The sequence below is a fragment of the Diabrotica virgifera genome, chromosome 1 (genome assembly GCF_917563875.1).
Source record: "Diabrotica virgifera virgifera chromosome 1, PGI_DIABVI_V3a".
NCBI classification, from domain to species: Eukaryota; Metazoa; Arthropoda; class Insecta; order Coleoptera; family Chrysomelidae; genus Diabrotica; species Diabrotica virgifera.
In genome coordinates, this window is record NC_065443.1 from 197,996,683 (window position 1) to 198,068,771 (window position 72,089).

The window sequence follows — 72,089 nt, forward strand, 5'->3', positions numbered from 1 at the left end:
TACTTCATGACTTACTTATTCCCAAATTTTGGTGCCCTCTCTCGATCATGAGCGTCACAAAAAAAAAATAATAAAAACGGCGACTTTGACCCCTTATAACTACCCTCATCTCCAACTCTGGTTTCCGGCTCTGGGGATTTTACTTAGTAATATTATGATCTACTTATTCCCAAATTTTGGTCCACTATATCAGTCACGAACAGCGCAAAAAACCCTTTATATTTTTTATATTCACCCCTACCCCCACCCCTTTGTCGGCCACGCAGCGTTCCACCCCTAGAGATTTTACTTAGTTAAGTCATGACCTACTTATTCCCAAATTTTGGTGCACTATCTCGATCATGAGCGTCATAAAAAAAATAATAAAATCCGCGACTTTGACCCCTTATAACTACCCTCGGCACCAACTCTGGTTTCCGGCAGTTGGTGAAAGTCATGTACACAACTAATTTAACATATCCCCGTATAGTTTTTCCATATTACTTATCACGCACAAAATCCGTTTCTATCTCTCCGACTACTAGATAATAAATAAAATTAAACAACTCTATAGTAAAAATTGTTCATTGAAAAATCCTCTACAAAATCGCTGTGATATTATTTTATTGTGAAATGAACGGAAAAAAAGTTATAACCTCCAAAAGAAACTTCTTACAAAATTTTCTCTTATTTTTGTTTATAACTTTTTTTTGGTCACGTGATGATAAAAAGTATTAGATATAAAATTGTAGGAAATTGAATTTGCTACATTTTATGTGTAATTAAATTTTCTGTAGGATTGCTAGTTTAGGAGATACAGTGCGAAAGCGCTTTGTACCCCCTTTTCCAATATGGCGGCCAGGAGACAAGGGTGACGACCCCAAAAACTTGAACTTAAGCTTCTACTGAACCCCCCTACATATTAAAAAAAAATAAAATTGACTCCTCTAAGAAATGCAACCCTAAATGTAACATTTCAATGGACTAAGTGTAATAGCTATTTGTATAACAAGGGAGGAAAGTGCTACTTTTCCTCCCGAGAATGAAGTTTACTGCCCGACGCGTAGCGGAGGGCAGTAATCATTCAAGGGAGGAAAAGGCACTTTACTCCCATGTTATACATATGGTTTTTCCACCTTCCTCAAATAACAAATCATTTTTTCATTTTTACTTAATTTATTTATGTAACTAACCAACAAAATTTATTAGAACTAAAATTAACAAGTAGGTACAATATAACTGTCAACTGTCAAATATAAGTCAAATTATTAATGTAAACATTGTTAAATCAGAATAACAATTTACTGTTTTTTACCATTCTGCAAAATACAGAGTGTTTTTAAATAAACGTTAAAATGTATAGATACTTACGTAATAGGAAATAGATATTGTACAGGGCGTCAATAAGTTATATTTCATGAATGAAATACCATGACGTCACTTTTACTTTTCCTCCCTAGGGAGGAAAAATATTTTCCTCCCTAGGGAGGAAAAGTACAACTTTGCTCCCTACAATCAGGTCCGGAAAAGTTTACTTTCGGTAGAGGTAGGTGGAAAAATAGGTTTCATAAAAATAATTTCTACCATGTTCCAATAGGTATACGATGTATACCTATGATTATACACGCTATTTAGTGTTGTTCTGAAGCTATTTCCTTGTGGCATTTTTACAATCAACTATTTTAAGTGGGAAATAAGCCACAATTTTACAAAAAAAATGATTTTATTAACGTTTCGACGTCCAAATAAGATGCCGTTGTCAAAATACAAAATATTCAATATACGACACGGCATCCGATTTGGAAAATATTCAATATTTTGTATTTTGACAACGGCATCCGATTTGGACGTCGAAACGTTTATAAAATAATTTTTTCCACCTACCTCTACCGAAAGTATACTTTTCCGGACCTGATTGTAGGGAGCAAAGTTGTACTTTTCCTCCCTAGGGAGGAAAATATTTTTCCTCCCTAGGGAGGAAAAGTAAAAGTGACGTCATAGTATTTCATTCATGAAATATAACTTATTGACGCCCTGTATAATATCTATTTTCTATTACGAAGTATCTATACATTTTAACGTTTATTTATAAAACACCCTCTATTTTGCAGAATGGTAAAAAACAGTAAATTGTTATTTTGATTTAACAATGTTTACATTAATAATTTGACTTATATTTGACAGTTGACAGTTACATTGTACCTACTTGTTGTTTTAGTTCTAATAAATTTTGTTGGTTAGTTACATAAATAAATTAAGTAAAAATGAAAAAATTACTTGTTATTTGAGGAAGGTGGAAAAACCATATGTATAACATGGGAGTAAAGTGCCTTTTCCTCCCTTGAATGATTACTGCCCTCCGCTACGCGTCGGGCAGTAAACTTCATTCTCGGGAGGAAAAGTTACACTTTCCTCCCTTGTTATACAAATAGCTATTTTGCTTGTAAAATTGTGGCTTATTTCCCACTTAAAATAGTTGAATGCTATTTAGCCTCTTCACTTCTCTCTAAGAGCTATTATACTTATAGGTCTGGATCCCGCGTATGAAAAAAAGTTGATTATTAGCAAGCTGAAAATTTGTCAATAGCTTAAGGGTGTCTAGTCGGATAAACTTTGATATATGGGAACACTGGAACAGGGGCAGTTTTAATTGTGGGACAGGTTAAAAATTTGGAACGGTCAGACCACGAAAACGGCACATTTATTTTGTCCGACAGAATAGACTTAAACTCTCCGAACAGAGATTAAACTCTCATGCAAAAATCGGACTGCTATTTATCACCTGTCATAATTCCTGTCATTTGACATGTTCTACATGGTCCACTCATTAAAACGCCCATTTGGTGATACATAGCAGTCTGATTTTAGCATGAGAGATTAATCTCTGTTCGGAGAGTTTAAGTCTGTTCTGTCGGACAAAATAAATGTGCCGTTTTCGTGGTCTGACCGTTCCAAATTTTTAACCTGTTCCACAATTAAAACTGCCCCTGTTCCAGTGTTCCTACATATCAAAGTTTGTCCGACCAGACACCCTTAAGCTATCAACAAGTTTTCAGCTTGCTATTAATCAACTTTTTTTCATACGTGGGATCCAGAACTATTAATTCACATAGTTAAACTGTCCTATAAACTGAAAATATAAACGTCGTCGTCGTCGTCGACGTATACAGGGTGTTAGTAAATAAGCATGAAAAATTTTAAGGGCTAATTCTACATAAAAACTAATGCCGGTTTGCTCTATAAACATATGTCCGCAAATGCTTCGTTTGCGAGATACGGGGTGTTGAAATTTTTATTTTAAACTACCAATTTATTTATTGCTCTAAGACCAGTTGAGCTATGAAAACAAAATTTGGTGAGTTTTAGGAGGTAGTTATTGCGCATTTTTTGACATACAATTGACAATTTTGTATTCATCATTGGCTCGCATACGGGTAATAGTCTGAAATTTTTTTAAAGAAAAAAATAGTACGCCACTGATATTTCAAACTGAATTTATTTTTAAATTCCACGTTTAATTTTTGATGAAAAATCTATCTAGTCTTTTTTCATATGATGCACACTTTTTACGCAGAAAAATAAAAGATCTTGGCCCGTATTTTTCATTTCTTAGACATCATCAAGAACTATCCAATATAATAATAGTAAATAGGAACAATAACAGACAATATTACTAATAAGATTTCAACTAGGTGCAAGGCTGCAAGAAATGTTTAAAATTATGTCCTTTGCAGGTAACAGAAGAATTTTATATTCATCATTGGCGCGTGTATGGGTAAAGTTCTGAATTTTTTGAAGAAAAAAATAGTACGCCAGTGATATATGTCAAACTAAAAATCATTTTTGAATTCTTCGTTTAATTTATGACAAAAAATCTTTCCTGCCTTTTTTTCATACGAGGCGCCGTTTTTATACAAAATAAGCTGAAAATGCGACCATTGTCATAACAAAAACTTTGTATATTTACGTATTTTAATTCATAATATGGAAAATTTCTATTATGAAAAGTTGTTTAGAATTAATAATTATGTTTTAATGTGCAATTATATCATTCTAATTTAAATGTTATGAACTATAAAGGTAGTTTACTCTTGATCGAAATTCATATTTTTTATATACCTCGTATAAAATTAATAAAATTTTATACAAGGTGTCCCAAAAGTAGTGGAACGGTCGAATATTTCGCGAACTGAACATCGGATCGAAAAACTGAAAAATACGGGTTCAATCATTTTCAAAAATCTATCCAATGACACCAAACACCAACCTCCACTACACCCCCTAGAGGTGGGGTGGGGGTAACATTAAAATCTCAAATAGAAACCCCTAGATTTTCTTGCAGATTTGGATTCGTTACGTAAAAGTAAGCAACTTTTATTCAAGACATTTTTTCGAACTATGGATAGATGGCGCTATAATTGGGAAAAACGATTTATCCTGATACCATGGGTAAATTATAGAAACGGTCCAATATCTCGAGAAATACACTTCCAAATGAGAAACCAAACAAATGTTTTTAATACTTTTCGAAAACCTATCGAATAACACTAAACATGACCCTCCAACCCACCCCCCTGGAGGTGGGGTGGGGAGTAACTTTAAAATATTAAATAGCAACCCCACTTTTTATTACAGATTCGGATTTGTCATGAAAAACTTTTTTTTTCCATTTTATTAAGTGCAAGTTTACAATCTACTCCAATTACAACACAGAGTATTTAGAAAATAGTAGCAAAGTCTTGAATCCTGGCATGCTTTGGGCACCATCCATCGATGGTTCTCCAATACACCTAATCAGTTAGGTCCTCTGGCCATGTCCTTTTCAGTCTTCTTCCCACAAGTGGCGGCTGGTAGAATTGTTGAATAGTTTGACTTTCATGGGCGAAATTTCTTTCTTGGGCTTTGGTTGCCTGTAGTCTAATAACATCTTCGATGAATGGTATCCCAAGGTCATTATGGATAGTTATATTGGAGACGTACCATGGTGCATTCGCTATCATGCGCAGCGTCTTTGATTGAAAAGTTTGCAGTATTTTAGTGTTGCTCGGTTTGCTGCAGCCCCATAACTCTATACCATAACTCCATATCGGCTTTAGTATAATTTTGTATAATAATACTTTGTTTTCTAATGATAACTGGGATCTTTTACCTAGCAGCCAATACATTTGTCTGACTTTTAAATTTAGTTGAGCTTTCTTTGTTTTGATATGGTTCTTCCATGTCAGCTTTCGGTCCAAATGGAGCCCCAGGTACTTGACATCTGATTTTAAGGGGATAGGAATGTTGTTAATATGAACCTGTGGACAGTCGATCCTTCTTGTTGTGAACGTAATTTGTGAAGACTTTTCACCGTTTACTTTAATCTTCCATTTTGTTAACCATGTTTGAAGTGAACCTAAATAGTTTTGCAGTTTGTTAGAAGCTCTATCTGGGTTATCGTGTGATGTAAGGATTCCTGTATCGTCGGCAAATGTGACCATAGTAATGTCATCATCAGCAGGTATATGAAAAACTAAGCAACATTTATTCGAAACATTTTTTAGAATTGTTGATAGATGGCGCTTTAATTCGAAAAATACGATTTATTAGCGCCATCTATCAGCATTTTTAAAAAATGTTTCGAAAAAATGTTGCTTAATTTTTCATGACGAATTCGAATCTGCAATAAAAAGAGGGGTTGCTATTTAAGATTTTAAAGTTACCCCCCACCCCACCTCCAGGGGGTGAGTTGGAGGGTCATGTTTAGTGTTTATCGATAGGTTTTCGAAAATATTAAAAACCTGTTTTTTGGTTTCTTATTTGGAAGTGTATTTCTCAAGATATTAGACCGTTTCTATAATTTACCTATGGTATCAGGATAAATGGTTTTTCCCCATTATAGCGCCATCTATCCACAGTTCGAAAAAATGTCTTGCATAAAAGTTGCTTACTTTTACGTAACGAATGCAAATCTGCAAGAAAAACTAGGGGTTTCCATTTAAGATTTTAAAGTTACCCCACCCCACCTCCAGGGGGTGTAGTGGGAGTTGGTGTTTGGTGTCATTGGGTAGATTTTTGAAAATTATTGAACACGTATTTTTCAGTTTTTCCATCCGATGTTTAGTTCGCGAAATATTCGACCGTTCCCCTACTTTTGGGACACGGTTGCATCATAAATCTTAGAACAAGAAAAGCTTTTTATGAAGAATAACTTTTATCTGTCAAATTAAAAATAAAAGAGTTATAAATGAAAATGTTCTTGGTATCCATAATTTGAGAAAAATCTTCAAATATTTTTTTCCATTAGAAGGATGTACACAGACACAATACTGGCTAGTGATTTTAGTCAATAATTTTGCCAATTCGACAAAAAGATAATTTCTAAATAGTTAATAATTATTACTAAATAATTAGTAATTTTGCCAATTTCGGCAAAATTCTCAAAAAACAAAAAAATTACCTTCTACAATCACTATCCAGTTATGTCGAGTTTAGGGAATGACTAGGTAAACATAATATTTTAATTTTATAGCAAATGGAACAGTCCATTTATCATAAAGGGGAGGCCGTATTTATACTGGTATAAACCTTTTTAAAACTGTTAATAAATTATTGCTTTTAAAATATTTATACTCAAATTGTATTTTTGAACCTCTTATTTATTTTATATAATAATTAAATTCACTATCAAATGTCATTGATGTTTTATTAATACTTGTAATAAAATACTTACCTAAAATGTAAATAACCTATGCTTGGCAAATCGAGATTTAAAAAAAGTAGCCTACTTCCTAATCAACCATTTAAGCTGACGTTTAGTGCGTCAGTAGAAGATAACCGGCTTGTGACGTCACATTTTAGATTTTGAGGTCGATTATCTCGAAGACGGTTAGATATATCAAAATGCCGTTTTCAGATTTGGATTCAGAAGGCAAAACTACATAAGAATCCATCGATACACCTGCTCTAAGTATTGCAGGAGCGGCAAAGCAAATAACACACAGACTTTTGCAAATTTATAAACGAAAAGTTTTCGTTGAAAATAAAACATCTTAACGCTTACAAAATATTTGAGGTAGTTTCCATATACTTAGAAACTTAGTTCAAATACCTTGTAAACGTTGAGATGTTTTATTTTTTTGCATAGAAACGGCGCCGCATATGAAAAAAAAATGCAACAAATATTTTTTGTCGTAAATTGAATCAGCAATTTAAAAATGCTTTTTAATTTGTCATATCTCAGTGGCGTACCTACTATTTTTCACTTAAAAAAATTCAGACCATTACCCGTACGCGCGCCAATGATGAATATAAAATTCTTCTATAACCTCTAAAGGAGCTTTAACATTTTTGTTGTAGCTCTGCACCTAGTTAAAATCTTATTAGTAATATTTTCTGTTATTGTTCTAGTTTAGTATTATTATATTGAATATTTCTTGATAATTTATTTAAAAAAATGAAAAATTCGCGTCAAGATGTTTTATTTTTCTGCATAAAAACGGTGCACCATATGAAAAAAAAAAGGCAAGAAAGGCCAATGATGAATACAAAATTCTTAATTGTATGTCAAAAAATGCGTAGTAACTACCTGCTAAAACTCGCCAAATTTCGTTTTTATAGCTCAACTGGTCTTAGAGCTATAAATAAATTGGCAGTTTGAAATAAAAATTTCAACACCCTGTATCTCGGAAACGAAGCATTTGCGGACATATGTTTATAGAGCAAACCGGCATTAATTTTTCATGTAGAATTAGCCCTTAAAATGTTTTATACTTATTTACTAACACCCTGTATAACGATGGAATAATTGCAGAACTGATAAAGAATGGTGGAAATGTGCTATGGAATCGTATATATCAACTAATCGACCGCATATGGACACTAGAAGTCATCCCAGAAGATTGGAAAGTAGGAATCATACTTCCTATGTACAAAGGGGGAGACAATAGACTGCTAAAATTATAAAGGCATAACAGTTTTAAATTCCGTCTACAAGATATTATCAGGAATTATATACAGTCGCCTGGAATCGCTTTCGGAAAAATGATTGGTGAATATTAATATGGTTTATTGTGTTTAATATTAATGTGTAAGGCGTTTGATGGACTAGATCGACAAAAGATGTTAAAGCAACTATCTATGTTAGAGATACTCAATAAGTTAGTTAAACTTATACGAATGACTTTGGCGGGTTCCAAAACTAGGGTTAGAATAGATGGAGATATGACAGATTAAGTGACAACACTTTTTAATCTAACTCTACATAGAAGCTGTTGTTAGAAAATTGGATATGAACGGATGTATTAATACAAAATCTATGAAAATGTGCGCATATGTGTATGATTTTGCCATAATAAGCCGCAACAAAAGGGTATTAAGCGAAAAATTTATAGAGCTGAAACAGGAAGCTGCTACGTTTGGTCTATAGTATAAACGAAAGTAAAACAAAATATATGGAGTGCACAAAGTCGAATTAACATGAGAATCTGAAGGTAGACAAACATACCTACAAACATGCCTTTAATTTAACCTACCTAGGCTCAATAATAAATGAAAACAACGAAACCAGTCAAGAAATACAAGCACGGATTTTTAGCGGTAATAAGTATTTTTATGTATACAAAGACTTGATGAAAAGTAAGTAACTGAAAGTGAGTCTAAACTTGGAATCTACAAAACAGTAATTAGACCAATGGTCATATATGGCTGTGAAATGTGGACCCTCTCAACCACTGATGAAAATCAGCTGAGAATATTTGAGCGTAAAATACTAAGAAATATATTTAGACCAACACATTGCAACGATATTTCGTGGAGAATTAAAATGAACCACGAGTTGGATGAACAGATGCAGAGCGCAGATGTTGTTAGATTTTTAAAGTCACAAAGACTAAACTGGCTTGGTCAATTAGAAAAAATGCTAGATAATCTAGTTGTGAAAGTAATCCAGTGCTGGAATCCGCAAGGAAATAGAACAAGAGCAAGTTTCCATAAAAGATGGATAGACGACGTAGAGGGGATCTTAAAACCATGAACATGAGGCAGTTGCGAAGGAAAGTATCCGACTGGGCTGAATGGAAGAACATGGTTAAGCAGGCTAAGACTCACAAAGGGTTGTAGCCCCATTAGAAGAAGAAGCAGGTAAACTCTCCAGAATTCTGATACATATTTCGGAACGCATTCGAAGGTAAATCATTTCAGGGAACGTCATTTTGAACATAGTTCTATGAAATCGGTATGCTTCTTCTCTTCCTAAGTGCCCTCTCTATTAAGTTTGGCAATCAATATGGCAAATTTTTCTCTATTCCGGGCTTGATGAGATAAGTCATTTCCTGTTTTGTGGGTCCAATCTCTGATGTTTCGTAACCAAGATTTTTTCTTTCTTCCTATACCCCTTTTACCTTCGATATTGCTTTCTACTATTACCTGAAGCTGCTCAAATTACCTATGGCGCATTATGTGTTCTAGATAAATATGACTTTTCTAGTTTTGATAGTATTGTTTTCTTTAGTTTATAATAAAAATCTTAATATTTACATTATTTGCATTTATAGATCACCTGACTCTACCGTGGAACTATTTTTTCAGAACCTGTTAAATTTGTTAGATGACCTGCCTCATAAAAGCAGAAAAAATCTATGCGGTGATTTTAACATTAAATATGCTGCTGCTTGTGATACCCAAGTGTCCCTGGCCAACATATTTGAATCGTATGGTCTCTCAATGCACGTTAATTCTCATACAAGGATTATAAAAACTACATCTACCATAATCGATTATATTGTCTCCGATTTCTCACCCCTTGATGTCTGCTCTACAGTTATTAATGCGGAACTATCTGATCATGAAGCAGTGTATACGAAGTTTACCATCTTCAGCAAACCCTCCTCAAGAACCCGACGTTTAGGTAGGATTTTTTCCACTCAGAATTTTCGTAAATTCCAAAATTTATGCTTAACTTCTGAGTGGCACTTTCCTTGTATAGATGTGGACTATAATTTGAGTGTTTTTCTAGATAAGCTTCTCTGCATCTTCAATAAGGCATTTCCTTTAATCCCTATTAAGCCAAAACATCGGAAACCTTGGGTTACGAAAGATATTCGCATATCAGCCAAGAATATGCGCTGACTACTATACATCACAAATTTACTACCAATGTTTATGTCACTGAATATATCACGAAGTACAGGACAACATATCTAAAACTTGTCAAATCAGCTAAAAAAGCCTATTATCAAAATCGTCTGGGAAGCTCTAAGAGTGTTGCAAAAGAAACTTGGTCTATAATAAACGATCTTCGAAATAAAACTCACACAGCTCAATCATTTTCCCTTCCAAATCCTGAAAGTTTAAACGACTACTTCGTTAATGTGAGTAAAAATATAACATCAACTATTTTGCCGCAACAAGATCCCATTTCCTATCTCCCTAACTCAAGAAAGGTCTCGAATTCATTCTTTTTAAGACCAGTCGATAACTCTGAACTGATCCAAACAATCAATAGTATCAAAAGCAAATCATCTTGTAGTACTGATGGACTATCTATAAAATTTTTCTCTAATCTCACAGAAAATGTGTTGGAAATCCTCGTCTCTCTAATTAACGATTCCTCTGAAAAAGGTAAATTTCCAGAGTGCCTAAAGACAGCCATTATTGTTCATCTTCATAAGGGTGGTGAAAAATCTGATGCCTGCAACTATAGACCTATTGCCTTACTACCGGTACTCTCCAAAATTATTGAGAGACTCATTAAAACTCGACTTATGTCCTTTATCGTTGATAATAATATTTTATCATAAAATCAGTTCGGCTTCTTAACAAATAATTGTACCACTGATGCCATGTTTTCTGTACTACATGAGGTTTACCAAGCACTAAACAATAATCTTTATACTGCCACTGTTTTCTCCGACTATGCCAAAGCTTTTGATTGTGTAAATCACGACATCTTGATTAAAAAACTAAATTTCTATGGAATTCGTGGTGCATATTTCTTTAAATTGGTTCCAATCCTACTTGAATAATAGGAAACAACTAGTTAGAGCAAATGATACTGACTCTAGTCTCAAAACATTGTATGTGGAGTACCACAAAGTTCAGTATTGGGTCCTCTTCTGTTCCTTATCTTTATAAATGACATCACTAATTAACAAATTGATGGGAAAATTTTTCTTTTTGCTGATGATACCAGTATCACTTGGAGCAACTCAACTATTGCATCTCTTCATGAAACTATAACTTCGGATCTGCTGACCATAAAGACCTGGTCTGACTCTAATTTACTCTCTTTTAACGTTAACAAAACAGTAGCATTATCCTATAAAGGAGCTCTTCAACCTTTGCCTCTTAATAACAGCCAGATCAGTACCGCTGATTCTGTAAAATATCTTGTTATTTTTTTAGACAGCAACCTCAAAATGGTCCCTTCATATCGATTCGTTAAATAAGAAACCCGTCTCAGCTTGCTATGCAATAAGATCTGTCTCAAGGGAACTCAATTTGGCATCTTCTAAAATAACATATATTTCGTTGTTTGAGTCTCATCTTCGATATGGTCTTCCTTTTCTCATCTTCTAGTACAGCTGCTCAATTTGATGTTATTTTTAAATTGCAAAAAAGAGCAATAAGATCTCTGTTTGGCCTCAGAAAATCTACACATTGCAGAAGTTACTTTAGAGGTCATGGAATTTTAACACTTCTATCTTTATATATTCTAGAAACGGTTTGTTTAATTCGTAAACACCTTCATGTCTTTCCAGCAAGGCCCAATCATCTTTACTCCACCAGAAATTCAATCTTTGACATTTATTTACCTATTCCATCCACTGAGTTAGTAAAGAAATTTATATTATATTCTGCAAAGAAACTGTACAACCATCTCTCGTTACATCTTAAATCTGCAACATCTTTCCCAAAGTTCCGTAAAATGACAAAAGCCAAGACCATACTATTCAACAGAAGAATTTTTTAATGAATAACTAAGAAAATTGGGTTTCATACGCAGTAGCATAAACTTGTCAGTTCCTTATGTATTTTATTTTATTTGTTGTAAGTAGGGAGCGGATTTATATGCGATCAATTTTGATGAAATATGCGCATATATATGCAGTAAAAAATTACGAAATATGCGCAAGATATGCACAAAAATTCAAAAAATGCGCATTTCGAGAAACCACAAATTTTCTGTTTTTATTCTATTCTAGGGGGTTCATTTATAGGGGGGGCGGCAATCTTATTTATTATCTTTCAAATAAAATCATTATTTTTTATATATGCAATTTATTCCCATTTTTTACAAAAACTGATACCAGTAGTTACCTATTTAAAATATGTTTATAAAGCAAACGGTCACTATTTTTTTATGCAGAATTAGCCCTTAAAGTTTGTCGCATTTATTTATAAACACCCTGTGCTGATGAAGAACATGGCTATTTGTTAAAGTACCTAACTTTTTATTCTCCAACATAAACAAATTAATCAAAAAGCAAAATGTAAAAAAAGCCTAAGGCTATTATTGATTATTAATTTCAATATTTTACATAGGCTAGAATATTCCACAGGGTGATCAGAACTTTGAGGAAAAACACAGTATGATTTTTACAACCGGTATACAATGACATTTTTCTGTCTAGAAACAGTATTGTCACACCAATATCCTTAAAGAATTAGGCTACAATATGCTAAAAAATCACTCAAATCGGACAACAGGTTTGGGAAATACGAGACGTCAAATATGTCCCATTTTTATGGTGGTTCGTTAATTTTGCTGCTTAGTGTATTATTTATAATTTAAAATAACATATATTATATTATATTAAAGTCATAATTTGGTATTAGTTGTGAGAGTAAACTAAATTTAGTTTCCTGGAAGACCAGGAGTTATGTGGGTAGATGAAATCAGGAAAGAAGTCAAGAAGAAAGGATTGACAATGGATACTGCAAGAAACCTAACACAAGATCGGTTAACATGTAGGCTACGATGCCAAATTCAACTCCACCAGCCTTAAAGGTAGACAGGCTTAGGACGAAGTAAGTAAGTAAGTAAACTCTAATGAGGAAGCAGCCAAATATTAGGCATTTATTAAAGAAAAAAGAGGAAGAAAGAAATCTTAAAACTCAACATTTTACTACATGCTTTGCAGAATAAGTTTTCATTGCTGTAATGAAGCTCGGATCCTGATCCAGGAATAAACCAGGCTAGATTCTATCGGCATATTACACTATTCACAAACAGAGGTATTAAACAAAAATTAAACATTCGCATTGACCGACTAAAAGTAAATAATTTTACTGATTTACGGGATCTAATCTAAAGCATGAATATTACAATTTCCGTTAGAAAATTGTAAAACTATGGTTAAAGGTGTAAATTCTCTTAACAATAGGGGATTTAAAAGAATCACCAGAATTATAGGTACATACCTACTAAATATAATAAAAGTAAATAAAATTCTGATCTCCCTGTAAACCATCCTTCATCATTTTAACATCCTACAATCATTTTATAACGGCGTACTATAAGCACTATAAGTACTTTGTGTAAAGATCGGGTATTTTCTAAGAAAAAATGAAAAGGCAGTGCATGAGCCGTTTCTCTTCAGATAGTTCTCGAATTAATAGATACGACAGTCTATGAGGGGAAATATTTTGTGTCGAATTAAACAATTTAAAATTTTTTATTGGACTTAAATGTTTTTAAATAGGCACAAAATATGCATGTTTCTTTAAAATATGCAAAATTTAGTAAATTTCTCAAATATGCGAAATATGCATGCAATATGCATTTAGCATAAAATCCGCTCCCTAGTTGTAAGTATGTTCAATTTGCAATTTATATAAATTTTGCAATAAATTGTTATTGTCTTGGCTTTTATATGTTATATTATACTGTACATATTAACGATTTATCTAATTTTAGTAAATTGTAGTTGTTATTTGTTATTGATATTATGTTTTCTTTTAGCTGTATGTAAGCTTTGTCCATAAAGTTGTAAAAATTTTCAGTGACAATAAAGCATATTTCTATTCTATTCTATTCACCAGACGAGGTCGTGTGTTCATTCTTTTCAGTACTTCTTCAACCGTAGTTCTGCTGATCTAGCTTATTCTTAATATTCGGCGGTAGATCCAAATTTCGAATGAAATCAATTTGTTGATTTTACTGTTTTATCTTTCTGTCATACCGTTTTAATGTCCAGGTCTCACAGCCATATACTAATAGAGATCACCCTTAACACTTGTCTTCTCAATCTGATTGTGACTGATAGCTTGGGGTTACAGAGCATTTTACGCGTTTTCATGATATCAGACCTTGCTATTTCAATGCGCCTTTTAATTTTTTTCGAGTAGTCTAGTTGACTATTTTTAGTTCTCTGTCCAGGTATATGAAACTTTGGGAACTCTGAAGATGATACCATTTAGTTGTATGGTGGGTGTAATTTGATCATGGGGGTTTTTGTGGAATACCATATTTTTGGTTCTGCTTCTGATATATCTTTTCTTTTCGCATAAACGACTATTTTAACTGTCTGACTGACTTATCCATTTTACTACGCTGATAACTAAAATAGCAGTATCCAGTGAGAACACCAGTTGTAACTTAAAATTTTTTGCTCATATTTGATAAGTGCTTTGGAGTGTAAAACTACAAATAATTTTATAACCACACATCTTCCATACTTTCCCCATGTTCTTGTTTTTTTAGCAGGCATGTTTAGGCTACCTTTTACTTTCACTCAAATCCTTTACAAAAGCCATCTAAAAACCTGATTTCTAGCTGATCTTCTCCAGAAGTAAATACCAATGCAAGTAGGCGTCGTTCCAGGGATTTAATAAGTTGCCATGTTTCGTATCAATAGAGCACTATACCTTTTAAGATGAGGTGTGTTCCTTGATTTGCTAGTTCTTTTGACCATAGCATCGGGTTTAGGCAACCAATCACCTTTTTCCTTTTACGACCCTTTGCTCTATCTCTTTTTTGATGTGTGCACCCTTGTTGATTGTTGTTTACAAATATAATATATTCCTCACAGTTCTTGATTGTTTTATATTCGTTGCCCATTAGATCTTCTACTTCATTCCCGGTGCAGAAGTATTGTGTTTTGTTGAAATAAGAGCAATGGTTCCCCAATTGCTGCATACTGTTAATGATCCTTTTTAAGTACAGGGATAAACTTTGGTTCACGCCACCCATCAGGCCATTCACCTGTGATCCATATTATGTTGCACATATCCAGTATTACAGTCACGCCAATCTCGCCCATTGCTATTAGAGTTCCGCTGGTATGCCATCTATCCCTGAAGTTTTTTGTTTCTTAGTTTGTTCAGAGCAGTGTCAGTAATATGTGTCAGTTCTTGACACATGGTTGTTTTATCTCTGATGCACATTCATTTTTTGTTTTCCTGCTTAGCTCCGCTATTTTTCGAGTGTTTTTTTCTGTTTTTGTGGTATGTTTTAGCATAACTCTTTTTTTTTCTCACTAATTCTAAGATTTCACCTGACGTCTACAGATGTGTAGATCAATATTAATTAATGAAAACAATTATTAGGTTAATTTCTCATCAAATTAATTAAATGTAAAATTTTTTCTACTTCTTGAAAAAAGTTGATTTGTGGGTTATAACCCACGTTGATTTGTGGGATTTACCTTTCAACTGTCGATACCTTCGCGTTCAAGATCCATTAATAAACACCGCAAAAACATACAGAAAAACCTAGCATCGCCACTATTGGATATAAGTACATACTCTTTTTCATTAATTTGACATGTGTTTCTTCAATTTCTAAAATAACTTACTCTGAACACGACATATTGATTCAAAGAAAACTATCAAATACACGTTACAAAATGTTGCATCACTAAAAATAAATGCTTAATTATTTATACAATCTACGTATAATTATTATAAAGTATAAATTTAATGGAAAAATCCCAGTAGTTGGCTATATACCACAGTTTACAAAAACTTATAGAGAAGAGGTGTTACATGGTTTTCATAATAACAGTTCAAAATCGACATAGGCTCGTATGAATAAAAATGAGAATGCAGTTGTAGTTTATACTCCAAATGTTGGAGTACCTACTATGTGAGTAAGTATAATATAAAAAGTGAAAATTCTTTTTCATTGGGGGTATTGCAATTCTATACATTTTAAAGAGTCTTCCATTTGATTTTATTTTATCCTATGGGCTAAATTTAAAACAGTTAAATGGAAAAATGCCCATAGAAATAATTATTGTGTATTTCTAAAACCATAATATGAAATATAAATCTAAGAAGACGACGTAAATCCTACGTTTTCGATATCACGTATTTAAAATGTGATAAAAATGACGTCAATTATGGTGGGACAAATTCACGTAACTTTCGACGCCGAAAAAACGTGATAAACTGACGTGGTTTGGTGATACTTATGACGTCTTTTTAACGTATTGTAAACGTTATTTGGTTGCCTGGGTTGGGTTTATTTTTTATGTCTTTTGGATGGTGTTTCAGTGAAAGTTCCCCCATAGGGTAAATATCCCCTCCCAAGGCAAATGTCTAGATCCGCCACTGCTTAAAACAAAAATATTTTGCCTGAAGGACCAATTGTTTTTTTTTTTCGACTGTTGAAAAATGAGTTGCAATTGTTGGTACTTGCATCCACCGACAACATGAGTATTTTCGTGTTTAATTTTTTTAGAAACTCCTCTGTGTGTTAAGAGCGCCACCTTTAGACCGAAAGGCCGTGAGTTCGAACCGCACCTGGGTAGAGAATTTTTCATTTATTAAAAATTGATAAATGAAAATAGTTTATATCCTTGTGGGATCGGTACTCACCAGAGGGACCGCAGACGTTCGAATAGCGTCTCTTTGCAAAGACAATGACGTCGACTTTGCTAATTAACAAGACATTTACTCAACACACACACTACACATTACACATTGGAAAAATCCACTCTACCATGCCAATGGCCATTCGTTTTCGAGCCATTAAGCTAAATAAAAAATAATTTAAAAGTAGAATGAGTGAAATGAATGTCGACAACGAATCAAGTAATCTGTTAACCCAGGTACTAAAGTACCAAATGGGTGACGGTAGGAAAATATTCCAACAATGCATCGTAGATTACCCATATGAGCTATCATTTTGTACTCTAATAAAAAATAATTTGTTTAGCAATTTCCTCTCGTTGGTCTACATACACCTAGTGTATGTCTTTAGACTACCTAGACACCTAGTGTATGTCTTGTACAGGATTATCAGCATCCAAAATAAGAGCAAGACATATTCATTTAATTTTTAAATGTCTTACAAAACAAACATTACGTTTGTTGTTAAATAATTATGTGACACCGATTACTCAACACAAGTGCGCTAGTTTCAATAACGCTTTGTCAGCTATTCAATATTATTCTTAATTCACGGCCAGGTCGTGTCAGCATTAAAAACATCAACACTTTTCTAGTATATTTATAGATACAAAAAAGCATCGTGGATCAATTCTTTTATCAAGTGTCATTCGTGATTCAGATACATTATTAGACAGTTAGACCTAAAACGCACCCACTAGTTACTGTGGTATTTAGAGTTGGTAAATAAATAAGTATTCAACAAATATTGTCTACTTCATCAACCCCTATCATAGGGGGTAACTACCTCAACTAACATAGGACGTTCCTGAGGGTGGAGTACCACCATAACGCAACGAGAGTATCACAGCTCAAATGCTTCCAACTTGGTTGTTTTTACATGTCAAAATCTCACAATATAACTAGTTGCATATACTATTTAAGGGTCCTTTTCCTCAGATTTATATATCTGAATGAAGTCCAAAGGCAGGCTCCTCCATCCTCTTCTTGAAAGTTATAAGTTGTGTTGGTGGTGGTTACTGGTATTTTAACAAATACTGTCCACATTGGGGCGCTGTTTATTCTGCAAATATTAGTGTTAGAGAAGGAAGTACTATAAAGTTACGTATCCCTACGTGGGTGCTCCGCGCTCGGTGTAGCTGCTCAAATAGATACATCATGCGCTTCCCTACATATAAACCGCAAACTGGTTGAATCAAAGAGGGCGAGAGTCGAGCAGCGAGCACCAACGTATCCACTATGTGGAGCTGCTACACCGACCAGGGAGCACTCACGTATGGATGCGTACCTTAATATGAAAAAAGACATGAATCTTAAATATATCTTAATTATAAATTTTTATTAAAAAATCAGAAATTTTTATTCACCAATTCATTTTCGTCAAATAAATTGTGATGAGAGACTGAGAATATGTTTAATGAATGATAACGTTGATCCAAGTTAAAAAGTTTCTCTTCTACTTGCAGCGTTTTGAGTCCGTCGAAAATGATTTCCATTTCGTGGGTATCTAAATTGAATTTTTCAAACGAGTACATGTAGCCGTGTATCGTGTGTTCTCTGTATAACGTATATACCATATTATCACAGATAGTCGTTTCTAAATCATCATATTTAACAGTGGAAATGGTTTTTATGAAAATAACTTCCAATCCATCATAAATCTTCTTCATTTCTAATATTTTTGTACCTAAAACAGATATAAACAAAAATTTGGTGGTAAAGACGTAGTATCTCTTATAAGAATAGGAAGACTAAGATGGACAGGACATCTAGCAAGATCACAGCAGAATAACCCTCCTAGAAGAATCCTTATGTTACAACCTGTGGGAAGTAGAAATAGGGGTAGGCCAAAACTCAGATGGAAGGATGGTGTAGATGAGGATGGGAGAAAAATATTCGCAACAAACAGCAAAGGTTGGCATTGGATAGGACTGACTGGCGTAATAGACTTTCGGAAGGTCGAGGCTATTTCATAGGGCTGTTAAAGTAGCACCATTGATGATGATGAAAACAAAAATAATTAGCTTCCCTAATAAGTTTCCCGCTTACAATAGTACAAACGGAATTCGGTCAGAATGTTCAGATGCTATTGAAGCTCTCAATTCCTGAGTCATATCAACAGGACCGTAATATGCTTTAAAATTTTAAATTACCTACGTAAATTATTTTCTTATAATGTTGCTTCAAATAAAATAAAAAAAGTTATGATGAATTAAATAGAAAAACATATATACTCAGTGCTAGTCAAAAGTCCGGTCTCCCCCTCGCATCTTTTGAACGGTTGTTGGAGAAATAAGTTCCCAACACTAATATTTAGTGAAACCATACTTTATTTGAATATTTTGTTTACTGGTTTGCGCCTTGTGTACACTTCACAAAGTTTATTCTAAGTTATTATGTGGTGTGATTAGAAGTTTACACAAAGGCGCAATATTCAAAACACAAAAAGTTCGTTTCTAGGGTCACAGAATAAATAACCACACAAAAGCGAATCTGACTGTCGTTTTCATTGACTTTGTTGGTACCGAAATATTTGACCTTCTAAGGAAGTTCTAAGGAATAGACCATTCCAAATTAGGTAATATTTTTGACAAGTAGTTATTAATTAAATATGAAATATAAAATTTAACTATAAAATATATATAAAATAAAACATATTCGCAAAATTAAATTCCAACAGAGGGCGGTCAAAATTTCAAAGATGAACGACAACTCTAGGAAAACAATTCATTTTGTCATTTGAATTCACAGTTCTAAAACGTTAAGTTAATATCATTTACAGGAGTGTTTTGCCGAAGTAACCACTAAGTTTTGCAACTAAGACATCTTATAAGTTAAAGACGACTCAAAATTATGTTTAATCTGTATGCATTCATTAAAATTGGATGCTAACTACAGATTTGTTTTTACTTATTTTCATAAAAAAAAAATCTGGCCCCCCGATAATCACACAGCGTTATAAAAATTATTAATCTATCTTAGGATTTCTAATTTTGTTTTTAATTTAATTAATAGGTGCACTACAATTTATTTTACACCAACAGATAACAATTTTTAATTAGATAAAAACTGCATACTTGGAAACTAAGTAGGTGAATTCATTGTATAATAATTGTGTTCTGGAAATTACGAAGTGGTCGGGATATTTTGCATAACAATGTACATTCTATGTACAGAATATATACTACATTTCATTTATTTATTTAATTTTGCAGTCGCTTAAACATTAAAAAATACTACGGTTAATACAAACGTTAAATTAACAAAATGTGTGATTTGGTATTGGTTAATTTAGGTCATTACGTAGAGTATAATAAGAATGAATACTGAGGAACACTGCAATAGTTTTTTTAAGTCGAAATTATTGTGAATTACAACATAAACTGACCGCAAATATGTACACAAATTAATGGCAAAGTCAATGTTTTCCTTGAGTTGATGCTTTTCAAATTCGCCACCAGGCGTCGCCCACTTTGCGGTTCCTCGCCAATATAAATATAAAATTTAACTATAAACAACTGTCACGCCAGTCGCAAAAGTGAGGTTGCACCAGTTACGTTGACACATGAGCATGAAAATTATGTTACCGTTTTCGGCAGGAGTCTCGCTTCTGTGTGGTTATTTATTCCGTGCTAGGGTTTTGTTAGAAATAATAAAAAAAATATATAAAAACCGGAAAGTAGGGCTTGTGTCCGATCCCACAAAAATTATTACGTTAATACCGAAAAGTTTGTGTTATTGTAATAAAGTGAGTTTGCGAAAAGTGCCTTTAGTTATTCCTAGCTTCCGAAATTCAAATCCAGCTTAAATTATTCCTTAATGTTGAAAAAACCCAACATCAAATTGATCCAGTCGAGTCGGAGATAAAAAAAGCTAGGAATTACCTTAATTTTCAGAAGGTAAGCAAGACACCTGATAAAAAAAGAAATTATTCAACAAAAAGAACATTGAAACATTAAATTTCTAAAACGTCAAGCATAATACCATAACGCCATCTATGTGAAAAAAGGCGAACGGCTAGCGTCAATCCAGCGCTCGAGAAGGATAATCGATTCTTCATGAAATCGATCATAAATGAAGTGACAGAAAACTGACATTGACAGTGACAAAATTAAAATAAATTTACTTTGATTTGGTATTTGTAAACAATCGTCAACATTTGTTATTTTCATTTGAAATTTATAATAATTTTATGCCTTTTAAGTGTTAGGTAGTTTCATAAGAGAAAAATGTCCACTAAAAAAGATATTGGGAAACTAAAAGCCAAACAGACTCAAGCAATTGAGTCGATTAAAACTATTACAAGGTTTGTTTCAAAACATTTGGACAAAGAAATTTCAGAATTAACAATTAATCAATTACAAACTAGAAAAGACTTAATAATATAAAATTTTAATAAAGTACAAGATCTTCATTGCGACATTTTATGTTGTGAGCAGGGATATGAAGATTCGGTTGATGATAGTAGAGAGGAATATTATAATACATTGGCAAAAATTAATAGTCAACTCTCAAAAACAGTAATACAGAGCGTAAGTACTAATCCACAAGATGTAAAAACTTCTTTTTATTCTTCAAATATTCCACGAATAAACATTCCTTCTTATGACGGCAAAGATTTAACAAGTTATAGACCTTTTATAGATTTATTTCTAGCTGTTTTTGATAGAAATAATTCACTGAAAAATGTTGAAAAACTGTTTCATTTAAAGAACCATTTGGAAGGGGAGGCAAGAAGCCTAATAAATGATCTACCTCTAACAAATGACTCTTATGATGATGCATGATTATGAAACAATATTAATAATGTAGGAAACAGAGGTTGAACCTTGCAAAATGGACACAAGTGCGGTTTTATTTTTTTTTCAGGTATATCAAGGGGTGGTTATTATGAGACTTACCTTTGTCTTAAAAAATTTCGCGCCGGAACCCCCTTTTCACCCCCTTTAAAGGGGGTAATTTGTGGTTTTTGCGGAACGTAGCACTTCCTGTACCTTTTGCAATTTTGAAATTTTTTTTTTGCTTTTTGATCCATATGGGCATATGCTTCATCAATAGTGTTTTTTAAATTATATATATGGTTATTGCAACATCCCTGCGGAAACCACCTCTATCCTTGAAAATATACTGCAGAAACTACCCCTATCCCTTGGCGAGCATGTTTTTACGATTTTCTCATTACCTAGGCATTATTTTTAAACAAAACTTATACAAGGTTAAAGACCACTATTTACTCTAAAAATTAGGTACTATTTATTTTTTTTGTATAAGCAACCGTTACGGCACAGTGGCGCCGTAAACCTCAGATATGCTTTGGCGGGCTCCAGCTTTGTTTTTTTTTCGTCACCTATTCGTTTTATTAATAAAGTACTTATGTAAAATAAAACAACACAGTCTAACCTACAAATTATGACCTATGTACCTTTTACATTCTTTGCGCCCCAAAGCCACAGTGGTGGCCCAAAATCAATTTTTGCATATTTTCGCCACCTACACGCATTTTATTGCATTAATGCTACCTTAATAGCACAATATTCACGCGTAAGTGGTCGATAAGCAGTGGCGGATCCAGGGAGGGGTGATGGGGGCGATGACCCTCTCAAACCAAGTGATATTATATTTAAAGATTATAAAAATATTCATTTATTTTTATAGAACTACTTATATTATATTATTATTTTTATAAGAATGGCGTACTTTTTATGCTTTAACGATAGTGGCGGATCCAGCATAGTTAAGAGGGGGGTGCCAATTGGATAAATTTTTATAAAAATAAATGAATATTTTTATAATCTTTAAATATAATATCACTTGGTTTGAGAGGGGTGGTGATCGTCCCCATCACCCCTCCCTGGATCCACCACTGCTTAGTGACCACTTAAGGGTGAATATTGTGCTATTAACGTAGCAGTAATGCAATAAAATGCGTGTAGGTGGCGAAAATATGCAAAAATTGATTTTGGGCCACCACTGTGGCTTTGGTGCGGAAAGAATGTAAAATGTGTATAGGTCATAATTTGTAGGTTATACTCTGTTGTTTTATTTTACATAAGTACTTTATCAATAAAACAAACAGGTGACGAAAAAAAAACAAAACAAAAACTGGAGCCCACCAAAGCATATCTGAGGTATACGGCGCCACTGTGCCGTAACGGTTGCTTATACCTTGTATAAGTTTTGTTTAAAAAGAATGCCTAGGTAATGAGAAAATCGTAAAAACATGCTCGCCAAGGGATAGGGGTAGTTTCTGCAGTATATTTTCAACGATAGAGGTGGTTTCCGCAGGGATGTTGCAATAACCATATATATTTTTGAAAAACACTATTGATGAAGCATATGCCCATATGGATCAAAAAGCAAACAAAAATTTTTTTTTTCAACCCCCATTTTATTTATTTTTTTTTTGCTACAGGGGTTGCACTAGGAAATCGCTTTTGGTGTCCATGCATGGGTAATAATAACGTGCACAAAATTATATATAAAAAATATTAATAAAGAGCATTGTGTGTGAAGGATTCCAAGAAAATCACTTTCTTTATTAATTCTTCTTTTTTTTTGGGTGGTTCCAGGGAAAAAATGAGGGTGCATTATACAAATTTGTAAATAGCACCAGTACATGGGTAATCGCTTAAAGTCTTTTTACTCTAGCATAAACGGTTCAGATGTTATAAAAAGGGGTTTTTTAAAATGTAACACCCTGTAATTAAAAAAAGGGCAATTACCCTTAAGTGAAACCTATACCAAAATATCAGTCACTTATTTGTGAATAATTTTAGGATTTCTTTTTAATTTCCATTACAGTTAGGGAAAAATAATTTTTTAAAAACATCTTTTTTAAAAACTTGTCAACTTTGGGGCCCCACCCCCACTAAACGGTGGGTGATAGACATATGCTGTTAGGAAATAAATCGTAGAAAATATAGTCATCTTCATATTTCTATAAAAGAATTTTTTTGCAAAAGTACAGGAAGGGCTACTTTCCGCAAAAACCACAAATTACCCCCTTTAAAGGGGTGAAAAGGGGGTTCCGGGGCGAAATTTTTTCAGAAAAAGTTAGTCTCATAATAAGCACCCCCCTGATATATCAGAAAAAACTGGACTTGTGTCCATTTTGCAAGGTTCAACCTCTGTTTCCGACACTATAATAAATTCTCACATTTATTCACTACTTGACATTCCCTCCATGCAAAAAGGAATTTCCACCGCCTTACGTGAGTTCATTAGTAAAGTGAGAGAGCAGTTAGGTGCACTAAAAAATTTAAAACAACCTGTAGAAAGTTGGGATATTATCCTTATTAAAACAACCCTGTTGTTGCCTTATGGGAACCACCTTTGGTTTAATGGTCCTGAAATTCTTTCAAATATTGAATTCTTGTACTTTGAAATTTCATTTTCTACTCCTGACCATTTGCCTGAATATAAGGTTGTCACTTTAGCTAAGGTCAAACCAGAATCTTTCTTCATAAAATTCTCTAGCTTAACAAAACTTCAAAAAATAGTAGCTTATTACCTACGATTTGTAAATAATATAAAAAATAAAAATAAAAAGATTACTGGTTTAACAGTTGCAGAACTGGAAAATAGTCTTAAAACCATTATTAAGTATGAACAAAGTTTTCATTTTTCTGAGGAAATAAAATGTCTAACCAACAACACAGCAGTTAAGTCTAATTTAAATTCTCTATATCCTTTCTTGGACTCTGAGGGACTGTTAAGAGTTGGTGGTAGACTGGAGAACTGAGATATTTCTTTTAATAAAAAACATCCTTTGATCGTTCCCAAAAACAATCATATCACTGATCTTTTGATTCACAGAGAGCACTTAAGACTTTTACATGCAGGTCCGAAACAAGTTTTAAGTTCATTAAATCAAAATTTTTGGATTATTAGTGCCACTAAAGAAATTAAAAGGATTTTTCACAAATGCGTAACCTGTTTTAAATTTAAGGCCAAGTGCAGTGAACAGCTAATGGGATCTCTTCCTGAACAAGGGGTACGTTCATCAAGGGTTTTTCAGAATGTTGGTATAGACTTCTGGTGGTCCCTTTCAAATTAAACAGTCACGAATTAGAAAGTCTATCATGACAAAAGCATATATAGCATTGTTTGTCTGCTTTTCTGTGAAGGCAATTCATATGGAGTTACTCTCTGATCTAACAACAGATACTTTGTTAGCTTCATTAAAGATATTCATTTTTAGAAGGGGTAAACCATCCAAGATCTTTTGTGACCATGGTGCTACATTCAAGAGAGGAAACAATCAATTTCAAAAACTTCTAAACGATAACATTAAGTTAAATAACTTTTGCCTTAATGATAAAATTTAATTTTGCTTCATCCCAAGTTATTCTCCAGTATTTGGGTGTCTATGGGAGGCCGGGGTGAAGAGTGCTAAATATCATAAAAAGGGTGATGGGAAATAATATTTTAACATATGAGGAGTTTAATACTTTGATTACTCAAGTTGAAGAAATATTAAATTCAAGGCTTCTTATGGCAATTAATTTTGATTCCTCTGACTTAGAATATGTGACACCAGGTCATTTTCTAATAGGTGCGCCTTTGACAACTTTCCCTGAAACTGATTTAACAGAGATTCCTGAAAACAGATTAAAATTGTGGAGGTTGTGTGTTCAAATGCAGCAGCATTTTTGGCAAAAGTGGTACCAAGATTATCTAACACAACATCAAAACGGACCTAAATGGAGAAAATCGTTGTCAAATTTACAAGAAGGCATGCTGGTGCTTGTAAGGGAGGACAAGGTTTCTACTTTTGGGTGGCCTAGAGCAAGGATTAATAAAGTTATTCCTGGTAAAGACAGAAAGGTAAGAGTGATGGAAGTAAAAACTAAAAAGGGAACATACCTACGCTCTGTCACAAAAATTAATGTTCTTCCAATTAACTATGAACAAATTTAAATTTTTTTTTAATTTATAATAATAAGCAAAATTTAACTTTATAATTATTTCTATTTAAATTTAAAACCTTATAATATTTTTATACTTATATAAGCAATAGGTTCTTAAAAAAACTGTAGAGACGGTGGAATATATTATTTTGGTATCAAACCCAAGGCCCCCAGCATGTTGGAGAAATAAATTCCCAACACTAATATTTAGTGAAACTATACTTTATTTAAATATTTTGTTTAGTAGTTTGCGCCTTGTGCGCACTTCACAAAGTTTTTTCTATGTTTTTAGATTCTGTGATTAGAAGTGTTCACAAAGGCGCAATATTCAAAACAAAAAAAGTTCGTTACTAAGGTTGTGTTAGAAATATTAAAAAAATATACGGGAAAGTAGGGCTTGTGTCCGATCCCACAAAAATTATTACGTTAATACCGAAAAGTTTTTGTTATTGTAATAAAGTAAGTTTGTGAAAAGTGCCTTTAGTTATTCCTAGTTTCCGAGATTCAAAACCAGCGAAAAATTATTCATTAATGTTAAAAAAACCCAACAACGGTTATACGCTAATAATGAAATTTGGAGAGACGAAATAAACAGACGTAAGCTTCTCACACAATGTCATAGCAGGTGAAGTAATAGTGACAGATGACGTTACGAAGCCACTTTGACCGAAAATTTTAAATGGACCTTATGGCAAGTGATACCTTGTTTAAAAGGTATTGAAGATACCTATTCAGTCATACTAATTGTATTTGAATTTAAGCTCATTTTGATGAACAAATTAAATAAACACTAAAATTATTGTAGTTTCGCATTTAATTAATAAATATTCAAACGTCCGCCTCTGGTTAGTTGTCAAAGAGTTGACATTTTTAAATTCTGCAGGTAATTGTTTTTACGTCAACTTCAACTTTTTGACAAATCACCAGAGGCGGAAGTTTGAATATTTTTTATTAATTAAATGTGAAAGTACAGTTTTCATATACCTATTCAATCATACTATTTAATAAATTAAATAAATATAATATTGTAGTTTCGCATTTAATTAATAAAAACTCAAATATTCGCCTATGGTTAGTTGTCAAAAAGTTGTCGTTTTTCAATTCTCTAGTTGTTTTTACGACAACCTTTTTGACAAGTAACTATAGGCGGAAGTTTGAATTTTTATTAATTAATTGCAAAACTAAAATTTTATATTTATTTAAATTATTCACCAAAATGAGCATAAGCCTAAATAGAATTAGTATGACCAAATGGGTATTTTCAATATCTTTCAAAAGGGGTATCACTTGTTATTGGGACCGTGCAAGTTCAAAAATGCATCACCTGGTTTCTTAGCTCGGCAACATTTTTCTAACTTTTAATTATATTGGCCAATCATATTGGTCCTGGATACTGGACAATTGTCAAGGCCATAGCCCAAAAAAATTATAAGAAGAATAAGTAATACTAAGGTTATGTTATTAAAAGGTAAACAATTGAAAGTAGTAAATAAAATTAATTATTAAAATGCACTACTACAAGCAAAATACAATTAATTAAATTTACTTTTATATATTAATTGCATAGCATATCAATATTGTGGAGCAACATATAATTTTTCTTCTTCATTGACAGTAGATATTTAATATACGTCAATTTGACAATTTCAATTGACAATGAATTATTTAAGAAAGTTGAAAGATTTCTCCGCTACTCGCGCACGATCGATTCTCGTATCCCCTCCAAGTAGGTACTTGCACAAGGCGAATAAGGTCACTGGCGCTGTTATCTGTCACTATTACCTGTTATAACTAGTTGAGAAGCCTACGTCCGTTTTTTCGTCCCTCCCAATTTCACTATTATAAGAATAATCGTTCAAAAGATACAAAAGGGGGTCGGACTTTTGACTAGCACTGTATGTACATTCTCCTTACGTTCAGACCTATTATAGGTGACGTGGCTTCAGGCTAATAGCGAATACAAACTGCAACTTGCATCACAGGTGCGGAAGTACAATCATCAATCTATCTCTGTCTTAGTAACGGTGCGCGAACTAGCTGCGTAGACGTCAACTGCGGCTCTGTAGCTAACACAAGGTATATATTATATAATTTGGTACTATCATAATGCTGTTTACATAATAATATGTTAGGCCTATTTCATACTTTACGACTTTGGTCGTCACGACAAACGGTTGTAACGACAGTTAGTCGTACATTCCATTAGTCCAATACAGCAATGAACGGAGCCTTTCACACAGGACGACCACGACTAACTGTCGTGCCGTTGCTTCTCGCCTGTCATCCAATGTCACTGCAATGGACGACGGTCGTGTCGTACCGTGCTATCAGTGAACCACGGGCATAATGCATAAATTAGTGCTTTCATACTTAACGACAGTTAGTCGTCTAGAACCAGTGAATCCAGTGGCACGTACATAATGGCAGACAATGTAGATGGGGAATTTTTAATTCCACTGGTACAAAGTAGACCAGTGTTGTGAGACAAAACTTTGGATGTGTATAAAGACAGAAATGCGACAAGGAATGCATGGCGTGAAGTTTTAGTGGAGGTTAACCCTGATTATGAAAACTTAGAGGACCAGGAGAAAACTAAGTTTGGTAAGTTGTACTTACTTTATTTTACATTTAAAATATACTCGTAGATTACAAACCTGAATTTTTTAGCCCATCAATTTCCAACGTTATGTAAACGCAACATTTTTAATTGTCTTATTCTTAATGTATCACTACTTGAATAACATTTTTACTCCACCATTTTATTTAAAACAGAACATAAAGTACAAATCTAATAAAATATTTTGAAATAATTATGGCATGTAATATAATACGCATAAAGATAAAGACAAAAAGAAAACGAAGTATTTTAATAACGATTTCCGAAGTGGAAATCATTTTAATAACGATTTCCGAAGTGGAAATCGAAACGTCAAGTAAACTTAATAATAAAATAAAATTGTGACTTATTCACAACTAAAATAGTAAATTGCATAAGAGACCACAAGAAAATAGCTTCAGAACAATTATTATTTTTTATGTTATTTAATTACAAATTATTATAATGAGGATTTTTAGTAAAAATATTTATTTAAAAGATATGTTGCTTATCTTTGTTTATTTTACTTCTTATGATAAACTATAGTGAAATTTCATGTTACTTTCTGTCTTAAGCAAAAGTCTATGAGAGCCATAATAAAACTCTAATAATTCAATAAATCATAAGAATTTTATATGCCTGGTTGCACCAACAGATCTTAAGCTCCAGCTCAGCTAAGTTCTACTTATAGATAGGGTCTTCTTGAGTATCACTTACGTTGCACCATAATTTTAGATTCTTATCTTATTATTAATTATATCTATTATTATATTATAGTATTCTTATTGTAATATATTATAATTATATTATATTATTTCTTATGATATTCTCGACTTAAGCTTAAAATCTGTTGGTGCAACCGGGCATTATTAGGCTTAGGAGATAAGCGGGAAAACCCGTCGTTACCTGCCTTGTAATAAACTAATATTTGTCTACAGAAAGCCCAAATTTATATTGTTGTAAAATAGTACCGGCACATCTGTCTAAATTTAAATAGGCACCAATCACATCTGCAGGTGTTCAAAGAAGTTTTTCTACGTATAAATAATATATTATGTATAAATAATAAATTTTTGCCCGATTTATTCTACGTCCTGTGCTCTCTACGACAATAAGATGGATACTGTCGTAAAGTGTGAAAGTCCGATGAGCACGACAAACGGTCGTACCGTTTGTCGTGACGACCGAAGTCGTAAAGTATGAAATAGGCCTTAGAGCAACCCAGAAAGAATTACATAGCAAATATTAGAATTGTGCAGTAGAAGGAAAAAATGAGAAGGGGAAGAAAAAGAAGGAAATGGATAGATCAAATCGAAGAAAAAGGAAGAAATCAATGAAAAAAAAATATTATTTATAAGTCATTTTCCTTCTTTTCTATTCTCAGGCACCACGCGAAAGTTTCTGCGCTTGGTCTTAACGCGTTGGCTGCCATAATGTAAAAAATGGGTCCCAACGGCCACGAGGCTCCCATTTCTATTCTAATGAGACAAATACGATGTGTGTTGCGTCTATTATCGGAAACCACGTGAGACACAACATTTGTGTCTCACGGCAGCCAATGCCAACGTAATAAAACCGTACTAACGTTTTTGAAGTTATACTTCTTTAGGCGTGATTGAGAAAAAATTGAAATTGAATCGTATAAACTCTAAAAAACATCGTTTTTCAACAAACAATTTATACTATAATTTTTAATTCCGTCTTCGAGTTTCGTCTTCGTCCTTTCGAGATTCTGCTGTATTTTCGTCAAGTTTTAAAATCATTAAAAATGGTAAATTCTCGAAAAATAATCTTAATCCGTCATATTTTAACGAACTGGAATGTTCCAGCAATGATTGCTTTTCCATTTAGGAGTCGTAGAAAATCTAAAGAACGGCAGATTTTCTACGCAATTTTAATAGAATTATAACTTCTAACGTGAGTACAAAGTACACACACATTCTTTTTTTCTATATTAATTGTCCAAAATAATAATGTTTCTACAACCACTATTCAAAGTGCACTTTTCTGCACGGTTTTATGTTAGCAAACTTAATATTTTCTCACAGTATAAGATATTTGACATTAGTGTGCAGAAAAGTGACGTTTCTGTGCCGCAAAGTGACGTTTCTGTGCCGCAAAGTTCTTTTATGCACAGTTGACTACCTCATTCTGAGTAACGTTATATTCTGTTTACATCCGTGGACTACCGCATTCTGAGTAACGTTATAATCTGTTTACATCCGTGGTTAAACTTTAGACAAATATATAACCTATAAGACAATTATTATATTTAACTATAGCATAGAAACTAAATTATGGATGTTACAACTGTTTTATTTTACAATTTTATTCTTATTAAACATTTTATAATTATCAAATAACCAATAAGGATTTAGCAACCTGTGCAAGAGACGTCGAATGAAGTAGGTTTTGTGTAAATCCGTGACTGCATAAATATAATGTCAATAATGTGTAATAATTGTTTAAATTTAAACAAATTAAGGCAGTGCATTAATTTTTTAACTGATTTCTGTGCAATTTATTTAGGTATAAGGAATTTAAATTGATTAGTAGGTATTAATTAAATACAGTTTAAAATTTATCACATAGGTACCTATTATAATTAATCGTCGTTTGGAAATTGTGATTTTTATTTTTAGGAAAAACTGTGCTTGTAGAAAAAGTATAGTGTGAAACACGTGCAGAAAGGTAATTTCTCACTCGTTTGAATTGCGGCCCTCGCTTGCGCTCGTACCGCAACTTTTCAAACTCGTGAGAAATTAGTACCTTTCTGCACTTGTTGCACAATATACTATTTCCTAACAAGTGCAGAAAGTCATACTTTTCCGCACGCGACTGCAGTTTGCCGAACGACGCGAAGCGGGAGTTCGGCAAGCAGTCGAGTGCGGAAAATAGACTTTCTGCAAGCGTTAGGAACAATATTTTTTCTACGAGTTTTTAAAAAATTACCAAATCTTAATCAATTAATTTATATGAAAATACATACACAAATTAATTCTTTGACAAGGTTGTCAAAGCCAAAGTTTCAATATAATTGGTTATGACGACGATTCAAATTCACTGTTATTGTCTACTGATTTGACTTTCGAATATTATGTCAAAATTATTTTATTTCATCGAATTCTCAGTAGTAATTGCACAAGAGCTCTGAAATTATTGAATTTTTCCCGGGTGGCACTTTGACAGTTTTAATTTCACGACCCGAAGGCGAGTGAAATTATGTCAAAGTGCCACGAGAGCAAAAATTCTATATTAATTTCAGAGGTCGAGTGCAATTTGTTACGATTATTTCATGAATAAAACTGTACAAAACCAAAATTTTATTGTAATTTATTTATGTAAGTACCATTAAACACACAGTTTTTATAAATATTTGACGATTGAAAGTCATCACTTTTATAATTTTTAAAACAATAATTGTCATTAATGTCACTGAATGTATTTTTTCGTAGCAACGAAGGGCATCTGACGTAATATACTTAACGACGGGAGATTATCAAAAATTATCGATTTAAGTCAGATTTCTGTAGCTTTATATTGGTCAGAATCTCCTATGAATTAAATAATCGCGTTAATTTCATTAAAACATGAACACAATAAGATATATTTGAAATAAATTAGTAAATAATATCTAAATATTAGTTTATTGCATGTATTCATATTAACATATCTAAATTAACACGTCCAGTGCCAATAAAACATAAACACACACACACACAAATTAACACGCGTGCGGAAAAGTAAAACGCGTGCGGAAAAGTAAAACGCGTGAGGAAAAGTAACACGCGTGCAGAAAAGTAAAACTTTCTAAACTAAAATGCGTGCGCGAAAGTAGACAATTTTGCACGCTCGTAGAAAAATATATAAAAAAATAGTATATTGTGCAACAAGTGCAGAAAGGTACTAATTTCTCACGAGTTTGAAAAGTTGCGGTACGAGCGCAAGCGAGTGCCGCGAGTGCACAGTTTTTCCTAAAAATAAAAATCACAATTTCCAAACGACGATTATTTATAATAGGTACCTATGTGATAAATTTTTAACTGTATTTAATTAATACCTACTAATCAATTTAAATTCCTTATACCTAAATAAATTGCACAGAAATCAGTTAAAAAATTAATGCACTGCCTTAATTTGTTTAAATTTAAACAATTATTACACATTATTGACATTATATTTATGCAGTCACGGATTTACACAAAACCTACTTCATTCGACGTATCTTGCACAGGTTGCTAAATCCTTATTGGTTATTTGATAATTATAAAATGTTTAATAAGAATAAAATTGTAAAATAAAACAGTTGTAACATCCATAATTTAGTTTCTATGCTATAGTTAAATATAATAATTTTCTTATAGGTTATATATTTGTCTAAAGTTTAACCACGGATGTAAACAGATTATAACGTTACTCAGAATGCGGTAGTCCACGGATGTAAACAGAATATAACGTTACTCAGAATGAGGTAGTCAACTGTGCAGAAAAGAACTTTGCGGCACAGAAACGTCACTTTGCGGTACAGAAACGTCACTTTTCTGCACACTAATGTCAAATATCTTATACTGTGAGAAAATATCAAGTTTGCTAACATAAAACCGTGCAGAAAAGTGCACTTTGAATAGTGGTTGTAGAAAAAAACTCTTTAAAATATCAGTACTCAATTTTCTCTCTGTTCTCAAAACTTTTAAAACACAACTTAACAACCATACCCATAATAATAATAATGACAAGAACACATTCTTAAACCACAGCCGCCATATTGGATAATTTTTGACAGGTCTTTGAAATACCCAATCAGAGCAAACATAATATCTGTGCGTAGCACCAACAATTTTTGAGGAATTCACGCATATTTACATTCACTCACAATCGCGCCTAAAGAAGTACAACTTTAAAAAGACATTTTTAAACAATTGTCAAATTCTGTAGATTGTACAATTTAAAGCTATAGATATAAATATATAAAACATTATAAACTACTTTATTATGCCTTACCTTTTAAATATAGGCGATCCTTATATGCGAAAAGCGAAAACTTCCCGCACTTAATCTGCATATTTTTTATATCGTTGTCAAGTGTGGGCGGGTAAACCAAGGGCAATATCGTGAAGCCACTAGTTTCTTCGAACGTACACGCACATTTCCAATTTAAACTAAATATTAGAAATTTATCTAAATAATTGCAGCACTTATACGATATGTCACGTATATGTCTTGGACAGTCATATCGTGTGCTCCATTCGTCAGTTTCGTAGTCGTACCAAAACATGTGTAGTGGCATTACATGAGGATGACCTCTATTTCCTACAAACAAAAAAAATTGTTGGCAAAGTAGTAGCTGATTAAATAATATGTGTTCGCTGGATTTGATTAATTAAATAACGAGCGTTGGAGTATGTATGGAGATGTTAAGGAATAGTGATGCTCAACACAGAGCTTCTCCTGTTCAAATGTCAACCTCACCTGCTCGTGTGACACGTGTGATGATCTAGATCATCACACATAGTACATCCTGCTAGATAACTAACGTATAACATGCCGGGATAAGCAATCCACCATTTACTGGCCAACGGCTTCGGGCGGACGAGCTCGTAAATGGAAGGATACTCTGCTGTCCTGAGACTGAGAAACTGGTCTTAAAGGCAGAGCAACCAAGAAAGTGGTCAACGGCATCAGAATGTAGAAGGCAACGAGAAACCACTGCATTAAAGGTCCCTGGTAAAGTTATCATGGCAAATCCAACTAAAGTGGAAATAGTTACTAATTATGGAACACGGAAGCCAAGATTCGGCAGGGTAGGTGATCCACCTTTAGACCACGGGGCCTCCCAGTTCGTAACCCAGCGAAACCCCTGTGACAGAATCAGAAAAATGTATCTAAGAACATCAGAGTTGATTAATAAAATATGTACCTGGAATATGAAAACAATGTATCAGACTGGAAAAATTCACAATACTGTTCAAGAAATGACCATACTCGTAATCGGTATAACGGTCATCAGCGAAATGAGGTGGACAAATAATGGTGATGGTATTGTTGACAACCATATTGTATACCACTCAGGAAATGATGGTGGACAACATATATATGGGGTTGGAATAATCGCGTCTCCCCAATTACGTCGATATGTTACAAATGGTATACCTATTTTTGAAAAATTAATAATAATTCAACTGAATACTAGGCCCGTCAAATTAAATGTGTGACCAGTGCATGCCTCCACAAGCGATAAACCAAAAGAAGAGCTAGAGCAATTCTATGAGTTGTTGATAAATCACTTAAACGACTTAAAAAAAAAGATATAACTATTATTATGGGTGACTTCAATGCGAAACTCGGTAAAGAGAGAAGTGTTGAATGCATAGGTGATTTTGATCTAGGACAGAGAAATAAAAGGGGAGACATATTAAAACTGTTTGTAGAGGAAGACGAATTTTCAATACCACCAAGAAGCTTATATACCTGGGTCTCCCAGCAAGATTAACCAGGAAACGTAATACGGAATGAAGTTGACTACACATTGGTGAACAAGAGATTCCGTAATGGATGCCTATCAGTTAAGGGTTACCTCGGTGATGACGTATCATCGATCATGTTCTTGTTGATGGTAAATTTAGGTTTAGATTCAAGAAGATTGCAAAAAAATAATAGCAACAAAAGTGCGATATGATAATACTAAAAGATAAGAAAACAAAAGAGACAGTCGCACAGGTTCTTTCAGAGAAGCTAAGTAATATGGAGCACACATATAATGCCGAAGAATCACTCCAAAATATATGTGACACCTTTAACAATATCAGAGAAGAACATCTAATAGAAAAGAAATAGATGAGAAAAAGTTGGATGAATGACAATGTACTGCAACTTATGGAAGAAAGAAAAAAGTCAAAGAACAACGAAATAATGTACAATACGATTCAGAGACAAATAAGAACTGAAATACGAAAGGCCGAAGAAAACGGGTTAAAACCACAGTGTGGAGAGATAGAGTTGTTAGAACAAAAACACGATACGTTTAGCATGCATAAAAAGGTGAAACAAGCAGCTGGTCTTCAGAAATCCAACAACGCTAGCCAATTGCGAGATCAACAGGGGAATATCACCACAGCCAGAAATCAAGAAATCTGCATGTGGACAAAATATGTACAGGAACTCTTTGATGATACTAGATCACTAGAAGTGATGATACATGACATCATCCTTTGATGATACTAGAAGGATCCAAGGAAGAAGAATTATAGGAAGAAGACGCATATCCTGGCTGAGGAACCTTAGAGAATGGTTTGACTTTAGTTCATCATAGTCATTAGTAGGGAGCGGATTTATATGCGATCAATTTTGATGAAATATGCGCATATATATGCAGTAAAAAATTACGAAATATGCGCAAGATATGCACAAAAATTCAAAAAATGCGCATGTCGAGAAACCACAAATTTTCTTTTTTTCTAGGGGGTTCTTTTAAAGGAAGGGGCGACAATCTTATTTATTATCTGTCAAATAAAATCGTTATTTTTTATATATGTAATTTATTCACATTTTCTTTACAAAAACTGATACCAATAGTTACCTATTTAGAATAAAACAAGTATCACTATTATATCTTCGATTATAATTCACTACAATGTGTTTTTCCAATTTTTTTACGCGCAAAAATTGTCTTTGGTCAGATAAAATATTTTTATACCTAGAAAAAACTCCTTTCAACATCAACAGAAGTAATTGGGCGTATTTAAAATAACTTGTTAAAGCCGAAAATTCTGCACCAAAATCAATTTCAAAATTTCCATTAAAAATTTCGCATATTATTTCCTCTAAAATTTTAAAGCCGTTTAAAGACGGGATCTGATCTAAAGCATGAATATTTCAATTTCCGTTAGAAAATCGTAAAACTATGGTTAAAGTTGTAAATTCTCTTAACAATAGGAGATTTACAAGAATCACCAGAATTATAGCTATTAAATTGGAATACAAATTGTACTAAATATTATAAAAGTAAATAAAATTCGGATTCCCGGTAAACCATTCTTCATCATTTTAACATCCTACAATCATTTTATAACGGTGTACTATAAGCACTATAGGTACTAGGTGTAAAGATCGGGTATTTTCTAAGAAAAAATGAAAAGGCAGTGAATGAGCCGTCTCTCTTCAGGTAGTTCTCGAAGTAATAGATAGGTGCGGGGAAATATTTTGTCGAATTAAAATTAAAATTAATTTTTTTTGACAAATGTTTTTAAATAGGCACAAAGTATGCATGTTTCTTTAAAAATATGCAAAATTTAGTAAAGTTCTCAAATATGCGAAATATGCATGCAATATGCATTTAGCATAAAATCCGCTCCCTAGTCATTAGGATATCCAACCTCAAATAGGAGATGGAACTTTAAGAAGAAGAATACAAAGAAAGCACCAAGCACCTACCTTAAATGTTGAATTATCTTAATTAGCGTGGAGAGTTTGCAGCTCGTTATCAGACATGACCACTTGGCGCTGGGCATCATCGCCAGTGTGAGGCACGCGTTGACCGCGCTAGTACCGACGTCTTCGTGTCACAGTGATTGATGTAGTTCTGATCTGAGATCTGAGGAATTCTGTTGTCAACAGCGAGGTACCCAAAGCACACCTTTCCTCCCGTGGGGTTCAAATTCGGGTTGGAAAGGGCATCGTTTAACATGTTACAATTAGACACGTTTTCACGAGAGACAAGATCCTTAAAGGTTTTCTAAGGACTTTAAGAATATGCAATTTTTTGAATATGAACAACTAAACTTCCATATTGATAGGTTAAAAGATGAACAAAGCTTTGTACATACTCTTACAGAGACGTATTTAAAAATACGAAAATATATCCTATAGAGTAAATATAATTAATGATATTACTATAAGATACATATCAAAAAGTTTATGTGTTAAAAGAAGATATATAGTATTACCTAAATAAGTATAACATGTTAGATATAAAGAACTAATAAAGCAAAATAAAGCTAATCAAAAATAAGTTTTGGTTTCTTCTATTTTAAGTGCCATATCCGCGATGAAAGTTGGCAATTATCATGGTTATTTTGGCCTTCGAGGCAGCTGCTCTGAAAAGTTGCCTTGAGCTGCAACCAAACAATTCTCTCAGGTTCTTCAGTCAGGAAATGCGTCTCCTTCCTAAGCATCTCCTACCATCTATTTTCCTTGAAAAGTTGGCTAGCAGGTTTATTTAATAGAATTATGGAATTTGAACAAATGCCAGACGAATAGAGAAGTATTATATTAGTACCTGTTTACAAAAACAAGGGAGGTGTACACCAATGTAAAAATTACAGTGCTATAAATCTACTTATAGAATAGATAGACGGATACGTGAAGAAACCGAAATATCCGATAATCAATTTGGCTTATGCAGGGCAGATCAATAACATATTCAGTTTTCATTATAAACCAATTGATGTAAAAATATAGGAATAAAGAAACAAACGCTCATATGGTATTCATTGATCTTGAAACAGCATATGACAGAGATCCTGGAGAGATTCTGTGGTATGCACTCAAAAAGAAAGGAGGCCCTGGTGAATATGTAAAGATTGTGGGATATATGTATGAGAGAGTAACGACTAGTGTTAAAACAGATGTGGGAGAGACTGATAAATTTTATGCGAAAGTAGGATTGCACCAAGGATAGGTGCTTAGTCCCTATTTATTCTAATTAGTTTTGGATCAGATAACAGCGAAACTACAGGGTAACATTCCATGGTGCTTAATGCATGCTGATGATGTAGCGTTAGTAGGAAATAGTAAAAAAGACTTGGGACAAAAACTAGAACAGTGGAGACAATCTCTGGAGGAAAAAGATTTAAAACTTAGTAGGATAAAGACAGAGTATTTGGAGTGTCCATTTAAAGATGAACATATGAACAACATTACTACAAATAAAATGGTACCTTTGGATTGTGAAATAATTGTGAAAAGCAATAGTTTAAGGTATCTAGGATCGGTATTACAGAGTAATGGAAAAATATATGGATATGCATGCAGTTAATTTAGGACTGGATAGACGAAGTGGAAGGAAGCGAGGGTGTGTTGTATGATAGAAAAATTCCCATGAAGGGAAAATTCTATAATAAAATAGCCATAAAATCGGCTATGATGTACTAAACTGAATGTTGGGTAGTTAGAAATAAAGAAGAGCAACGAATGCATGTGTCGGAAATGAGAATGCTTAGATGGATGAGTGGAGTGATGAAAAAGGATAAAATTAAAAATTAGTATAGTGGGGGAAATCTGGGTGTGGCAGCAATTGATGCCAAAATGAGAGAGCATAAGTTAAGATAGTTTGGTCATGTTTAATGTCGAGAAGTTAATCACCCAATACGAAGAACTGCTGAAGTGCATATTCCTGGAAGAAGTACGAGAGGAAGAACAAATAAGACCGGGGGGAGACGCTTAGACAGGACATGTCGGTAAAAGGGATTGATGTTGATATGACGTAAGATAGAAACTTATGGAGAAATGCAATTGGGGAAGCCGACCCCGTATAGGAATAAGCATATAAAAAGATGAATAAAGCAAAATGTTTAAATAAGTACTGCATACTTTCCCAAACAGTAGCTTTGAATAGTACACCTATGTTACGGTACACTAACCTGTAATAAACATCTTAGATCCCACTATACACGTTTTAAAGTTTCTTACACGGAAAGGCATCCTCGATTTCGTTTTCCATATCTCTTTGATCGAATCGTACATCAATAATCTATAATTCCGTTCCGCATTACTAGGCACACATACTCCACCAACCAAAAATATATACTCTTTATATCCTTTTAGTCTAAATGGGTGGCAATGTTCTAAAATATTTACGAATCTTCGAAATATACCAAGTTTCTGATCTAAAATAATAAAAACTTAAATTAATTACATCTAATGCAGTCCAACCTGCTTATTAGAATACCGGTTATAAGAATATTCCGGTTTAAGGAATAAAAATTTGAGGTCCAGCGAAATAATCACAATACTAGACGATAAGGGTAAACACTCTCTTGTAAGTCTCTTTAATCAAATATACGAAACAAGGCATATACCAACAGACTGGCTACTGTCAAAATTTGTCATGATACCAAAGAAAACAAGTAATTGGACTTCGTAGGTCCTAGGTTTTCACCCAAAGTAATCGAAAGTAGAACTGAAAGTCGATATTTCAACGCTTCGTGTAACTTTGCGTCGATCGATATACGATTTTACCAATTTTGAGTCATTTTGACTAAACTTTGGGACATCATTGTTTAAACAGGAATGACTTCAAAATAAGAACTAAAGATTAAAACTCAAATTTTCAATACGCTTCCATTGATGTGATACATGTACTATTTCTGCGACTATAACGTCACTTCTGGTTAAAACTTGTTAACCGGATGTGATATAAAAACTAAAACCAAAATTTGTTTTCAACTTGCTAAGGCACATCGAAAGATATATCGCTTATACTATTTCGGTGACTTTAGAACAGTTCATACGGTTATAACTCTAAAACCGGAAGTCCGACCTCAAATTTCTCATCTTTAATACCATCCTTGGATTATAAGCTTCCATTTGACACCTCATTTTTCATTCTATCCCTATTAATAGGGAAACGGAAAGACAGATGAACAGACAGTCATGAAACCGGAAGTATATATTTGTTCTCTTCTTACGAAGTAGCGTCGAATAATATATCACATGTACTATTCCGGTGACTTTAAAACAGCACTTCTGGTCGCATTTCTAAAACCGGAGGTCCTAGGTCAAATTTCGCACATTTAGTACCATCCTTGGATTATAAGCTTTCATTCGACACCTCAATTGTTATTCTACCTGATAAAGTGACAGAGGAGTTATATTCGCAGTCGGACGGACAGACGGACATACAGCCTAAGTCAAATTTCTCACATTTAGTACCATCCTTGGATTATAAGCTTTCTTTTGACACCTCATTTGTCATTCTACCTGGTATAATGACGGAGGAGTTATATTCGCGGTCAGACGGACCGACGGCCAGACAGTCTAGGTAAAATATCTCACCATTAGTACCATCCTTGGATTATAAGCTTTCATTTGACACCTCATTTGTTATTCTACCTGGTATAATGACGGAGGAGTTATATTCACGGTAGGACGGACCGACGGACAAACAGCCTAGGTCACATATCTCACCTTTGGTACCATCCTTGGATTATAAGCTTTCATTTGACACCTCATTTGTTATTCTACCTGGTATAATGACGGAGGAGTTCTATTAGCGGTCAGACGGACCGACGGACAGACAGCCTAGGTAAAATATCTCACCTTTAGTACCAACCTTGGATTATAAGCTTTCATTTGACACATCATTTGTCATTCTACCTGGTATAATGACATAGGAGTTATATTCGCGGTCGGACGGACCGACGGACAGACAGCCTAGGTAAAATATCCCACCATTAGTACCATCCTTGGATTATAAGCTTTCATATGACACCTCATTTGTTATTCTAGCTAGTATATTGACGGAGGAGATGTGATCACAGACAAACAGACAGACGGACAGACGGACGTGGATAATTCAAAAGTTTTCATATTTTTTCAAAATTGGGTGAAAACAATAAACCCCAAACAGTATAGCGATCATACCATCAGTCTGATGAGTCATGTACTGAAATTTTTTTAAGAATACTGCATTCGAGAATTTTTATCAAAATAGAAGAACAATTAAGCGAAACACAGTTTGGATTCAGAAACAACCTTGGAACCATAGAAGCATTATTCAGTTTGCAGCTCATGGTTTAAAGATGTAGGGATTACAACAACCGGTTTACATGTGTTTTATTGATTTTGAAAAGACCTTTGAAAGAGTAACTCATGACAAACTGAAATGTGTCTTGCAACAGATGGGAATGGATGACCAAGACCTCCGTACTATAGTCGATTCGCTAATCTGAGACACAACTGTCTACACTACAATCACAATAAAGGTTCTCCAGAAATAAACAAGCAAAAGGAGCACTCCCAAATCATTATTTGGGAGTGCTCCTCGAACATTCAACGTGTCTTGGTTTGTTTACTTCTATATAGTGCATTTTTATTGTGATTGTAGTGTAGACAGTTGTATCTCAGATTAATAGCGAATCGACTATTAATATGATAGAACTGATTCAAAAAATGACATAACCCAGACATCCAAAGTGAAAATGATCCTCCAACACGAAATTGTTCTGGGAGACCGGCCCTGACAAGTTGTACTGATATTGTACTCCTAGTTTTTACTAAAAACAAGTGGTAATATTAAATTGAATGGAAGTAAATTGTTTTTAAAATTAAAGTGTTTATCTACTAGATGCTACTACGTAAGTCATCTATACGTAATTATTACTTTATTATTGTGAAATTTTTTTGCTCAATTAGAAATCCAATGAAATCAATTAATTTGTGGCCATCTGATTGAATACAACCAATAAAACCAACATTATACTGAAAACAGATCCCATGGGCTGTTTTCACTCAATCATGTAGCTATGGATACCTACATTTCGTTTCATTTCGATTTTGACATTTCAAATATTCAATATTTCAAAATGTCACGATTTGGTTGTAATACTGATGAGAATATTAATGAAATTATCGAATCAAATATACTAAAGAATACTGTTTACAGTAAAAAATTTGTATGGAAAGCGTTTATGGACTTTTGCAATGATAGAAAATATGAATTCCAGCAAAAAATTTTCTATCCGAATAACCCTCGAACATTGATAAATGCTCAAAAATTTTTTAACAACTTTCTCAAGCTTGTTGCTTACAGGCAACAGACCTCCGCCTACGGCGTCGGTCTGTTTCCAAGCAACAAGCTTTCGAAATCTGTTATAAAATTTTTTCGAACAATTATCAATGTCGTTGGGTTATTACTACTGAAAAGAAAACGTTAAATAATAAATATACACCACCGTACAATCATTTTGTGAGGTTACCTAGCATGCGGTTGGTTTGTCACTTACCAGAGTCGAACTGAAGCTTTCGCCACCGCAGCTTAAGATGACTTCACATAATGTAAACACACCTTCCGATCTAACCAGTCCAGTAAATCAACGTTCGAATATAACAAACGTTATGCATCAGCCGCTTCACATTCTTTTCCGAGTAAGACCCAAGCAATTGTATTTAGTTGTATCGATAATGCTAAACTGCAGGATTATTTAATTCCGTTGGGCACAATAATCAACCCAAAAAATATCATTTTTTCATCTAGATTATCTTATAATAGAATCTGCATGTATGTGGCAAACAAAACCGTAGTAGATAATTTCATAACACAACATGCTCTATAGAAGTACTCGGCGAAGTTGTAACAGCACGGAGACTTGTCTCTCCAGCAGAAAGACTAGTCTTGTCTGGTGTCTGCCCGTCAATTCCTCATCAAGTATTAGTTGAAGAATTACAGAATATCGGTTTAAAGCTTATTTCCCCAATAACATTTCTGAAAATTAGCTTGAATCTTTCGGAGTATAGTCACATATTGAGCTTTCGGAGGCAAGTTTATGTAAGCCCTATAACATCATCAATTCAAGATTCTATTCTAATAAATTTCGACCAAACACCTTACCGCATATTTTTGTCACAAGGTACAGTCACCTGCTTTATGTGCAAAAATACAGGACACATATCATCCCAATGCAATAACCGTTCAGCAACGGAATCAACTCTTATTGATTCAAACAATGAAGTACCAAATCAAACAGCTCCAACAAGTATATTACACAAGGTACCAAACATTCAGCAGTCATCAAGTGATGCATTATCAAATCCGAGCATATCACCTACACCTACAAATCTCCATGACCAAGAAATTACTAATACTCCTACTCATAGCAACACTTTCAATCAAGCACATTCAGCGGCAATACCGTTTCCATAAACTTCGGAAGCAATATCCTCCAATCTATCAGCACCTCTTCCATTAGATATAACTGCAAAAAACTCTAATAAAACTGATACATCACCACAATTTTCTGAAACAACCATTTAAAGCAATCTTACAAACAAAACTTCAAGCTCGACTTCTGTCACTACCAATGAGTCTGCTCCAGTACTTCCAAATGTAATAAAGCCACAACATCTAAGTGAAAACTCTAATAGCACTTGCGAAAACGCAAGTTCTTCCATGAAACGCAGTATTGGTGAGGTTGATACGCCTCCTTCAGGCTCAGCAATTTCATCAGAAAATCTGTTCGCAAAACTCAAATCCTCTAAACCAAAAAAACCGCGCTCATCTAAAGTCCCATCTACACGGAAAACTCTTGAAAATTTTATTGATAATCATACCCCAACATTCGTTTTAATTTACCACCAATTGTCCTTACTGATTGATAATGTCCAAGGCTCCCCCGACACTATTAGCGTCGTTAAATAATTTACAACTGATATGGCTGGTTTACTCCATCTTTTACAAAGCAGCTATCAATATGCAAATGATAGATCTACAAAAACCAAGTTTAGAAAGCTTCAAAAGAAACTACACAACCATTTAGGGAAAGAGATTTCTGACTTGGACAGTGACTCTTCTGTAGACAATTGTTCAGTATCATCTAACTCCGAATCTGTTAACAATATTCAACTCGATACCTCAATGGAACATTGATGAATTTTTCCATCGTCTCCCTATGCTACAGCTTCTTTTATCTGAATATTCTCCAGATATTATCTGTCTACAGGAGACAAACTCAAAGACCAATCAGTTGTACAATTCAAAATATTTCACTTGCTTCCGCAAAGACCGTAGAGATGCAAGTCGTGCAAGCGGTGGTGTAGCAATAGCAATCGTTTCTTCAGAAAACAATCTTCTGCTCCGTTTAACCCCAGAATGTAGCACATATTAAGTTGAACTCTACGCCATATACCGTGCTGTGAAACTTTTTAACGAGCTTACACTCACAAAAGCCCTGATCATAACAGATTCTCTTAGCTCTCTAAACACATTAAAACACATTTTTCCGAAACATCCTTTTGAAAAGTTGCTAAAATACCAGCTGTCCCAAGCTCATGAACATGGAAGAAGCGTCCAATTTTTATGGGTTCCCTCACACGTCGGAATAACAGGAAATAAATAAGCTGACAGGACTGCACGAGAGGCAATTTTATCGTCCAATTTTTATGGGTTCCCTCACACGTCGGAATAACAGGAAATAAAGAAGCTGACAGGACTGCACGAGAGGCAATTTTAAGTGATTTTTCGGAGCCGACAGGCAAATGTGTTTCCAGTGACTTAAAAGCTTATTTTAAAAATAAAGTGTTGTGTTGTGGCAAAATGAGTGGTCTCAAAATAATTCTAAGCTGAATAAAATCAAAAATAATGTGTCTCAGTGGATTTCACCGTCGCGGAATAGACGAGAACAAATTGTGGTTGCGCGTTTACGTCTAGTACACACCAGGTTAACGCACTCTTACCTTTCAACAAAGAAAAATCTACCTATATGTGATCAGTGTAACGTTCGATTAACAGTCGAACACTTTTTAACAAGTTATAGTAAATATGACCAAGAAAGACAGCGCAACAATATTCCAAACGCTCTACCAGAGGCTCTAGGTGAAAACTGTTCCTATGACAATATAGTTAATTATCTAAGATCCATAAACATTTTGTACAATCTGTAGTTGTTTACTTTTGTTAATTATATTTTGTTCCGTCGCTAATAACCTTTTGGTGAATGCGACTCCTTTTTCTAATAAAAAAAAAACGAAATTGTTCTATATGGTCTATATAATGTTCAGAAAAAAGTCACACCTTTTTGAGCGTCGGATTTGGGTAGAGAGGGGGGAGAAGTCGGTAAATTCGTAGTTTTTTACGTTTTTCGTCAATATTTCTAAAACTATAAGGTTTAGCATGAACAACCTTCTATACAAAAATGTTATAAATTAAATTTGAAATAAAAAAGGCTCGATACATAATCCTTCTAAAATGAACGGTTCCAAAGTTACGGAGGTAGTATACTATAATTTATCCAAAAAAAGGCCTAACCCAGACATCCAAAGTAAAAGTTTTCCTCCAACACCAAATTGTTCTATATGGTCCACATATTGTTCAGTAAAAAGTTATACCATTTTGAGCGTCCGGTTTGGGGAGGAGATGGGGGAGAAGCCGATAAATTAGTAGTTTCTTTAGGTTTTTCGTCAATATTTCTAAAACTATGTATAAGTGTAAACAATGTTCTATACAAAACGTTCTACATAAAATTTAAAACAAAATTTGTCCTATCCATAATTGTTATAAAATCAACGGTTCCAGAGTTACGGAGGGTGAAATGTGGAGGTTTTCGATACTTTTTATATTTCTTGGGCAATTGATGATGATTTTGGGTGGTGAGGTTGACGTTTCTTCAAGGGCTTATCACTAACATACCATAGGCCACTGAAATAGCAAATCCTGTTAAAGAAAATTTCTTTCAATCACTAAAAATATTATAAACTTTGCAAAAAATATAAAAAGTATCAAAAACCTCCACTTTCACCCTCCGTAACTCTGGAATCGTTTATTTTATAACAATTATGTATAGGACCTTTTTTGTTTTAAATTTGATGTAAAACATTTTTGTATAGAACATTGTGTACGTTAAAGCATATTTTTAGAAATAACGACGAAAAACATAAAAAACTACTAACTTACCGATTTCTCCCCCATCTCTGCCCCAAACCGGACGTTGAATATGGTGTAACTTTTTACTGAACAATATCTGGACCATATAAACAATTTGGTGTTGGAGGAAAACTTTTGCTTTTAATGTCTGGTTTAGGCCTTTTTTGGACAAATTACACTATACTACCTCCTTAACTTTGGAACCGTTCCTTTTAGGAGGATTATGCATAGGGCATTTTTTGTTTCAAATTTAATGTAGAAAATTTTTGTATAGAAGGTTGCTCATGCTAAACCGCATAGTTTTAGAAATACTGACGAAAAACTTAAAAAACTACGAATTTACCGAATTATTTCCCCTCTCCCCCCCCCCCCCAAACCCGACTCTCAAAATGGTGTGACTTTTTTCTGAACATTAAGTGGACCATATAGAACAATTTGGTGTTGGAGGATAACTTTCACTTTGGATGTCTGGGTTTGGATCTAGTTATACCATACTATATATCAAAAATTTGTATTGACATCAATGTACAAACATACGAATTGGTTACAACACGACGAAAGCAGTGGAAATACGACGCGGGGTCAGATAAGGATGTATTTTATCGCCTCTACTTTTTAACATCTACTCTGAATTCACTTTCAAAGAAGCCTTAGATGAAGATGTAGGTATTAAAAGCAACGGAATTAATGTCAACAATTTCAGATACCCAGGTGATACAGTATTGATTGCCTCCAATGAAGAAGACTTACAGCAACTAATAAACAGGGTGACCGAAGCATGTGATGAAGATGGGCTAAAACCTAATACTTCTAAGACAAAACTTATGGTTGTCAGCAAAACGGAGTTACAACCAATGAACACTAGAGCGTATGGATTAACGTTAGAAAGAGTCCACAATATTACCTTTTTGGGCGGCAACATTAACGATAACTAGGATATAAATAGAGAAACAAGAATACGCATTGAAAAGGCGAGTGCCGCATTCTATAAACTAAAGAAAATTCTTATTATTAGGGATATCACGTTAAGAGGCTACAGTAGCGATCAACAGGTAGCAACAAACGCGTTCCAAGATTGCGGCTCTAATTTTAAATATTTTGTCGAGATATTTGGCACACATATTCGTAATATAATAAAGAATGGCGGAATAGAGCCCAATTTTAGAAATATGTTAGTATGTGGAAATTACTCTATAACTAAACAAAATATTGAAAAAAGGAGCCTGTACCGCCATTAAGAAGAAAAAAAAATAAACTTTCTTCAAATAAACTTTTTTATCCCATGCCTAGATTTTGTGTAATCTTGGAACTACTAAAATTTTTTATTTCTAACAAGAAATCGAACATATTATAAATAAATAACTAATTAGGCAACATAGGGAAATTATCACTGTCATTTTGACAACCTGCGTCAGATTTTTTCTAATCTGTTCTGTCATCTTTATCGATATCTGTTCAGTGCAGTAGTGTGTTAATTTAAGAATTCGTTTTTGTTGTTTCATAGGAAAGTAGTGTTTATTGATAGTTAATTTATTATATATTTGTTGTTGTTGTATAAGTTGTTGGCCTCTTTGAAAGAATAGATTGTTGTTAATTGTGAGTTTTACTTATATGTATGTAGGTAAGTATATTTTACGTAAAAATATTTCGAATTCTAATGCGAGTATATAAAGTTTTAGGAGGATTTTTTATTCTAAAAATATTATCAATAGTTTAACAAAATGGAAAAACTAAATCAGACGAAAAATAAAGTGAAACCTTCCAAGAAAAAGTCCATTAAAAACTTTGCCAAAATTATGCGAAAATCGAAATTTGTTTCGCTTCACAAGAAAAAGTGATTATTTTTACTTTTATGTTTACTTTTATAAATATCCATTTATTAATAATAAAATCGTATTCTATTACTTCCATTTAGCGCGACTATGATATTGTCAAAATATTAATCTTAGATAATGTCAAAGATTACCACTGTTGCCAAAGTTTATGATACTATCTCCCGAAGTTATATTTTGTTGCTACCTGTTGATCGTTACTGTTTACTCTTAAACTTTAAAATCAGATTAATACGCTGATACATATTCTCCACATTCCTGTATGGCATGGACAGCTGGACCCTTACAGAGACACTAATGAAAAAATTGGAGGTCTTTGAGATGTGGATCTATCGACGGGTATTTCGGATCAGTTAGGTCGATCCAATAAGAAATGAAACTGTCTTACATCGAATGAATAAGAGCATAATAACAAATGCAATAAAAATTTGAAAGTTACAGTACTTTGGCCATGTAATGAGACATCCAGAGAGGTATAACCTTCTACACCCCATAATACAGGGCAAAATCGCTGGAAAAAGAGGCCCAGGCCGAAGAAGAACATCTTGGCTCCGAAATCTCCGGGAGTGGTATCAAGAGACCGCCGCTAGTCTGTTTAGAACTGCCGTAAACAAAGTTATTATTGCCAATATGGTCGCCAACTTTCGATAATCGGACAGGGTACTGAAAGAAGAAGAAGATGTTTAACATTGTAAGCAGAAGTTCTCAAAAATGATGGTGACGTTTCAGTGTTTTTAAATAACACACGATTACATTCATCAAAACTTTTTTAAAATGTTAAAATAAAGGGGACTAACTTTATTTTGGTCGTAGCTTGCTTAGTTTTGACGATAGAAACTTTTTAAACAGTTTAAAAAACTTTTGATAAGCTTTCCTAGACTAGAATAGTGCTTCATTTTTGGTTACTTATTTCACGTTGAAAATATTCGATTTGGAATTTGACGACATAAGAACCTAATTTTCATTAGCTACAACTCTGCTTATATTAGGTCTACAGACTTCATACACATACCATTATTTGTTTTCACCTATTTATAAGCTACAGTTTTGCTAAGAAGTTTTTTTCCTATGAAATACTTACTTTTTGAGTTATTGGCGAAAAAACGTCTAAAAATGTGTTTTCTTTTGTTGAAAAATGAACATATTCAGTCGAAGATAACTCGAAAAGTATTGATTTTTCGCGTCAAGTTTGAGTGAAAAAGCTCTATAGACCAAAAATTGCTTAGAGTTAGTCGGTTTTTCCAATTGTAGACTTACTTTGAACGTATGTCTTTTCACCACCAAGAAGGGGCTATACTCACCCCCAGAGCACAAGCACACATCGGCACAATATCACTTTTTTTTCTGTAACATGTTAACTATTTGTATGTCAAATTTCATGTCAATCCAAACGGTTATTTAAAATTGGCAAATTTTGAAACATTTTACCGTGTGTCAATTGGACCTGGATGGACTCCCAGAGTGTAAGTTTAGAATACTATAGGATAACCCATGAAATTGTGTGACGACTTCATAACCTTATCACCTTCGACTTTTTAACACATTCTAATAAATTTTATTATAATCTATTGAACTATATTACTTACCATAGTAAACCACATGAAGGTTGCTTCTACCTGCAACAAATTTTTTTATATACTACTTCTCCTTTATATCTGTTACAGTTCAAGTTGATTATCCAGTTGGAGTTGACTCCAACTAGTAGGAGTCAACTCTAGCGGCTGGTTTCAGTAAAAGTTAATTATAAATATAAAATGAAGATTTATATTTAACATTTACTAGTAAAAGTAGACTCCAACTAGGAAAAGTATACTTTTCCCAATGCCATTTAGTAAAAGTTGATTCTGATTCACACAAACAGCCGATTCTAGAAATTAAATGTTACTGAATATGTTCAAATTAGTCTAGGCTGTATCGTCGCCCCCGTTAGGTAAATTACTCCGATTCGAATTTTTTGCACAAACTTACTCAAAAAGAGATCCTTATAACAAATCTACTGGGTGCCGGGCAGTACCTTGATCGATAAATTGTTTAAACAATTTTTTTTAGACAAATTCACTAAAATAATTTTTTCACTTCGAATAATTTTTTTTAGATCATTTGGGTTATTCTGAGCAAAAAAAGGTATTTTGTGATTTTTCTCTAAAATTGATTGTTGTTGACTTATACGCGATTTAAAATTTGAAAAATGCGAAAATAGCCATTTTCAAGGCTTAATAACTCGGTTAAAATCCATTATTATGAAAGTCAGAAAGTGACCAAATCAAAGTTTATAGCCCCCTCTACCAGATCCAGCAGACATTTTTGTCACTATTTTATTACTAAGCTTTATCTTTAATTATTAACAATAAGCGCTAAGTGCGTATTAGGCGGTTAGTGCTAAAAAGATGCACCATTCCGGCCGTCCAATGGTGAATCTCACTCGCACTCACATTGACGGCCGCCTCAATACACGCTTAGCGCTCATTGTTGATAATTAAAAATAATATCTTATTAATGAAATAATGACAAAAATTTCTTCAGGATCTTATAGAGGTAGCTTTAATCTTTGATTTTTTTAGTTTCTGACTTTGATAATATATAATATCGTATGGAATTTTTGCCTTTCGGACAGTTCCGGCGCCAATTACATCTTTAACCCTGTTTCAAGTAACTAGTGTCGATGTACACTAGCTCAGGGGGACCGACGGCTTAACGTGCTATCCGAGGCACGGTGAGACGGCTCGTGTCATTATTGGAAATGAAAATGGTTTGTCTTTGGCAGGGCTCGAACCCACGTGCACTGGCGTATGAGGCCAGCGATTATGCGGTTACTCCACGGCCGCTCGCTCGACTTTCACAATAATTATCTTTAACCGCGTTATTAAACTTTAAAAATGGTTATTTTGGCGTTTTTCAAAATTTAAGTCGCTAATAACTCGACAACAGTCAATTTTAGAGAAAAAAGGCCCAAAGGATTCAAAAAAAAAATTGTACGAAGTGAAAAAATTATTTTTGCGAATTTGTTTAAAATCATTGTTTATCGCCAAACGTCATTAAAATCATCCATTATTGTACTCATTTGCCCTCATTTTCGGCAGTAAAGTGACACTTTGTTGTATTGAAAGAAGAATGTTACTTTACCTGGCACGATTATTAATCAAATTAACGGAGATTTAATGTAAGTGGTCAATGGCAGCAATCGATTATTTATTTGAGTGAAATTAAAATTTAATTACTTTAATTATTAAAAATATTGTACAAAATTTATCTTATTATTAATAAAATTTATGTCAAAAGTAAAATTTTGGCAATAAGGTAGGTATACAATATGCAAAAGTCATCTGTCATTACTGCCATTACTGTCATACGGATTTTAACGACCCCCCTGAAAGATACTGAAGAAATTTTTGTTATTATTTTATTACTAAGCGGTTAGTTTTAATTATTAATAATTAGCGCTAGGAGCGTATTGACGCAGCTATCAACGTGAGTGCGAGTGAGATGCACCATTGCACCATTTTGACATTTAAAAATTCAAATTTCTGTCAAACCACAAAACGGTCAAAACTTTTTTTGTAATTTATTGCTCACCTGTCATCACCATGACAAGGCGAAAGTTCTTCTTCTTGTGGTGCTTTCTCCTTTAGTGGAGGTTAGCGACTACACTGGCAAATCTGTCTCTGTCCAATGCGGCTCTAAACAAAGATGTTGAATCAAGGCCGGTCCAGTCTCTGATATTTCTAAGCCATGAAATCTGGCGCCTACCGGGACCCCGTTTTCCTTCAATCTTACCCTGGATGATCAGTTGCGTGAGGCGGTACTTTTTTTCCTCATTATGTGTCCCAGGTAGCTAACTTTTTTGACTTTAATGATTTTTAGCAGTTCCCTATCTTTACCTATTCTCCTCAGAACATATTCGTTGGTGGTGTGGGTTGTCCAAGGTATTTTCAAGTCTCTTCTATAAAGCCAGAGTTCAAAGGCGTCCAACTTGTTCATCAGTGTTGTGTTGTGTCCAGGCCTCCGTTCCATACAAAAGTCTTGACCACATAGCAATGCAGAAAACGACATCTAAGGCTGATATTATCATTTTGATAAACCCCTGTCGGGCTACCTCTATTCTCGCTCTTGACTTCTTGTTTATAATCAAGTTGATTGTTGAACCAGCAACCAAGATATTTGTACTGGCTTACGTATTCAAGCTGTTGGTGTTTCACATATTTATTGGAAGAGGTAAATTTTTGTTCCTTGATATTCTTATAACTTTGGTTTTCGCAGTATTGATCTTGATCCCCATTTTTTCACAACTCTCAGTAATCCTATCCATCAGTATCTGCAGACTATGGTCCGAATCAGTCATTAATACTGTGTCATCTGCATACCGGGTGTTATTTACTCTCTGCCCGTTTATCCTGATTCCTTCTGAAGAGTGCGATAAAGAGTTCGCAAATATTACCTCAGACTAGACGTTAAAAGTATGGGTGATAGCACACAACCCTGTCTAACACCTCCTTGTATTTCAATTGGCCTTGACCTATTACCATTGGTCTTTATGATTGCTGCCTGATTCCAATAAATAGCCTCTATAATTTTAGAATCTCTTTTGTCGACTCCGATGTCGTTCAATCTTTCTATCAAGGTCTTGTGCTTCACCCTATCGAACGCTTTCTCAAAATCTATGAAACAGATAAAAAGGTCTGCTTGCTGATCTTTGTATCTTTGTGCCAGAGTTTGAAGACAGAATATTGCTTCTCGTGTCCCCATACCTTTCCTGAAGCCAAATTGTTCTTGACCGGTGACCTCATCACATTTTTGATAATATATTATGTTCTGTATGATACGCAAGAAAAGCTTCAGAATGTTATTTAATAGACTTACACGGCGGAAGTCCTGGCATAATTTGGCGTTCTTCTTTTTAGGCAGTGGTATGAAGACTGATTCAAGCCATATTTTAGGGATAGTCCCTGTATTGTAAACATTATTAAATAGTCCAAGAAGAAGGTCTAAGTTTTCCTCGTTGATTAACTTTAATAGCTCAGCTGGTATTTCATATTTTCCTACAGATTTGTTGTGTTTTAGTTGACGTCCATTAAATCCAATATTTCCTCTGTCATCCATCTTTGCTTCCGTGGTCGCTGTTTTGTGAGCATTTCAGTTGCCGTTGCAAAGGCGTGTCTGATTTCCTCCCGAAAGCGAAAGTTAAGGATGTTTAATTATATGATAGTGTGCTAAAAAACAGTGCGAAAAAGTAAAACCGATTTAAAATACATTGTTACTTCAGACACACTTTAAACCCTTTTTGTACTGCTATCTATATTTACAATTTTCACACAATAAAACCTTTACACTTTACATAATATGAGATAGAGTAGATAAAAATTATTTTTGTGAATTTGGTTAACAAAAATTGGTTAAACAATTTTTCAACCGCGGTACCGCGTGACACCCTGTGTATTTGTTATAAGGATTGTTATACGGATATATTTCTTTGAGTAAGTTTGTGCAAAAAATCGAATCAGAATAATTTACCTAACGGGGGCGACGTTACAGACTATACTAATAAGTAGTTGAAACGGTCAAAACAAAGAAACGCACACTCATCAAAAATGCACTTGAGATTCTCGTATAATCAACATTTACTGAATCGATCCAGGAAGAGTCAACTCCAACTAGTAAAAGTTGATTTACATTTTTAAAATCAACTTTTACTGCTCGTTTCAGTTGGAGTTGACTCCAACTAGTTGGAGTCAACTCTATTTGAGAATCAACTTGAACTGTAACATATCTATCTAAAGTATTATCATTAGGTATATACCGAATGGCACAATAAAAAACATCAGAAGAAATGAATGGTTTAACCAGGAATGTAGAGAACAAATAGAAAGAAAGAATAAAGCCAGATTGAAATGGATAAACTCAGGAACAGCAGAAGATATGGAAACATATAAGAAAGCAAGGACAATAGCAAAGCAAACATGTAAAATGAAAAAGAAAAGAAAATTAGAAGAAATAATGATGGACATCGAAAGAGAAAACATGAGAAATAATTCTAAACCACTATATAATTATATAATTATTTAAAATTAGGAAAAAAACCAAAACCGATGGTAGCCATAGAAGAAGACATTTGGATAAGACTTTTCGAGGAATTATATAAAGCAACAGGTGAGATGACACAGGAAGGGGACATAATAAGGATAAGACAGGACGCGGAGGAATACAAGGAACCTACATACGAAGAAGTAGCAGAAAGTATCAAGAATATCAAGAACATAAAAGCAGCGGGTTATGACAACATAAACGGAGAACTCATCAAATATGGTGAAGAAGCTCTAACTAGAAAAATACATGAATTAATTGTAACGCTTTGGAAAGAGGAAAGAATGCCAGAAAACTGGAAAACGGGAATAATTATAACGATACCCAAAAATGGAGACCAAAAAAATATGCAAAAACTATAGAGGAACCACCGTGCTAAATGTGACATATAAGGTCATGACGGGAATAATAAAGAACACTAGCAGAGCATACCGAAAAAATTATAGGAAATTACCAATATGGATTCAGAAAAGAAAAATCGACGATAGACGCTATTCACATAATAAGACAAATCATGGAAAAAACATATGATCACAACATGGAACTGCATATGCTTTTTGTGGATTTTAAACAGGCCTTCCATAAACTAAAAAGAGGAGAACTAATAGAAGATATAACACGCATAAAAATACCAGGCAAATTAATACAGTTAATAAAAATGACAATGAAAGAGGCACAAGCAGTAATAGATTTAGGTCAAAAGACAACAGAGAAGATTAGGGTCCAAAACTGAGTCAGACAAGGGGATGCCCTGTCAACTGAGTTATTCATTACAGCTCTAGATTGTGCAATAAAAGAAGCAACAAATAATGGAATAATCAATAAAAATGCAGTACAAATAGTAGGTTATGCAGATGATATGGTTATAATAGCCCTGGACAAAAGATCATTATTTAAGGCATTCTCTGAAATAGAAAAAGGGGCAAAGAGAAGAGGACTAGACATAATAATGGAAAAAAAAGTACATGAACGCAAGCAGATTCAAGAAAACAAGACTAACACAAATGATAATAGATAATTACAGATTTGAGGAAGTAGATACATTCAAATACTTGGGAACGAAGATTGGTAGAGATAATGAAAGAATAGACCTGAAACAGAAACTACAAGCAGGAAATAGAGCTTACCACAAAAATAAAAAAATAATAAAAGATAAAAAATTAAGCAGAAATACAAAGATGCGAATATATAAGACTACCATAAGGCCAGTGGTAATGTATGCCATAGAAACCAACACCCTAACGTTAAAAGAAGGAGAACAGCTGAAAGTATTTGAAAGAAAAATAATGGGCAACATTCTGGGACCAAAAGTAATAAATGAAAACGAAAGAAGACCCTGGATGAAGCACGAAATAGAACAATGGATGGAAAGAGAAAACATAGTGAAAGAAGCAAAAGCACGAAGAATAAGGTGGTATGGTCATATAAGTAGAAAAAGTGAAGATGATCCCATTAAAGTTATTACCAACTGGATACCCCCTGAGACAAGAGCACGAGGCAGACCAAAAGCAAGGTAGAAACAGCAAGTGGAAAACGACTTAAATACGACATTCTACATTTGTTAACTCCTTTGTGGAAGCGGCTTTGGGATTAGAGCTGGGTAATCTGCTATATCTAGGGCTTACGGCATACACGGAAGGTAACAGAGGGTCCGGACAAATAATCCCCAGACAAATAATCCCGGACAAAAAATCCCCACAAATTTTTTTGGACAAAATATCCCCACAAAAAATCCCGGACAAAAAATCCCCAAGAAATATTTGTTGTCGAATAGTTCTCTATGATTCAATAAAATTGTGTTTTGACTAGGAAAGTTTTGGGGTAGTTCTGATTTCTTTCAATATATATGGATTTTGGGCTGCTGAATCCGAATATGAGGTTTGCGGACAACATTTCTTGCCGGACCATTGAAAAAATCGCGAAAAAGCGAAAAATTTCAGCTTTTTTCCGCTTTTTTACTCAAATCTAGAAAACTATTAACTTTTAGTAAATGGTTTGTTAACAGAAATTAAAGCACTTAAAATTATCTACAAAGATCACTATTTACTTTTTTTTTCAGACGAAACGTTCGGTCTAAAGTACAAGTTGAAAATTGCCAATTTTTAACGGTCTCGGCAAAACCCACTTTTTATATTCCAAAACTTTATTTTTTACTAGAATGCTGTCATTTATTTGATAAATTTCTCCTAGTTTTCTGTACAAATAATAAATGTTAGTTCATAGGTATGGTATGTCTCCTGTGACAGATTCCATGAGTCCATTCTGTCCTAAGAGGCCGGGAAGGGCTCTGCTTTTCCCTTAGAGCCACAGAAGATCAGGCACAGTTTCAGTTGGTGTGAACATTTCCTTAGGATTTTTATATTGATTTCTGATGAACCTTGAGGTTTTGTCCTTTCAAAATGAATTAGTTGAACAGCTCCCTGACTTCCATAAACCTCAGGCGCGGGTTTCTTTTTTATCCGAGGAATGGATTGCTTAGGAGCTACTGCATGTTTTGGTGTAATACAAGAAATGCCACATATGACGTGAAAAGTGTGGTATTCGTCGATTGTATGTACGTTAAAATCAGCGTTATCGTACACCTGCTTTGTAAAGCACGGCAGGTCAATTTTCTGAGGATCGCCTGCGAATGCTGACACTTCCAGGCGAACAACTTCTGTATAGGATGAACAAAACCCCAAAGAGGAAACTACATCAACTTATTTTCTGAAGCCGTACTTTTTGCAGAGAAAACTACCAACCCTGCAAGGAATGGTAAGACCAACTATCTGGGCCTTACTGCCGCTACAAGACTTTGAGCAAGCGCGTTGCTTATCTGGAAAAATCAGCAATCGCAGGCAATCCGAAGAAAATTGATAAGCCGTGCTTTACACAACAGGTGTACGAAAACGCTGATTTTAACCCTTTCTATGCCAGGCCTCAATCCCAAAGATTTTTTTATGCTTAGAGTCCAATTGCCTTAAATATATACGTCGCATATAAATAAACAAATAAATGACCAAAGCATGTTTTTAATGAGTTTTTTTAACCTACTTAAACGTTTTCTTTTCAAAAGTACTCATCAGAGAGCAAAATCAACTTGAAAAAATGTAACTAACTTAAAAAAAAATGTAATGTAAATTAACATTGAAAGTTTTCTTTTGTGTGGTACTCCTCAAAACATGACACTACGCAAAGGCCGACTCCACATATTGCACACATGTATCTCGATTCGATTCTTTTTTTTCTAGTCTTTTCTGTGGCTACAAACGCTTCACCTTCTAGCAGCTACCTATAAGCGTTGCCACCAGTGCTACAATATAGCATATTATATCTAAAATATGTGCACCAATATATACGGCAATGGGTCCGCATGACCTGTCTTAGGTGCCAACATTTTGAGGCTTTGGGAAGAATAATCTAACATTTTCGGACATATTTTTACGGCATTGGGACACCAACGAATCTAAAATTTTATAAGCAACTCATATTTTCGGCTTTGGTAAATTGAGACCATAACACCTTGGACGTATATATACCGCGGCTGGGAATACAGACCCACATTATGACATATATATGCTGGCATTTCTTGTATTGCACCAAAACTTGCAATAGCTAATAACCAATCCATTCCTCGGCTAAAAACTAAACCCGCACCTGAGGTTTATGGAAGTCAGAGAGCTGTTCAACTAATACATTTTGAAAGGACAAAACCTCAAGGTTTATCAGAAATCAAGATCCGACGGGAATGTTCACACCAACTGAAACTGTGACTCCATATGTGCCTGATCTTCTGTGTCTCTAAGGGAAAAGCAGAGACATTCTCGGTATTTTAGGATGGAATGGATTCATGGAAGCTGTGCGACGAGACATACCATATTCATATTATGAACTAACATTTATTATTTGTACAGAAAACTAGGAGAAATTTATCAAATGACAGCATTCTAATAAAAACTAAAGTTTTTCAATGTAAAAAGTGGGTTTTGCCAAAACCGTTAAAAATTGACAATTTTCAACTAGCACTTTAGACCGAACGGTTCGTCTGAAAAAAAAAGTAGATAGTGATATTTGTAGATAATTTTAAGTACTTTAATTTCTGTTAACAGACCATTTACTAAAAGTTAATAGTTTTCGAGATTTGAGCAAAAAAGCGAAAAAAAGCTGAAATTTTTCGCTTTTTTCGCGATTTTTTCAATGTTCCGGCAAGAAATTTTGTCCGCAAACCTCATATTCGGATTCAGCAGCCGAAAATACATATATAATGAAAGAAATCAGAACTACCCCAAAACTTTCTCACTAGAGAGCTTGTAGAGTACAAATTCACTGAATCACTAAAAGTTACCGTGAATGCAATCAACCCAAATGTTTTTCAGCCTCAGTGCATGAGAGTTATAGCTCTGAAGCCTCTGAAACCGCTTTTCGGCACGAAAATTATGATTAGCAATTAAAATTAAGCATGAATTGTAATTTAGATTACCAAATTTCGATCATCATCATCAATGGCGTTATAACTCTTCGAGAATCTCTTCTATTCAACCGGTTTGCCGTTTATATGTAGGGGAGCGCATGCCGTATCCATTTGAGCAGCTACACCGAGCACGGAGTACCCACATATGGATGCGTACCTTTACTTAATCAAAACCACGCATCGCGAGGAAAGTTATACAAGGCTTTTCGATTATTTTTATTTTTTTTGTGCTTTTGAGGATCTGTGTGCAAAAACATAATTGAGGATCTGTGTGCATCCATAAAAAATGCATCTAAAAATCAAAACAGACATAGCTCCTTGGGGAGATGCCAGATGGGAGAAGGTATGTAGGATGGCCTAGAAAAAGGTGGAAAGATTTTTTTTTGTTTTCAAATCATGTCAATCAGCCAGTGTCAGATGTCAATCAGCCAGTCACAATATGACTACTATATCAAAGAGATTAAATATTTAAAAGCCTTCTTCTACTTTGAGTGGCTCTCCTATCGGATATTGGATATCATTAGGGCGATTCTAATTTAATTTACTGCTGTTTTGAACAATTCGTTAGTGGTACAACCAAACCACTCTCTCAAATTTCTCATCCAGGATATTCTTCTACGGCCTGGATTTCTTCGTCCTTGGATTTTTCCTTACATTATATTTTGTAGGAATGTGTACTTTTGTCCTCTCATCAGGTGGCCTAAGTATTCAAGTTTTCTCTTTTTTATATTCAGTAGAACTTCTGGCTCGTTATTTATTCTGCGTATTACTTCTTCATTTGTAATTTTATCCACCCAACTTATTCTTAGTATACGGCGGTAGCACCACATCTCAAAGCTTTCAAGATTTTTAATATTTCTCTGTTTAAGAGTCCATGACTCAACACCGTAGAGCAAAGTACTGAATACATAGCATTTTAACATTCTAGTTCGTAGATGAATACTAATATCACGATTACAAAATAATTTTTTCATTTTTATAAAAGTAGACCTGACAATTTCAATACGTCTTTTTATCTCGTGATTTTGGTCACCTGTTTCATTGATAAGGGTTCCCAAGTATTTGTATTCGTTTACTTTTTCAAGTTTCGTACCGTTTATTGTGATACTAGTGTCATTTATTGGATTCTTACTGAAGGAAATATATTTGGTTTTTTTGACGTTCATCCTTATGCCGTAGTTATTACATATCTCAATCATACTTTCAACTAGATGTTGTAGATCTTCTGCTGTTCTTGCCATTATCACAGTATCGTTAGCATATCGAATGTTATCAATAACTTCTCCATTGACTATTAACCCTTCGTTTGCATATGAGAGAGCTTCTTGGCATATTTGTTCGCTGTAGATATTAAACAAGAGCGGTGACAATATACAACCCTGTCGTACCCCTCTACATATTTCTATTTCGTCCGATGTTTGGTCTTCTATTTTTATATTAGCTCGCTGATTCCAGTACAGATTTAATATTATTTGTATGTCTCTGGTGTCAATGTTCTTACTCTCCAGGATTTCTTTGAGTTTACTGTGGCGTACTTTGTCAAAGGCCTTTTCAAAGTCTATAAAGCAGGCGTGTACCTCTTGGTTAACATCTAGGCATCTCTGTGTTAGAACGTTTAAGGCAAAGAGAGCATCCCTTGTACCTAATCCTTTTCTGAATCCCATCTGTGTATCGTTAATATCGATTTCTAGTTTTTGATAGATTCGGTTGTGGATGACTCAAAGAAATATTTTAAGCAGGTGACTCATCAAGGAGATTGTTCGATGATCTGAACATTGCATTGCCTTAGCATTTAAAGACCGTAAGTCCATAAAATATCAATAACGAAGAAAAATTAGTTCAATAGCTGTTGAGAGGTAATTTATGTACTGAAATAAAGAGATGGTACTAAGCTAAGGTAAGCTAATTATAGCCTCCTTTCAAGATCATAGGTGTGTTCAAAAACGATTATTTATGTAGTCAAAGAAGATCTGAAGAAAATTGGAGTGAGACAATGGAAAATAGTGGCACAGGACCGACAAACATGAAAGGCAATAATAGTAAACGCTGCAAAAACTCGCGATGGGTTATAACGCCATTGATGATAATGATGATGACTAAATATTTTTGCCGTTAAATTTCCAAAAAGGAACAGGTTTTTTTTGCATTACAATCAACGTTATCGTTTTCAGGACCAGCAGTTATCATCACGAATGGGTAATGTTTTGAACAGAGTTATCCAAAGCAGACTGAGAAAAAGATTCAAGCGAATAATTACATTATTCTCATTATTAGAATTATCCCACAGCTCCATTATTCCCCACATCTTCCACGATTTTTGAAAAAACACACAATTGAAATTCGAAATTTGGTAATTTTCGTGCCGAAAAGTGGTTTCATGGCGATTACTATAACTCTTATGCATTGAGGTTGAAAAACATTTGCGTCGATTGCATTCACGGGAAAACTTTTAGAGAACTATTCGACAGCAAATATTTCTTGGGGATTTTTTGTCCGGGATTTTTTGTGGGGATATTTTGTCTAAAAAAAATTTGTGGGGATTTTTTGTCCGGGATTTTTGTGGTGATTTTTTATCCAGAGATTATTTGTCCGATTACAAATTTTAAAATGTGGTAGACAATTTAGAGCAAAGATTTTCTCAAAATATATCATCCAAAAATTCATAAATCGGTTTGACCTCACACAAAATCAAAAATAATTTTAAACTTTAAGGGTTGATAGGAGGGAATTGAAGAACGAAGAAGACAGGTGGGTCAAGAAAGCGATGACGGTAGAAAGGAGAATTTGAGAGAGATGCAGTTCAATCTGTGGAGAGACGGAAACACAAACTTTTATTTTTCAGCGCGATTAGAAACGCATATTTGAAATTTTTTCTTTGACATGTTAGCTATGTGTCTGAAAAATTTCATGTCAATCCAAGCGGTTCTTTAAAATTTTGAGGCTTTGCAATATTTTACCGTCAGTGAAGGGACTATAAATAATGCACCCAGAACAATTATTTGGGATGTGAGCTAAATGAACAATTGGACCGCAACCTTGAAATAAAACGACACCTTGGGTGGAATGCATAAAACCTAGTAGATGCTGTTGCTGGAGAAAATAGTATCTACTTTGTAGCATTTTCTTTTACATAACAGTGTGTGCTTGTGTTAAGAAGAACATACTACACAACAGAAGTACCTACTACTGACCTGAAGTATCTACTACTAAGCGTAGCGCCAGCCGTGTATGCATCACACCAATCGTATTAAAATTAGTTTTTCCATGTGCTTGTGATTTGTAAATTCACATTTTTACATACCTAATTGTACAGGAATTAGAATTGTACAGAAGTAAACATGAGTGACTCATAATACTGTGAGTCATAAATACTGCCATTTTGTAACAAAAAACGCCTACGCCGAAGTCGTTCATTCACCAACTTCACTTAAACTGAAGCAAATACTACCTAACTAGCAAATACTCCAAAAGCGTAGTTTATTCTTCTACACTGAAAAAAATATTGTACATAGTACTAATGAACGGCAATCATTGACTTTTTTTATATTAATTCAATGAAACTTTCGTTAATACTATAAACACGTAGTCATTAAGTAATGACCATATTCATTATTACAATGTAATTCTATTCATTAAAAAATAATAAATAGAATCATTAATCCAATGAATCGTTTTATCTATCCAATGACTTTTTTCATAATACTAATAATTTGTTCATTGTATATATGAAACTATACATCAGGATTATGCGGTTAAATTAATGAATATAAAACGTTGCACTAATGTACAGTGTTCTTTAAATAACGGACTCGTTTATTGAATAAATGTTTTCGTAACATTAAATCAATGTTTTCGACTTTGATTAATAACTCCATACATCGTTTTGATGTAACGCAATCATTGTATTAATGTAATATACCTGAATTAATGATCGATACATTGTAGCAATAATCTTGTACATAAACCGATACATTTCTTAAAACTCTATAAGTGTTTTTATTGGTGTAAAAAAATCACGTGACAACAGTTGCAGCCTCCTAGCAGACAGTCACCCTGCAGATTCTGCGGAGCGGTGTTTGGCACTACTACTTTAGTGATTTGGTTGATTTTTCAGAAGGTATGTATTTACATATATTTTTAACTATTTATAAATTATTTTGTTGGATTTCTACAAAAAAAAAGTTGTACTTCTATTTACACTTTTGCAGATTGATATGGACTTTGGAGTGGCATTTGGAAATGGAAATGGACTTATTGATGGATGGGACAGCAATTTCGAAAGAACTATATCCTTTCTTCCGTGTGAAAGTCATATCAAGGATAAAACAAATAAATCTTTATTTGAAAAGATTACCCATGAAGACATTACGGAATGTAAGTACCTATTTCATTAATCAATCCTGCATATCTATTAATTAATTAATTTTTGCTGTCTGTAAATTTTTTCAAAAGCTAATTCGACACATAGGTAGAAGAAAATAGGAACCATTTGAAAATATTTCTAATGGTATAACCTTATAAAAGATTAGTAAATTAAATCTTTAGGTGATCTTTAGGTAAATAATTGAAAAATATTATTAACTCTTGCAGTCGGTATCAAAGTAAAAATAAACATCTCAACATCTAGCAATTTTTTTTCAGGATAAATTAAAATATTTCTATAAAAAAAAGTGGTACCCAATAATACAACTATGTTCACTATTTAGATTTATTTTTTTATAATAATTATTAATATAAATTGTAGATAGTTAACATGCAGTTCTTCTTTGGGTTCTACATCGATATTTTGTACGAACTGATAAAATGGTTAAAAAAAGATCTTAATGAACAACCAAATATTTAATATAATATACCATCACCATCAGAGATTTCCAGTAATCATTCTTACATCGGGAAGACCCAGCAAGATGTCGAAGATCATATTAGATTTTTGAAACCAAAAAGTTGCCATTCAACTATTTGTTTTTTGTATGGGTGGTGATAATTAATCCCAGAGAGATGTTGTATTTATGGAGATGTTTTTGTATACTCCATCTAATTTACTTACCGTTGCACGTCACCCGCGTCATAGCCCGTGACGTCACATGATACCAACACGAGATATTTAGGCGGTAGCTGTGTTCCTTTTTAGAATCCTTTTGCCGAGTACACGGGAATTAGAGCCACTAGACATATTTTATTATATACGCGTAGAAATAATATTTGAAGATTTCTATTAACGTTAACTTAAAGAAATACACTATAGTATAGTTCGTTTAATGTTTATAAATTGTTTATCAAGCCTTTTTATGAAGCAAAATTTGTTCGGAACACACTGTAACTGTAATCGAACGAAGGTGATATTTTGGCATAAATTGGTAACATTTATTTGACAGTTGCGGTATTGACACTTTAGATTTGTTTTTATTCTTTACTCTAAGTATTTGTTTTATTATATCTATTGCTTTTATTATTTACTTTAAGGTAAAATAATAGCTTAATTCTAGTTTTCTATTACTAATGTTTTCATTTATTTACATTGAATATTAATTTGTTTTGTTGTGTAATCCAAGTTTGCAATAATTATGTGATCTATTTGATTTAAAATGGATTCAAGATTATTTTATACTTTGGCAACAATGTAAACTTAGATCTCTGACATAGATATTGACGTGCAACGGTAAGTAAATTAGACAAATTGTAGATGTATTTATTTTCACGATATCAGGTATACATCTTTTATATAATATAAATATATATATTTTTATATATTTTATAACAACAATCAATTTTTGTTATACAGTGATGAGCGCGCTGATAACCGGCAAAATAGCTCAAAAGATGGAAAATGTATTAAGTTGTAAGATAAAAAGAAATGAAACTACTGGAGGTGGGATTTTATCGGTATTAACTTATAATTTACATTACCATTATGGATAGTTTCCACCTTTATAACTTTAAACGTCAGCTAGTTTACCTCGGTCATAATTCTAATTCTACGTATGACGTTTCTTCAAACTCAGATTTATCAGGTTATGTACCTCTTCTTCTTTTTGGTTTATTGGCCTCTACCTGCATGGGTATTTTGGCCAGCTCATTCTCTCAGAATAAAGAAAAAATCCCTTAATAATCTACATCTACATTTATAGTTAATATCGGACAAATACAACAAAGTTAAAAACTTTTCTCGCTCAGGAATAACTACCGACTATTACATAATCTGCTTCTACTTCTTCTTCACCTTCTTTGATTAATTGGCAATTTTAGGTTGTTATGGCACAAATAAAACAGAGGTAAAAACTTTCATCTGACACAAATAGACGTCAAACCGAAATTTAATTTCAAACTAAAACTGTCGATTATTCCAAACTAAAATAATAAAACACACAAGAAGCATCAGGTCCTAAAACTAAACATTTCCAAATTCACAAATACCTATAACGAAACCATTTGACTGAGTGCCAATTAACTAAGTATAAAATAAATAATATTAAATTCCATAAACTGCCACATGAAAATGCTGCACTGATTCTTAGAAGCATTTCCCGAACTTCTAATCTGATTCTCCTCCATACAACTACTGAAGTGGGCTCTAGTGAACGTTAAATTAAACTATAACACTTCGAGTTCGAGAAGTGGTTTTCTACGGTAAACAGAAACTTTTTGCTGAAAAAACAATTCGTGGAAATCATGGTTTTAACGGTAGAAGAAAAAGTGCAAATTGTTGTCTGGCATGCTAATGGATTACCAGAGAACATGATCAGACAACAATTTAGAGATATGTACCCAAATAGGCCAACACCAACACGATCGACAATTCAGTCTATTGTACGTAATTTTTTAAATTATGGATCCGTGTTTACTCCAAGAGGAATTCGTAGACGACGAGAGGTAAACCCAGATTTAGAACTAAGGGACACTTTGATTTGTGCAAGTATTGAACAAAATCCTACTCAATCAACATCTTTTCTCGGAGAACAGTTTGGACTTTCAAGATTTACAGTAGGTAAAATTTTGAAAAAGCATGGATACCGTCCCTACAAGTTACATAAATCCAACGAACGAGCAAAATGCAATGGAAATGTCACATCAAGATGAACATTTTTTACAGAATGTTTTGTTTACCGATGAATGTACGTTTTCACTGCATGGACGTCACAATTCAATGAACACTCGGTATTGGTCTCGAAGAAATCCTCGTCAGATTTATGTCGCTCGTACTCAGCGTCCTCGAAAAGTAAATGTTTGGGGAGGCATAATAGGGAATCATGTCATAGGTCCATTTTTATAGACGGTATGTTGACTGGGCGGAAATACTTGGAACTCATGCAAAATCAAATTGTCCCGGCCCTTCGTAATTTACCAATACCTTTCGATTCCATATGGTTTCAACAAGATGGTTGCCCTGCACATAATTCTCGCATCGTCAGGGAATATCTCAGTGCTACTTTTCCTAATAGATTGATTAGTGGCCACGGAGATATTTTCTGGCCTGCAAGATCACCTGATCTTTCACCTTGTGATTTTTTTATGTGGGGGTATATCAAGTCCAAACTATATGGAATTGAGGACGATAGGCCTAATACTCTCCAAGAATTACGGGAAAAGATCTCTGATACAATGAGAGGTATTAGTCCAGAAACATTATCTAATGTTAAACGGAATTTTTACAATAGGCTGGGTTATTGTTCCGCTGCTTATGGTGGCTTATTTGAACATTTTTTGTAAACAGATTCATTTAGTACTTTTTTTTTATTTTTGTAGAATTTTTTATTTTCGAAAGTATGACATTGTTTTTTCAGTAAGCGTTTCATGTTTTACTTTAAACTACTTCAGTGCTGCAGATATACAACGGAGATGTAAGGTGGACAACATTAATAACTGGGTGAAAAACAGAAGAATATAATGGAACGACCACATAAGCCGAGTGACAACAAATAGAGTAGTCAGGACAGCGAGAGACGGTTCCCCAATAGGAAGACGATCAGTGGGAAGACCACGAAAAAGATGGAACGACAACTTCGGTAGGCACATTGAAAAACAGACAGAGTCATGTCTACATAAAATGAAGAAGAAGACTTTAAACATTTCTAATAAAGACTAACACAAATGTTAAGTAATTCAAAGCAAACAATATCTGCATAATTTCAAATTTTAATATTTAATTATTGCAATAAAGTCATAAATGTGGGATTTGAAACAACCTTCGACAATTCTGAAGTGACAGGAGTGAATGCGAGACGTCTAAAATCATGGTAAATAGAAATTAAGTTAATTTTAGAATAAAAAAATTACTATGAATTAAACTGTTTTTATTTACATTTGCTTTATAGGGCTTTTCATCGATTGTCATTTGTTTCGAGCTTTTGTATAATCTGTGTATAATATTAATATACAGAGATTATACGACATATGACAGCTAGAAACAAATGACTGTGAATGAAAAGCCCTATTGTCTTCAATTGATTTTTGCTTTATGCGAAAAAAAATGTCGTATTAACGTCAAACGTAGTTATGAGGAAAGCAAAATATTGGAAATGAAATTGATAAAATAATAAATAATTTGAACAATATGTCAAAAATTACGTACGACTAGATAATTCAGTGTTGCTGTATGGGTGGAGGCCTGGACCTTAAAGAAAGACATAAGCGATCGACTTAAAGCATTCGAGATGTGGACCTGGCGAAGAATATTAAAAATAAGTTGGGTAGATAGAATAACAAATGTTGAGGTCATCAGAAAGATGAAAAAGGATAAGGAAACCGAGGCCACATTACGGAATCTTGTAATGATCGGCAGTTGCCCCTGAGCTAGAAAGATTTTTGCCTTTGTTGTATTTGTCCCATTATAATTCAAAATTGCCAATTAACTAAAGAACGAGAAGAAGAAGTAGAGGCAGATTGTGTAATGGTCGACAGTTATCCCTGAACGAGAAAAGTTTTTACCTTTGTTGTATTTGTCCGATACCAACTCTAAATTGTAGGTGAATAAGGGATTTTTTCTTTATGCCAAAACGATGGACTAGCCAAATACTCATGCAGGTAGAGGCCAATAAACCAAAGAAGAAGAAGACGTACATAACCTATTGAAACTAGGTTTGAAAGAACGTCATACTATGTAGAATTATGACCGAAGTTAACTAGCTGACGTTTAAAGGTATAAAGGTGGAAACTATCCATAATGGTAATGTAAATTATAAGTTAATACCGGTAAAATCCCACCTCCAGTAGTTTCATTCCTTTTTATCTTACAACTTAATACATTTTCCATCTTTTGAGCTATTTTGCCGGTTATTAGCGCGCTCATCACTGTATATAGGGCCGGTTGTTCGAACGCTAATCAACATTGATCACTATCAAATACTTAATTACTGTCACAACTGTCAATGTCAACTTTGGTTGGGTTGCCGAAATCATGATGACAATTATGAAATTATTATGTTAATAATTGTTATGTTAATTGACTAACTAATCTCATAATTATAATTAACTATGTTTTCAGCAACCCAACCAAAGTTGACATTGACAGTTGTGACAGTAATTAAATATTTGATAGTGATCAATGTTGATTAGCGTTCGAACAACCAGCCCTTAGTTATTCAGATTTTTCCAAATTACATTAAAAAAGTTGTTTGTGCTAATTAAAAATATATGTTTTTTTTTTAAACTTATAGATACTTAACATTAGTTTGAGAATCGGCAAAAAATCGTTGCTTCAACCTATATTTGTAATATCTATGTAGATATTAATTAAGTCGTTATTTTGTTTACTTATTAACTATTTGTATGTTATATACAAATATACATGAAGATGACATTCACTGAACCAAAAAAGTACGTAGATATAATGAAAAAAACATTGATTCAAAAACGGGGAGCATTATTTTCGTCCAAAGATCAGTATCGTTGATCCAATGTAAGTAGATACATTAACTAATGCTCAAAAACATTAACTTCTATGAATTAGTACGTTTATTCAATGTACTTTCTAGTTAAGAATTAACGTACCGATACATTGATTCAATGTACCGATCCATTGATTCAATGTACCGATACATTGATTCAATGTACCGATACATTGATTCTTAACTACAAAGTACATTGAATGAACGTACTAATTCATAAAAATTAATGTTTTTGAGCATTAGTTAATATATCTACTTACATTGGACCAATGATACTGATCTTTGGACGAAAATTAATGCTCCCCGTTTTTGAATCAATGTTTTTTTCATTATATTTACGTACATTTTTGATTCAGTGTATGTATTTGGTAAATACTAGAATATGCTACGGAGGAAAGAAAAAAAATGCTTTGTAAGTGTAGTAATAGTAAAATCTTCAAAAACGTTACATACTTGAAGCATTAGCAGATATGCGTTTTATGCATTCCAACCATTAAGATGGCCAGAAGCGCTTTCAATAAAATGAAATCAGTATTACGCAATGGAGAACTGGGAAGAGAAATTAGAATTAGAGTATTGAGATGCTATGTATTCTCGGTCCTATTATATGGAGTTGAAGCCTGGATAATTACGGACGTAACCGAAAAACGAATTGCCAGCTTTGGGATGTGATATTATCGAAGATTGTGGAAAATTTCATGGACACAACACGTAACAAACATGGAAACATAAGGAAGATGAAAGAAAAAAATACTCAACACTATAAAGAAAAGAAAAATGAGCTACTTTGGTCACTTACTAAGAAATGAAAAATATGAGTTGATGCGGTTGGTTATGCAAGAAAAAATGGAAAAAAAGAGGACCTGGGAGACGACGTAGGTCCTGGTCAAAAATTTAAAGCAGTGGAGTAGAAACACAACAATAGAACTCTTCAGAACAGCTGCAGACAGAGTAAAATGGGACATGATGATCGCCAATATTCTTAAAGATCCTTAAAGTGAAACAAATAAAAGAAAACTTCTGTTGGAGTGAAAGTAAAAAGAAAGATACACTCCAACAGAAGTAAGGAAAAAGAAAGTAACTGTAAGCTAGATATATATAAATAATGATAAGATAGTGTAGTGGAAGAAAGGGGAAGTAAAATGAAAATAAACAGAAAATAGCTTCTTGCTGGAGAGGCTGAAGTAATAAAAATACTACTTTGCAGTAGTACTGAAGAAAGGGGATTAAAAAAGGGATAAAGGTAGAAGTATGAAAGACAGAGGCAAACTGAATGGAGTGGCTAGCAAGAGATGCAAGAGAACAACTTGACACTCAAGGATGGATACGGCTCTTTTGCATGCCTGTCGAAGAACAGTAGCTCTAAGTAGATAGTAATGATGACTAAAAGGTGAAATAATAAAATAAGAATAATGTACTTAAAATGAATGAAGATGAATAATTGCTAAAGACGAACAAAATAAATAAAACTAACAAATCATGGGCGCCAAGAAAATGATCTTAGATCACTCTCCCAGGTACCTTACACTGCTGTCAAATATTAAATATATTAAATCAGTGACATGAACATAAAGAAATAATAAAAATAAATGATATACAAAATAAATAAATATTTATTAAAAATATTTACCTAGATTTTTGACAATCTTTGAGTTACACAAAGTGCATATCATGTGACTCTAAAATGACATAAGTTATACACAAGTTATATTTGAGTTAACAACAATAATATTACCGGTTACAAACTTCTATAAGTACCTCTTACATATAGTGTACAACTCACATGAGTGCTCTTTACCAAATGGTTTTAGTACTCTTGCTACGTACAACTAAATTAAAACCGACAAATATTAAAAGTAATATAAGTAAATAGGCACAAGCCTGATGAAAAGAAAACACAATGATGAATTAAGCAAAATGAATTAATAAAGGTTATAAAAATGAAGCTAAGATAAATACCGAAACGATGACCTAAATTAACCGAACAAATGGAATAAAGTGAATAACAATAAAATATTTGGGAACAAGCAATTAATATTACACAATAAATATCAAACCAATAGTAAAGTATAAAACCTAATTTCTCTAGGCTTATTCCAGTGCACAAGAAGTTACCGTAGATGCAAAGTTTGGGAACCAAATACAGTAATATACAAATATGTCATATAAAAAATAAGCTAACTCTGGAAAAAAAATTCATTAACATAGTGCATCAAATAAATGTCTGAAATATAAACACTATAGTTACTCAAATCCACTCAAACTTAAATGTTCCCAAACAAATCCAAATGACTCCTTAAAAGTCCGCTACTGCATCCAAATGAGCTCCTGGATGGTAAGAAATGGTACCTCCTGTATGTCCAGGTGTAGAACGAAAATCAGGAGCAGGAACGCCCCAAGTGTTTCCCAAATGACATACTCCCAGAGTGACTTGACTGTGGCTGTAATGGTTTCCCTAGGTAGTCAAAGGGCTACGACTTCATATTAGGGTTTCTCCCAAACGGCTAAAAAAACATTCCCAGTTATTTCCCATATAAACATGAGTAAAAAGTAAAGAGAAGAAATAATTGAGGAAACTTTTTTTTAAAGAAGAAATGATACTGAAAAAGTGACCATTTAATTGGAACAAAAACTAATCTCAGGTAACCTTGAACTATTTTGGGTGTGAAGACATGAACAAATAATGACATTGAATTTGAAATTGCAATATAAAATATGATTTATCTGAGAGAATATGAGATTAATATAATAATAGCCATCTACATACATTTTATATACCTTCATACTCTGGGCTAATTAGCAAAATTCAAGGAAAAGTTATTTACCAGTAATTTTATTGCTGGAATCGAATCTTATTATTGTATGTATTAATAATATAGGTATGCAAAGTCCGCAGATAGTGTGCTACTTTTTTTATAAACAAAATGGCGCCCGAAAATCGTGTTTTTTTCAATTTTTCCTCTATAACTCCAAAGATTTTAACTTTACACCAAAAACACTCAAACAAAAATTCACCGAAATTAAATTATGCATAGAGACGTGTTTTTCCAGATTTACTTCGACGAAAACTTTTCCCGAAAAAACCGGGTTTTTCCAACAAAATCTTTAATTTTCAACTAAACTTTTAGATAAGTAATTGTTAATCAATAATTAAATAACTTGGTAATATAAAAGCCATTTTTGTATAAATTATAACTCCAGAAGCCGATGGAAATTGAATGAACAGTTTAGCAACAATTGAATTGTTAATTAAAAATTTACGGTCGCTATAATAACGGCAATAATTATAATGCATAAAAATAACTATGATTTTTTCATAAAAAGACACTTTACCTATCTAATGTATTTTACAGAATTAAAATTGGACTATTTAGGCGGCCTCAGGAATATTTTAAAATTATAAAGAATTTTTTGGCTTATAAACAAATAGAATATCTCGGGAAATATTAAACTAAATTAAATTGTGAAAACGGTATTTGAAAAACAGCGGCAGAACACTTCCTTTAAAAGAAAAAACGTTTAATTATGAGGAGTGGTTCCTGAGATACAACTGGTCAAATTTGACCGGAATTTACGGCAAAGATATAAAAAATAGGATCATAATTTTCAAAGCATCACCTTTTTATTTTTGTCCTCTTTCTCCACACCAATTTTCATATCTTTAAAATACTCATAACATATATTATTATAATAAAAACTATCGATAATACGTGTGAAAATTGCCAAAAATAGCAAAATTCCAATCAAAAATTAGGTTGGAGAAAATGTAACCCTCAAAGATCAAAATCGGTATACGTTAAAAAAATGCATGTTCTCGGCTTCTCATGAAGCAATTTCCTTCATTCTTTTTTTGTTCCCTAATAACTCGAGTAGAGCCATCGAACTAACTCATTATT

The 72,089-nt window shown here is 33.6% G+C and overlaps 1 protein-coding gene across 1 annotated transcript; it reads right to left on the minus strand.

Moving 5' to 3' along the window:
- Positions 1 to 18,161: 18,161 nt before the first annotated feature.
- Positions 18,162 to 43,341, minus strand: LOC114327589 (uncharacterized). The gene is made up of 4 exons (XM_050662360.1): positions 43,224 to 43,341; positions 38,955 to 39,200; positions 33,319 to 33,627; positions 18,162 to 18,499 (listed from the first exon to the last, which is right to left on the minus strand). The coding sequence occupies exons 1-4, from the start codon at positions 43,339 to 43,341 to the stop codon at positions 18,162 to 18,164; spliced, it is 1,011 nt and encodes a 336-aa protein (XP_050518317.1).
- Positions 43,342 to 72,089: the final 28,748 nt, after the last annotated feature.

Excerpts from the sequence above, each read along its gene's own strand:
- LOC114327589 (XM_050662360.1), bottom strand. The coding sequence starts at position 43,341 with ATGGTTGTTTCAGAAAATTGTGGTGATGTATCAGTTTTATTAGAGTTT. Across the intron at positions 39,201-43,223 it reads TTCCGAAGTTTATGGAAACG|ATCAGAAACTTGGTATATTT; the intron begins GTATTGCCGCTG and ends TTATTATTTTAG. Across the intron at positions 33,628-38,954 it reads ATCTAAGATGTTTATTACAG|GAAATAGAGGTCATCCTCAT; the intron begins GTTAGTGTACCG and ends TTTTGTTTGTAG.